This window comes from Oryx dammah, unplaced genomic scaffold (assembly GCF_014754425.2).
Source record: "Oryx dammah isolate SB20612 unplaced genomic scaffold, SCBI_Odam_1.1 HiC_scaffold_17, whole genome shotgun sequence".
Classification (NCBI taxonomy): Eukaryota; Metazoa; Chordata; class Mammalia; order Artiodactyla; family Bovidae; genus Oryx; species Oryx dammah.
In genome coordinates this window covers 17005492-17077580 of record NW_024070201.1, presented here as the reverse complement: position 1 = coordinate 17077580, position 72089 = coordinate 17005492, and the positions used below count along the sequence as shown (strand labels likewise).

Below are 72089 nucleotides of genomic sequence, written 5' to 3'. Positions count from 1 at the left end.
AAAGTCTTGCAAATTCATCAATGCCAATGAAAAAGAAGAAAATTAAGGCAAGTGTGAAAGTCTTTAATTTCAAAACCACACATTGCCCTTCTTTCAGCACTCAGGTTAAAGGTCTCATTTTTTGCCATAGCTACTTAACATTTAATCAAGATAGCTTTGGGTTTTGATTGACAAAATACATTCTCTAGCAGTATCTCTCAGCCATTGTGGTACTCAGAATACTCAGAAGTTAACTAGGTGAAACATTTTCCAAACAATTGCTAAGGCATTTATTTATAAACATCTTCCTTGGGAAAAGGTGTTTGGCGGAAAGAATGACATAACATGAAAAATTGGGAAGTCACTGTTATTTGTAATTATCAGGTGAAAACTGCTGTGCAGCCCCTTCATCTTAGGTTTCTTTCCCATGTCCTGCCATCTCTTCCATAGATTCTTATACTTGTTAATATGTCAGCGCAATGTAAAAGTTAAATTTACCTGTCTTTAACCATGCTTACCTGAGGAAAGTAATATAGGATTATCACTGATAAATTAAAGTCATTTTTCCTCCATCTGTTTAGCCATTTAGTAAGTGGAATATGAATAGAAAGGTTTAAGATATCATAAAGGAAGTACCGTATCAAGGAAAGAATCCTGGTTTCTGAGCCTGGGCTGAATCCTGCATCTCCTGCTTATTGGTTCTGTTACCATTATTAAATAGCCTGTAACATCTCGAGTCTTAACTGCATCACTGGACATGAGGTTACACACATCTTACCCAGTGGCTGTGAGACTAAATGTAGTGTTTGTAAAGTGCCTGGAGTATATTAAATATTTGGAACTTGAAAAGTACTTGTTACTCTTAAAATCTTAGTAAAACTTTCTGAGGTTTATGGTTTAGCAGTAATGAGTACCTTATTATTAGCATGTTCTATCTTAATATTAGCATGTTCTATCTTGTCTCTTTCAACATTCATATACTCTGAATTTGTATAATGTTTTGTGCTCTAAAATAATGTTGAGGTACCATTGAAGTATAGTTTATTAAACTTGGATTTATAAAAAATTGTGTCTACCTTTCTGTATAACTAAAATTCTAATGAACTAAACTATTTCGACAAAAATTTTGGTAGTGTATGAAGTTCTGCGTGACTTAATAAGAAAGCTAGCTTTGGGGCCTTGTTTAAGTTTGATATGTCAACTTAGTTCATTTTTTCTTTTCTTTTTTTTTTGACAGAAAAAGAAGCTACCCAGTTCATTTCCAGCTGGAATGGATGTGGACAAATTTTTGTTATCATTGCATTATGATGAGTAAATATTCTGAACATATAAGAACAGTGGCTATTTAAAACTACGATTCCTTAAACTATGAGTGTAGGGAATGAGATACTGACAAAATCTGAGAGCATGACCTGCACTTTCTTTCATTGTACTGAAATTTCACTTTATTTCTAAATCATGCTGTTTTAAAGCAGCTTCCTAATTTGTAAATAGATGTACCTGGTATTGTGGAAAAAAACATTTGCAGAAATGTAAGTAAAGCCAATCTGCAAAACTGTATAGCTTTAACAATTGCATCTTGTTAATATTGTGTAAATCTTGTTGAAATAGAGGTTAAATCAGCCTGATGTTCTTTTATTTTTTGATTTCTTATGATCTCTAATTTTGAAACTTATTCATCTGAAAGTTTCTCACTTTGAGTGGGAAAATTACACTTTTCCTTATAAATTGCCTTCAGTACTTGTCCTGCATCTATCTGAAGACAGCCAGTAATTAGTGCAGAAGTGATAAGGAATTCAAATGGTAATAAAGTAACCAGAAATTAACGATTTGGGTTTTTTTTTCCAGAGTGAATACTTTGCCACTCCTGACAATTGCAGTAAAGATTGTATTCCTAAAATTTTACACTTTGTCTCTTCTGGTTGTTCCAGTCTCTGTTTTAAGGAGAGAGTATTAATGCCATTTGAACACCATTCGAGTGTTCTGATCTTTCATTTATAACTTGTAAGATCTTTTACAGAACTTTAAGCATTTAGACTATTGAGCCATAAAAAGTTTAGTTATGTAGTAGTTGAAATTTCTTGGTATGTATATACTTCTCCCCTAAATACTGGGGATTTAAAGAATTGCACTAATTCATAAACTTTTTACATAGTACTGACCAATGCACATTTAATTTAAATTTTGTGTTCTGTGTTAAAGCTTGTATGGAGGATTATCTTCTGTTGTCCTTTTAGAAAGCCATGTCCATCATAAGATGTAAAAAGAGAAATCATAGTTTTCTATTTTAATTTAGTTTCTCCTAAAATGGGCTGTTACACTTGGATAGAGGATGCTGTCTCTGTACCCCTTATTATAGAGTTACTCTCAAAAGGTCCTTAAGGAGAATGAAAGACGTGCCTTCTGTATGTTAGACTCACACACATCAGTCAAGTTGAAGAACTGGTTTAAACCTTTAAATGAGTATAGAAATTATAATTCATACTTGACCAATTGTGCCTAGATATTAAAGTATGTTCTCTTAAGTGCTTTCTGTTTTGTTTAATATCAGTATATGCAAGGTTTTTTCTGAAAATGTCTATATTTATGAGTTATTTTCCTCAACCTTTTTTTTTTTTTTTTTTTTTTGATACTGGGCCTTTAACATCCTACTTTAACACAACAGTTCTCAATGTGGAAATCACGTCTTACTTGCTGAACCTTACTGCAGAAATGTGTGTTGTTAATAAATTTTTATGATATGGAAGTGGTCTGTTTCTAAAGAACTAGGGATAGTTAATACAGTTAATGTTTATTTAACTCAGCTTGATACTGTACAGTTAGGTTTGAATAAATATTTTCATTAACTTCAGAAGTTTGAATTCTTTCATATTGGCAGTCATTCTAGTTTAGATACTTTTAATAAATCCCTTTGCAAGTCAGTTCTTGTTTTCAGAAGTTTACATAATGCTGAAGATGATCAGTTTTCTTCTCATTCAATTAATTTTTATATGCTAAGTATCAAGAATTCATATACTAGTAAAATAAACTCACTTTCTTCAGGATTTTTTTTTTTGTTCGCTTGGCCAGGATCCACTAGATAAATAGTATAAAGATAATCTGTATTCAGAGCTTTCATTTATGTTCAAGAACAAAACCATAATTCCCATTTTACCGTAAAAGTCAAAATGTGCCAGACTTAATTGATGGACCTCGTACTCTCTTTTTGCAACTGCATGTCAGTCCACTGTTTATTTGGACATTAGTGTATTCGGTTTTATGCCAAATCTTAGAAGACTTGTAATTAAAATATTTGATTGTTTTAGCCCTGTATATTGTTAGAACCACATAGTAAGTATGTTGAAATTGCGCGTAAGTTAAAGTCCATCAGCATTCAACCAAAGGCTAAATGTCATGACTAGTAGGAAGACCAAGGTTAAGCTTTGATAAAAGAAGTCATTTTAAAAGCATGTTGCTGTATATTCTACGTTCATCACTTTTCAAGCCACCATCTTTCAGTCTCAGACTTAACTTACTGAAATTACGTATCAAATTTTGACTTTAGTATTATGCTTTCTCTTTTAATAGAATTTCCTCTTTTTGTAAATATTGGATAACATTTTTGCATACTTTCTGGTCTTTTTGTCCTAAATTATTTTTTCTACATAATTGAACTTAAAACTGTAAATACAGCTTCTTGTTTGTTTTTATTTTACTTCAAATAATATCAAGCATTATCCCGTTTTTAGCTCTTATTTAAAAATAACTAGCAGTGAACATGTTCGTAAATAAATATTTGTTTTCGATTATTTCCTTAGGCAATATTTTAGAGGATGGAATTACCAAGTCAAAAAGTTAGTGTACATCTTTTCAAGGATCTCAGTACATTTTGCCAAATTCTTTTCAGTTTATATTCCTGGCAAGAAATTGTCATTTCTTCCATAGCACATCCTTATACCTTACCACAAATAATATTCAGCTGTATCATTATTGGTTTCTATTGACTTCTTCTTGATTTGTTAAAATTAGGATAAGCTCTTCATCTATATGTAATTTGTTTTGATACCTGATAGGAAGAAAGTACATTTTCCCCTAAATATTTAACATTTGACTCATATAACTGCTTAAAATAAGGTTTCTCTCTTCACATACATGTATAATGTCTCTTACCCTACATGGATTCCCAGTCTCTTTTTATTCACAATTCTAAAATCCAAAATGACCTGACAGCTAATTCTTTCCCTTAAGTTTAGCATCAAAATTCATTTCAAGGCAAAATCTGACCTGGTTTGATCTGAAGCTACATGAACCTTTATATCTTTTGAAACGAATATGCATATTTTTCTGGAAAAATAGTAATGTACTTAATTAGTACACTGTTTCAGACTCAGCTGGAGGTGTTTGATACATATGTTACTTCTAAAAAATCCTAAATATTCTGAATGCTGACACCCAGTTAACCAGAGTTATAAAATCAAAGGTTTTGTACCTATATTAATAAATTTGTATACATATAAATACAGTATATAGTATAGTGTATAGATTATTTTGTGCCATTGATGAATGCATTATAGCTTTGTGTCTATTGTAACTATTCTGATTTTTTTTCAAGAATTCATCTCTTTTATGCTTCCAGACTAACTTTAGAATCACTTGTATTTTTTCCAAGTTAAAATGATACTTGAATATTCATTTGAAATGCATTAACCCTATGAGTTAACTGATACTGAAAGAAGCTAACAGTAATATGGTATATATCCATAATTTTATAGTTATCCCTATTCTCATAAATTTCTTGTTAAACTGGATATTATGGTGTTTTTTGCTATTTTTAGGGAACTGCATTCCAGTATTTTAAACTAAGTAAAATTTTTATGGAAACCTAAAAGGGAAAAGGTGCATAAAATATTGTTATATAGTTCAGTGAATTTTCTAAAAGTACACAAATCACCAAGATCAAGACTAGAATATTATCAGTACCCTAGAATCACCCCATATTCCTTCTAGTAACTAACTGCTAACCCCACAGGTAATTATTCTGACTTATAAAACTATAGTTTTAGCTCTTCTTACGTTTGCATAGATAGATTTATCAGGATATAGGGAGTTTTACGTCACTTGCACAGTCGAGATCCATTCACATATCTAATTCAGTTGTCATCGTGATTTTTCATTGCTTTTATCCACATTGTATTGTACCACTGTTAACCTCTTGTGTATTTGAACATTTAGATTATTTCCAGTTTGGAGCTGTTATGAACAGAACTCCTGTAAACATCCCTGTGCATGTTTTTTGATGAATGTATTACACTTTTCACTTGTGGGTATATATATATTAGGAGGGGAGTGTTGGGTTATATGGTTGCATATATCTAACCTTACTCAGATTTTTCAGTTTGCAGAGTGGCTATACTAAATTAAATGACTGTCAACAGTGTAAGGAGAGTTCCAGTTGTCAGTCGCTGTTGATACAAGTTCTTTTTCAGATGGACATCTAAAGTCTGAATATTTTGCCATTTTTTCTTCTAAGTTTTATTCAACCTTTTATATTTTGATAAATTGTCCATCTGTAATGGATTTCCCATTTGTATATCCAGTTAACACACTACAATTTGTTGAGAGGGATTCCCAGGAGGCGCAGTGGTAAAGAATCCACCTACTGATGCAGGAGATGTGGGTTCGATCCCTGGGTCAGGAAGATTCCTTGGAGGAGGAAACAGCAACCCATACCAGTATTCTTGCCTGGGAAATCCCAAGGACAGAGAAGCCTGGTGGGATACAGTTCATGGGGTGGCAAAGAGACAAGACTTAGAACAGCATGGCATATATAGCACATTTATTAAGAAAGATTATCCTTTCCCAAATACATTGTACTGTTATGCTGTCATAAGCTGGTAAACTGAGCATCTGTGGATTTGCTTCTGGACTCCCAGTCTGTTTCATTGGTCTGTTTTTGTAAAGATATACCAGTAGTGCAACACCTTAAGTACTGTAGGAAGTCTATTTTGTGTCTTTTTGGACCTCTTACGGAATGGACTTTATGGAGCTAATGACTTTGCTGATGCTTATTTTTTCATTTGCTAAAGATAAATTGTTTCAATATAATTATTTTCTAATCTCTTCTTTGATGTTCAGTCACCAAGTTGTGTCCAACTCTTTGTAGCCCCACGAACTGCAGCATGCCAACCTTCCCTGTCCCTCACCTCCTGAAGTTTGCCCAAGTTCACATCCATTGTATCGGTGATGCCATCCAACCATCTCTTCGTCTGTTGCCCCCTTCTCCTGCCTTCAGTCTTTCCTAGCATCAGGGTCTTTTCCAATGAGTCAGCTGTTCACATCAGGTGACCTAAGTACTGGAGCTTCAGCATCAGCATCAGTCCTTCCAGTGAGTATTCAGGGTTGATTTCCTTTAAGATTGACTGGTTGGATCTCCTTCAGTCCAAGGGACTCTCAAAAGTCTTCTCCAACACCACAGTTCAAAAGCATCATTCTTTGGTGCTCTGTCTTCTTTATGGTCCAGGTCTCACATCTGTACGTGACAACTGGAAAGACTGTAGCCTTGACTATATGGACCTTTGTCCGCAAAGTAATGTCCCTGCTTTTTAATGTTGTCTAGGTTTGCTGTAGCTTTTTCCTGCTGAGAAGTAATATTCATGGCTGCAGTCACCATCCGCAGTGATGTTAGCAGGAAATCTGTCAGTACCTCCACCTTGTCCCCTATTTGCCATGAAGTCATGGGCAGGATGCCATGACCTTAGTTTTTTGAAAGTTAAGTTTTAAGCCAGCTTTTTCACACTCCTCTTTCACCTTCATCAAGAGACCCTTCAGTTTTTCTTCACTTTATGCCATTAAAGTGGTATCATCTGCATATCTAAGTTTGTTGGTATTTCTTCTGGAAATCTTGATCCAGCCTGTAAATCATCCAGCCCAGCATTTCACATGATGTGTTCTGTGTATAAGTTAAATAAACAGGGTGACAATAAAAAGCCTTGTACGCCTTTCTCAATTCTGAACTAGTCAATTGTTCCATATAAGTTCTAACTGTTGCTTCTTGACCCACATAGAAGTTTCTCAGGTGACATGTAAGATGGTCTGGTATCCCGTCTCTAATAAAAGTTTTCCAGTTTATTATGATCCATAGAGTCAAAGCCTTTACCATAGTCAATGAAACAGTAGTACATGTTTTTCTGGAACTCCCTTGCTTTCTGTATGATCCAATGGATGTTGGCAACTTGATCTCTGGTTCCTCTGCCTTTTCTCAACCCAGCTTGAACATCTGGAAGTTCTCAGTTAACATACTGCTGAAGCCAGCCTAACTTGAAGGATTTTGAACATAACCTGACTAACATGGGAGATGAGTGCAATCTTAGGAATTGGGATGAAGACCTCTCCAGTCTTGTGGCCCCTGCTGAGTTTTCCAAATTTGCTGACATATTGAGCGCAGCACTTTAATAGCATCTTCTATGAGGATTTTAAACAGCTCTGCTGGAATTCCATCACCTCCACTAGCATTATTGGCAGCAGTGCTTCCTAAGGCCCATTTGACTTCATATTGCAGAATGTCTGGCTCTGGGTGGATGACCCCATGTGGTTATCTGGGTCATTAAAATCTTTTGTACATTTCTATATATGCTTGCTTCTCTCCTTTATTGTGTCCATCTTTGGATGACATTTTCCTTTGATATTGCCAGTTTTCTTGGAGACCTCTAGTCTTTCCCTTTATGTTGTTTTCCTCTCTTTCCTTCCACTATTCATTGGAGAAGATTTTCTTGTCTCTCTTGCTATTCTCTGCAACTCTGCATTTAGTTGGGTGCACCTTTCCCTTTCTCCCTTGCTTTTTGCTTCTCTTCTTTCCTCGGCTATTTGTAAAGCCTCCTCAGACAACCACTTTGCCTTCTTGCATTTCTTTTTCTTTGGGATGATTTTGTTTGCTGCCTCCTGTACAATATTATGAACCTCTGTGCATAGTTCTTCAGGCATTCTGTTTACTAGATCGAATCCCTTGAATCTATCTGTCACCTCTACTTAATATTCATAGGGAATTTAAGTCGTACCTGACTGCCTTAGTGATTTTCCCCGCTTTCTTTAGCTCAAACCTTAATTTTGCTATAAGGAGCTGATGATTTGAGCCACAGTCAGCTCCATATCTTGTTTTTGCTGATGGTATAGAGCTCCATCTTGCTCTACAAAGAATGAATGTAATCAATCTGATTTTGATGTCCATGTATAAAGTCATCTCTTGTGTTGCTGGAAGAGGGTGTTTGCTATGACCAGTGTGTTCTCTTGGCAAAACTCTGTTAATCTTTGCCCTTTTTCATTTTGTACTCCAAGGCCAAACTTGCCTGTTACTGCAGGTATCTCTTGACTTCCTACTTAGGCCCTCTAATCCACTATGATGAACAGGACATTTTTTGGTGTTCTAGGTGGTCTTGTAGGTCTATATAGAACTGATAAACTTCAGCTTCTTTTCTTCACAGCTTCAGTTTCTTCTTACAACAAATAGTTATTTCTGTTATAACTAATAATGATCAAAGTAGGCTTTCTTGTCTTATTCTTTAATAGGAATGCTGAGTATAATTTTGGCTTTTGTTTGTAGTGTTCTAAGAATGTATATCCAGGGGAGTTCCCTAGTAGCCCAGTGGTTAGGATTTGGGGCTTTCATTGCCATGGCCTGGTTTCAATTCGTGGTCAGAGAACTGAGATCCTGTGAGCCACCAGCCAAGAAAAATGTAAAAATATTATATCAGGATTACCTGTTCAACCTAGTTGGATGCTCTTCTAATATCAATTATTTTTATTAAATAAAAATTAAACCCAGAATTTCTTTTTATATTTGTAACCCTAATATTGTATACTTTGCAATCTTAGGTCACTGGAACATAATAAGCATTTTAACATCTAGCTGCTACTCTAGCTGATGCTGATTTTTATTTTATGGGACTGTTTTTCTTTAATGGATAGTTGGTTTACAATGTTACGTTAGTTTCAGGTGTGTAGCAAAATATTCAGTCATATATATGTTATATATATGTGTGTGTGAATATATATTTTTTTCAGATTTTTCCCTTACAGGTTATTACAAAATATTGAGTATAGGTCCCTGGGCTATATAGAAGATCCTTGTTTGTTATCTCTTTTATTAGTAGTTGTGTGTATATGTTAATTCTATACTCCTAATTTATCCCTCCCCCACCATTGCTCCTATGGTAACCATAAGTTTGTTTTGTATGTCTGTGGGTCTATTTCTGTTTGGTAGTTCATTAGTGTTTTTTTGTTTTTTTTTTTTTCAGATTTCACATATAAACAATATCATATATTTGTCTTTCTCTTTCTTGGCTTAGTTCTCTTGGTATAATAATTTCTAGGTCCATCCACGTTGCTGCAAACAACATGATTTCATTCTTTTTAATAACTAATGTGTGTGTGTGTGTGTATATATATATATATGTGTGTGTGTGTGTGTGTATATATATATATAATATTTTCTTTATTCATCTGTAGAAGGACATTTAGGTTGCTTCCATGTCTTGATGTAACAGTTTATTTAGAATGGAATACAAAATTGAAACTAAATCACCAATAAATTATCTAACACTGGAAGCTTTTGCAGAAGCAGTTGAGTTTATTTTCCCCCAGTTTTCTTTCAATCTGATTGTTCTTATCAGACTTATGAGTTTTTACTGAATTAAATTATATTTTCTAATTTTTGCTTTTGTTCTCTTCAAATTACATGTAATTTTTTTCTAACAAAATCACCTCTTGACATTGAAAAACATTTTTTTCTGATTCACTAATTGCTTGTTGTTTCTTATTTTTCCTAAGCATTTGGTCAACAAACAATAAGAATTTAGTTCTGATTTCAACTTTATATATCAAAATTGGAAAATAAGTTACTTTCATTGTATTTTCATTTTTTTTCTATCTACTTAGAATAAGATAGCATGCTTTTTTATTTAAATATTATAGTATTTTTATTGTTGTGGCTAAAAGATAGATTAAAATTTCTGTTTTATGGGTGCTTAAAAACAAGTATGTTTATAAAGGTACAAAGTTTGATATTTAATTGTTTACTCTCATATCCCATTTAACTTTGCTTTTAACACTTGATATAAACATTTAATTTCCCATTATAATTATCTTGGATATAGTTTTTAGTTGTTTGATATTAGTGTGTAGTCTATAAGTAGCATAACTTCATTTTTTTTTAGCTTTATTGAGATATAACTGGCAAAACTGTAAGGTATTTAAAGTGTACTGTATATCATGATTTGATCTACATATGCATTGTTAAAGGCCCATCTAGTTATTTGTCACATCCATCATCTCACATATTCATCTTTAATTTGGGGAGGGAGATAATATTTGACTTCTGCTCTCAGCAAATTTCAGTTTCATAATACAGTATTATCATCTGTGAAAGTGAAAGTCACTCAGTCGTGTCCCACTCTTTGGAATTCTCCAGGCTAGAATACTGGAATGGGTAGCCTTTCCCTTCTCCAGGGGATCTTCCCAACCCAGGGATCGAACCCAGGTCTCCTGCATTGTAGACAGATTCTTTACCCACTGAGCCACAGGGAAGCCCAAGAATACTGTAGTGGGTAGTCTATCCCTTCTCCAGAGGATCTTCATGACCCAGGAATTGAACCAAGCTCTCCTGCATTGCAGGTGGATTCTTTACCAACTGAGCTATCAGGGAAGCCCATTATCTACAGTCACCACGATATACATTAGATCCTCAGACTTTATTCATGTTATAACTGAAATTTTGTACACTTTGACCTCTTCCTATTTTTCTTGTATACCCCCATCCCCTAGTTTTCCTACTGATTTGGTTTTGGTGCTTCTTTTTGGTGTTTTTTAAAATTTTTTTCCAGATTCTATGTGTAAATGATTACCATGCAGTATGTGTCTTTCTGTCTGGCCCATTTCACTTAGCATCATTCTCTCAAGATCCATATATGTTGTCACAAATGGCAAGATTTCCTTCTTTCTCATTGGTGAAATAATATTCTATTGTATATATTTACCATATCTTTTACTGATTCATCTGTTGACTACCACTTAAATGTTCTCATATCTTGGCTATGGCAAATAATGCTGGAATGAACATGGAGATGTAGATTTATATATATATATATATATATATATATATATAATATTTCCTTTTATGTATACCCAGAGCTGGGATTGCTGAATCATATTTTTTTCAATTTTTTAGAAAAGTTTTTTATGTGGACCATTTTTTAAAAGTCTATTGAATTTGTTATAACATTGCTTCTGTTTTATGTTTTGGTTTTTTGGACTCAAAGCATGGGGGATCTTAGCTCCCCAACCAAGGATCAAACCCACCCCCTAGAATGGAAGGCAAAGTCTTAACCAGTGACCACCAGGGAAATCCCTCAATTTTTCATTTTTTGAGGAAACTCCATACTGTTTTCCATACTTTATGCACCAGTTTACGTTTCCACCAACAACGCATAATGATTGTCTTTTCACACCTTCAACACTTACCTTTTGTCGTTTTGATGATAGCCATTCTAGCATGTGTGAGGTGATATCTTATTGTGGCTTAAGTTTGCATTTCTCTGATGACTACTAATGTTGAACACCTTTTCATGTTGTTGTTCAGTTACTCAGTCATGTCTGAGTCTTTGAGACCCCCTGAACTGCAGCACTCTAGGCTTCCCCATCCTTCGCTATCTCCTGGAGTTTGCTCAAACTCATGTCCATTGAGTCAGTGATGCCATCCAACCATTTCCTCCATTGTTGCCTCCTTCTCTTCTTGCCCTCAGTCTTTCGCAGCATCAGGGTCTTTCCCAATGATTGACTTCACATCCCGTGGCCAAAGTATTGGAGTTTCACCTTCAGCATCAGTCCTTCCAGTAAATATTCAGGGTTGATTTCCTTTAGGATTGTCTGATTTGATCTCCTTGCTGTCCAAGGGACTCTCAAAAGTCTTCTCCAGCACCACAGTTCAAAAGCATTGATTCTTCAGTGCTCAACTTTCTTTATGGTCCATCTCTCACATCCATACATGACTACTGGAAAAACCATAGCTTTGACTATACAGACCTTTGTCGGTAAAGTGATGTCTCTGCTCTTTAGTACGCTGTTCAGATTTGTCTTATCTTTTTTCCCAAGGAAAAAGTCTTTGAATTTTGTGGCTGCAGTCACCATCCACAGTGATTCTGGAGCCCAAGAAAATAAAATCTGTCACTGTTTCCTCTTTTTCCCCATCTATTTACCATGAAGTTATGGGTCCAGATGCTGAGATCTTCATTTTTTGAATGTTGAGTTTTTAAACCAGCTTTCTCACTCTCCTCTTTCACTTTCACCAAGAGGCTTAGTTCTTCTTTGCTTTCTGCCATTAAAGTGATATCGTCTGCATATCTTAGGTTTTTTATATTTCTCCCAGCAATCTTGATTCCAGCTTGTGAGTCATCCAGCATGGCATTTGGCATGATGCATGTCAGTTAAATAAGCAGTGTGACTATATAGACTTGACGTTCTCCTGTCCCAATTTTGTGCCATGTCCGGTTCTAACTGTTGCTTCTTGGCCTGCATACAAGTTTCTCAGGAGACAGGTAAGGTGGTCTGGTATTTCCATTTCTTTAAGAATTTTCCACAGTTTGTTGTGTCCACACCATCAAAGGCTTTAGCGTGATCAATGAAGCAGAATTTTTTTTTAAATTCCCTTGCTTTTTCTATGATCCAGGAGATGTTGGCAATTTGATCTCTGGTTCCTCTGCCTTTTCTAAACCCAGCTTGTACATCTGCAAGTTCTTGGGTCACGTGCTACTGAAGCCTAGCTCAAAGGATTTTTATGTACTTGCTTGTTCATGTAACTTCTGGTCATTTGAATGTGTTCCTTGGAAAGATCTTCTCATCTTCTGATCATTTTCTCATCAGTTTGCTTTTTTGCTATTGAATTATATCAGTTCTAATAATGGCAACCCACTCCAGTAATCTTGCTTAGAGAATCTTGTGGACAAAGGAGCCATGGGCTGCTGTCTGTAGGGTTGCACAGAGTTGGACACAACTGAAGTGACTTAGCATGCATAGATGCATGCAATACATATTTTGGACATTAACTTCCTGTCTATAGATAGTTTACAAATATTTTTCCCCATTCCAGAGGTTGCCTTTTCATTATGTTATGATTACCTTGGTTGTGTAGAAGTTTTTTAGTTTGATCCAGTTGTACTTATTTTTGCTTTTGGTGTAAAATATATATTAAAAAAATGAAGCTGCATCTCAAGGACATTACCTCCTGTGTATTCTTCTGAAGTTTACGATTTCAGGTCTTAAACTTCAGTGTTAATCCATTCTGAATTGATTTTGTGAATCATGTAAGATAGTGGTCCAATATCATTATTTTGCAAATAGATGCCCAGATTTTCCAGCACCACTTATTGAAAAGCATGTCCTTTCCCCCACTGTATATTCTAGGCTCCTTTGTTGTAAATTAATTGGTCATATATGCATAGATTTATTTCTGGGCTTTCTATTCTGTTCCACTGATCTGTGTTTTTATGCCAATGCCATACTGTTTTAATTACTATAGCTTTATAACATAATTTGAAATCAACAAGCATGATTTCTCCAGCTTTGTTCTTTTTCAGGATTGCTTTATCAATTCAGAGTCTTTTGTGTTTCCATACAAACTTTAGAACTAGTCTTCTATTTCTTTGAGAAAATGCCATTGGCATTTTGGTAGGAATTGCATTGGTTCTATAGGTGGGTTTAAATAGTATGGACATTTGAACAATAATCTTCCTGTCCATGAGTACAGAATATCTTTGTATTTATTTATGTTTTCGATTTATTTTATCAGTGTCATACATTTCAGTGTCCAGATCTGTCATCTCCCTGGTTAAATTTATTCCTAGGGTATATTATTTTTGATGCAGCTACAATTGGGATTGTTTTCTTAATTTCTCTTTCTGATAGTTCATTGTTAGTGTATATAAATGCAAAAGGTTTTTGTACCAGGCATACCTTGGAATATTACAGGTTCGGTTACAGATGACCTTAGTTAAGCAAATATCAGAATAACACAAGTCACACGAATTTTTTGGTTTCCCAGTTATATGAAAGTTATCTTTGGACTATACTGTAGCCTATAGGATAATATCATGTCTTAAGAAATGTACATCCCTTAATTTAAAAATACTTGAAATTCCTTGGTGGTCCAATGGTTAAGAATCCACCTGCAAATGCAGGGGACATGGGTTTGATCCCTGGTCTAGGAAGATTCCACATGCCCCAGGGCAACTAAGCCCTTGTGTCACAACTACTGAGCCTGTGCTCTAGAGCCTTTGAGCAGCAACTTAAAGAGGTAGCCTCTGCTCACTGCAGCTAGAGAAAGCCCACATGCAGCAATGAAGACTAAAAGTAAATAAAATATTTCTTAAAAAAAAATACTTTTTTGCTGGGAGTCCCCAGTGGCCAGGGCTTCTCAGGTAGAGCTAGTGGTAAAGAACCTGCCTGCCAATGCAGGAGACATAAGTGATGAGGGTTTGATCCCTGGGTTGGGAAGATCCCCTGGCAACCCACTCCAGTATTCTTGCCTTGAGAATCCATGGACAGAGGAGCCTGGCAGGCTACAGTCCATAGGGTCACAAAGAGTCAGACATGACTGAAGTGATTTAGTATGTACACACAGGTGGCCTAGTAGTTAGGATTCTAGGCTTTCACTACCATAGCCCAGGTTCAATCCCTAGTTGAGGAACTGAGATCCTGCAAACCACACTACTTAGCCAAAAAAAAGGGGGGGAAAGGTAGATCCAATAATCTAAAATAAATAATAAATTTTAAAACCTGATCCTTCAGCAAGTTGTAATTTTTTTGCTGGTGGAGGGTCTTTCCTCCATATTGATGGCTGCTAACTGATCAGGATGATGGTTGTTGAAGGTTAGGGTGGCTGTGACAGTCTCTAACGCAACAGTGAAGTTTGCTACATCACTTGACTCTTGCTTTTATAAACAATTCCTCTGTAGCATTTTACCCACAGTAGAACTTCTTTCAAAACTGGAGTCAATCCTGTCAAACCCTGGCACTATCAACTAAGTTTGTGTTATAGTCTAAATTTTTGTATTTCAACAGTCTTTACAGCATCTTTACCAGAAGTAGATTCCATCTCAAGAAACCACTTCCTTTTCTCATCCATAACAAGCAATTCATCATTTGCCCAAGTCTCATCTTGAGATTGCAGCAATTCAGTCACATCTTAAGGGCTCTTTTAGTTGTCTTGCTATTTCTACCATGTCTGCAGTTAACTTCCTCCACTGACATCTTGAACTCAAGTCATCCTTGAGAGTTAAAATCAACTTCTTCCAAATTTCTGTTAATGTTGGCGTGAATCAAGGCATAATTCAAGGCATGAATCAAGAATGCTCTTAATGGTATCTAGAATAGAGAACACTTTTCAAAATATTTTCAACTGACTTTTTCCTGATTCATTAGAGGAATCGCAACAACAGCTATAGCTTTACAAAAATGCTTTTAAAATAAGGCTTAAAAGTTGAAATTACTCCTTGTTCCATGGGCTGCAGAGTAGATGCTGTCAGCAGACTTTAAAACTATTAATCTCAATGTACATCTCCATCAGAGTTTTGGGGTGACCACACGTATTGTCAATGAGCAATAATATTTTGAAAGGAATTTTGTTTTCGAGCATTTCTCAATACTGGGCTTAAAATATTTGGCTAATCATGTTGTAAACAGATGTGCTGTCATCTAGACTTTGTTGTTCGATATGCAAAGCATAGGCAGAATAGATTTAACATAATTCTTAAAGGTCTTAAATTTTGAGAAAAATAAATGAGCACTGACTTCACGTTAAAGTCACCTGCTGCACTGGCCCCTAACAAGATGGTCAGCCTGTCCTTTGAAGCTTTGAATCCAGGCATTGACTTCTCCACTCAAGCTATAAAAGTCCTGGATGGCATCTTCTTTCAGTAGAATCCTGTTTCATCTAGATTGCAAATCTGTCATTTAGTGGAGCCACCTTCATGAATTATCTTTTGGATAACTTGCTGCAGCTTCTACATCAGCACCTACTGATTCACCTTGCACTTCGTTGTTATAGAGATGGCTTCTTACCTTAAACCTCATGAATCAATCTCTGCTAGCTTCAAACTTTTCTTCTGCAGCTTCCTGACCTGTCTCATCCTTCGTAGAACTTGAGAGAGCTAGGGCCTTGCTCTGGATTGGCAGTTGGCTTAAGGGAATGTTGTGGCTGGTTTGATCTTCTACCCACTCTTCACATGCCTGTGTTCACTGGAGCAGTGCTTGATAACTGGCACAAAAGGCCTTGCTGTCAGACTATGTTGGCTTTCTACGTGACTTCCTCACTAAGATTAACTGTTCCAAGCTTTTGATTTAAAGTGAGACGTGACTCTTCCTTTCACTCTAACACTTAGAGGTCATGTGGGATTATTAATTGGCTTCCTTTCAATATTGTTGTTTCAGGGAATAAGGAGGCATATTCTCTCCCCTCCGGGAGGAGAGAGATGGGAGACTTGCTGGTTGGTGAAGCAATCAGAGGGCTCCCCAGGTAGTGCTAGTGATAAAGAACCAGCCTGCCAATGCAGGAGACAGATGTGAGTTTGATTCCTGGGTTGGAAAGGTCCCCTGGAGGAGGGCACAACAACTCACTCCAATATTACTGCCTGGAGAATCCCATGGACAGAGGAGCCTGGTGGGCTACAGTCCACTGGGTCCCAAAGAGTTGGACATGACTGAGCGCACACACTGATCGGATTCTTATCAGTGAAGTTTGTAGTGCCTCAGAACAATTACAATAATAATATCAGAGATCACTGGTCACAGATCACTATAACAAATATAACAATAATGAAAAGTTTAAAACATCATGAGAATTAAAAATGTGACAGACACACAGTGAACAAACGCTGTGGAAAAATGATGCAGATAGATGTGCTTAATGTTCAGTACAGTGCTACCATAAAGCTTCAATTTGTTAAAAAAAAAAAAAAAAACGACAGAAAATCTCAATACAGGCATATATCAGAGATATGGAAGGTTCAGTTCCAGACACTGCAATAAAGCAAACCACTACACACAAATTTGTTTCCCAGGGCATATTCCTTATCTTAAGAGGAAAACCTTTTTGCTTTTCATCAGTTAGCTGTGGGCTTGTCATACATATCTTATGTTGAATCTCATTCTTTCTACACCTCATATATTGTACGTTTTTCTTCATCATGAATGAATGTTGAATTTTATCAAATGCTCAAATGCTTTTTCTGCATCTTGAGAGATCATACAATTTTTACCCTTCATTTTGTTAACTGGTTAATAACACTGATTTATGGATACTGAGCCATCATTGCATCCCTGGAATAAGTTCACTTAATTATGATGCATAATTCTTTTAATGTGCTGTAGATTTTGGTTTGCTAATATGTTGCTCAGGATATTTGTATCTATATTCATCAGAGATATTGGCATGTAGTTTTCTGTTCTTTTATTGGATTTTTTGCTTTTGGTATCAGAGTAATGATGTTCTCATAAAACTGTTTGGAAGGATTCCTACCTCTTTTATTTGTTGGAAGAATTTGAGATTTAGTATTAATTCTTTAAATGCTTGGTTGAATCCATCAATGAAGCTATCTGGTCCCAGACTTTTCTTAATTGGAAGGTTTTTGATGACAGACTCAATCTCCTCACTAGTGATTAGCATATTCAGATTTGCTTTGGTTTCATGCTTCAGTCTTGGTAGGCTATATGGTTCTAGAATTTTTTCCATCTCTCCTAGTTTGTGCAGTCTTTTAGTGTATAACTGTTCAGCATACTCTCTTACAATTCATTGGTACTATTAATAGTTGTAATATCTCTTATAATTTTGAGGCTTCTCTTTTTCATTAAGTCTAGCTAATAATTTGTGTTTTCTTTTTTTAAAAAAATCAGCTCTTCACTTTTCTATTATCTTTTTAATCTGTGTTTCATTTCTTTCTGATCTGATCATTATCATTCCTTTCCTTCTCCTAACTTTGGGCTTAGTTTGTTCTTTTACTAGTTCCTTGAGGTGTGAATTTAGGTTGTTTGTGTGAGATCTTTCTTGATTCTTAATGCAGTATGAACTTCCCTATCAGAACTGCCTTGCTGTATTGTATATTTTTGTGTGTTGCATTTCTGTTTTCATTTGTGTCAGAATATTTTTTTGTTTGGTTTTCTTTGACCCATTGGTTGTTCAGTAGCATGGTTTTTAATGTCCACATATTTGTGGATTTTCCACTTTTCTTATAATTGATTCTAGTTTCATACCCTTGTGGTCAGAAGAGATGTCTGATGCAATTTCAGTCTCCTTAAATTTATTAAGACCTCTTTTGTGGCCTAACACATGCTCTATCCTGGAGAATGATCCATATGCACTTGAGAAGAACATGTACTCTGCTGCCCTTGGATAGAATGTTCTAATGTATTTAAGTCCGTCTAGTCTAACATATCATTTAAATTCAATTTTTCCTTATTGATTTTTCAATCTGGATGAAATATCCATTGTTGAAAGTGGGATGTTGAAGTCCCCTATTATTGCATTACTATCTGTTCCTTCCTGACGGTCTGTTTTTTTGTTTTGTTTTTGTTTTTTCTCCCGCCAACACCACGCAACTTGCAGGATCTCAGTTCTTCAACCAGAGATTGAACTCAGGCCCCAGCAGTGAAGCACCAAGCCTTGGGATTTCCCTATTTCCCTGGTGGTCCAGTGGTTAAGAATCTGTCTTGCAGTGCAGGGGATGCAAGTTCAATCCCTGGCCAGGGAACTGAGTCCTACATGCCACAGAGCAACTAAGCCTGTGCACCACAGCTGGAGAGCTCATGCACTCAACAGAACATCCTGCGTGCCACAACTAAGAGCCCAGGCAGCCAAGTAACTAAAATTTTTTTAAAAGCACCAAGTTTTTTTTTTTTTTTAAGCACCAAGTGTTTCTAACCACTAGACCACCAAGGAATTCCCTTTCGTCTGTTAATATATGCTTTATAGATTTAGGTACTCCTATGTTAGATGAATAAATATTTACAATTGTTTATTTTCTTGTTGGCCTGACCCCTTAATCATGACCTTTATAAATTATTACATTCTGTGTCTTATTTTGTCCAATATAAATATAGATACCTTGCTTTCTTTTGGTTTCCATTCATGAGATCTCTTTTTCCATTCCTTCAGCTTTCAGTCTGTATATGTCTTTAAAGCCTGAGTGAGTCTCGTGTAGGCAGCATATAATTAGCTCTTATTGTTGGCTGTGCTCAGTCTTAGTTGCCTTGTGCAGGCTTTCTCTAGTTATGGCAAGCAGGACTATTCTTTGTTGCAGTGCATGGGCTCCTCACTGTGAGGGTGTCTCTTGTGGAGCATGGACTCTAGGCATGTGGGCTTCAGCAGCTGCAGCATGTGAGCCCTAAGCTCAGTAGTTGTGGCACATGGCCTTAGTTGCATGTGGAATCTTCCCAGACCAGGGATCAAACTCATGTCCCCTGCATTGGCAGGCAGATTCCTATCCACGGCACTACCAAGTCAGTCCAGTTTTGGGTTTTTTTTTTTTCCCCAGTCTATCTTTTGAGAATTTTGTTCATTTAAAGTTCATGGATGGATAGATAAATGACTTATTATTGCCATTTTGTTCATTATTCTCTGGCTGCACTGTAATTCCTTTGTTCCTTCATGTCTTGCTGTCTTCCTTTGTGAATTTGATGGTTTTTGTTTTTGTTTTGGTAGGGGTGTGCTTAGATTCCTTTATCTTTTGTGTATCTAGTATAGGTGTTTGCTTTGTGGTTACCAGGATTATATAAACCATCTCATATTTATAACAATATATTTTAAGCTATAACAACTTCAAATACTTAATTTCTACACTCTACTCCTCCCTCCATTTTATGTTTTTGATGTCACAATTGACATATTTTAAACTTGTGTATACATTAAAAATTCTAAGCTATGCTTATTTTTAATATCCTTTTGTCTTTTAGCCTTCATACTAGAGACAAGGACTTAGCTGCCACCATTACAACAGTAGTGTATTCAGAATTTAATTATATATTTATCAGTGAGTCATACTTTCAAAGGTTTCGTTACTAATTAGCATCCTTTGATTAAGATGGATGAAGTCCCTTTTAACATTTTTGTAAAGCTACTCCAGTGGTAATGAACTCCTCCAGCTGTTGCTTGTCTGGGAAATTATCTCCTTCAATTCTGAAGGACAGCTTTGCTAGGTAAAGTACTCTTGATTGCCAGGCTTTTTTTTTTTAATCTTTCCATCCTTTTGAATGAATCAAGTCACACCCCTCTGGCCTATAAAGTTTCTGCTGATAGTCTTATGGGGGCTCCTTTGTACATAACAAGTTTTTTCCTGCTGCTTTTAAGGTTCTCTCCTTTAACATTTCACAATTATAATGTGTTTCAATGTGGGGCTGTTTAGATTTATCTTTGGGGGATTTCTCTGTGCTTCCTAAATTTTGGTATCTGTTTCTTTCATCAGGTTAGGAAAATTGTCAGTGATATTTCTTTGACTAAGCTTTCTGTGCCCTTCTCTTTTTCTTCTACTTCTGGAACCCCCTATAACACATATATTTGTTCACTTGATGGTGTCACATAAGTCCTTTAAGGTGTTTTTACTCATTTTTTTTTCTTTCGTTCTTCTGATTGGATGAATTTTCATTGCCTTGTGAATTCACTGATCCTTTCCTCTACTTGTCTGCTGCTGAACTCCTCTCCTGAGTTTTCCATTTCAGTTATTGTATTCTTCAGCTCTGTGATTCTGTTTGGTACTTTCTTACAGTTTCTACCTTTTAAAAAAAAAATTCTCACTTTGTTTAAACATTGTTCTCCTGATCTCAGTGAGCATCTTTATGACCATTAATTCTTTATTAAATAAATCACTTATCTCTGTTTCATTAAGGTCTGTTTCTAGAGTTTTATCTCATTCTTTTGTTTGAAACATATCCTCATTTTTCATTTTCATTGACTCTTTATGTTGGCTTCTGTATCTTAGATAAAAGAGCTACTCTCTTAGTCTTGACAGAGTGATCTTGTGTAAGGGAATCTTATACATTAGCTTGGCCAGATCTCCTTCATGTCTTAAACTTTTGTGATTTTCCTTGCTGCCCTCTTTGTTCTTAGTGGCTCAGAATGTGTAAGACCTGTCAGCATCCTAAAGAGGAAGACTGCAGTTAGGCTTTGGATGCAAGCTGATTGAAAGCTGTACTGGTAGGCAGCAACAGGGAAAGTAGTAAGGGCTCTCCCAAAGAGAAATCTGGGTGACGGGCTTTCTTGCCTGTTCCCTCTACACTGAGCCCAGGTATATACCCTTGTGAGGTGTGGGGAGGGCTGCTATACCCATTAATAACTGATTCTTTGCTACAGTCCCATGGCACCTGTAAGCATAAAACCTGCTGCCTATTAGAGCCAGGTGATCCAGGGGCCTCTCCTTTCCATAGCAGCTACAGAAGTTGAGGCAGCAGACATGTGTATAAGCTCCTTTTAGTGAGGTATTGGCAACGTGCAGTGGGCAGACAACTCATTGGAACAGTCACTGACACTGGGAAAGACTGAGGACAGAAGGAGAATAGGGCATCAGAGGATGAGCTGGCTGGACAGCATCACCAATGAACATGAACTTGGGTAAACTCCAAGAGATAGTGAGGGACAAGGAGGCCTGCCATGCTGCAGACCACAGGGTAGTGAAGAGTCGGGCACAATTGGGCGACTGAACAACAACAAGTGGGCTAAAGGGCTTCCCTGAAGTCTCAGATGGTGAAGAATCTGCCTGCAATGCAGGAGACTCCGGTTCAATCCCTGGATCGGCTACCATGATCAGGGAATTCCAATTGGTAGCCGTTCCAATTCAGGGAACGGCTACCCACTCCAATATTACTGCCTGGAGAATTCCATTAACAGAAGAGCACGGTGGGCTACAGTCCATGGGGGTCACAAAGAGTTGGACGCAACTGAGTGACAGTAACTTGAGTGGGCTTCAGTTAGAAGGTATAGATGGTATCTGCTGGCTTCCCCAGTCTACAGGGAGGGTCCCAATCAGCTCTTAAGTGCATGCTAAATTCTCGTGTCATCCTTCATAAGAACCAATTCTTCTGTGACCATCTTCAGTTTCTCCATAACTTAATTTTGAGTAATTGTCCTTATACGGAATAGTTCTTGTCCTATTTTAACACTTCCTGCATTGATGTCTAATAATGTATGATATATGCCAGTCTTCTCTTACTGGGTTTTTTCAGCTTTTATCTTCCACAGTAATTTAAAATGTGGACTCCTTTTTTCATTCCACTGGCATTTGGATTTAGCATGGTTATGTTTTTACTCCTACCTTCCCTTGCTCTTTAGTCAGCCCTTAATCATTTTTAATTTAACTTTCATATTCCAAAACTCATGATTGCTCTCTCCATGTGCTGGTATAAACCTTTGGCATTTTTGAAGGCAACAGTAGAGTACTATATTTTCTAAGCTGCTGCATGCCTTGATACTCCTTCTGGCATCTTCATCACTCTTATCCCATTAAAAATATGTAGAGGTTGTTCACTTGTCTTCTGATAGTTAATAGAAACAAGGAGTAAGCCTTCCAATTTTTCTACCTAGATGTCGGAAGAATTTTTTCTTTACTGTGTTTCCCCAGAACATTAACATTTGTTAATTTTGTTAATGAAGTTGTTGTTGTTCAGTCACTAAGCCATGTTTGACTCTTTGTGACCCCAATGACTGCAGCACACCAGGCTTTCCTGTCTTTCACTGTCTCCCAGAGTTGCTCAGATTCATATCCATTGAGTCAGTGGAGCTATCTATCTCATCCTCTGCCAATCCCTTCTCCTTTGGCCTTCAATCTTTCCCATCATCAGGGTCTTTTCCAAAGAGTCAGCTCTTTGCATCAAGTGGTCAAAGTATTACAGCTTCAGCCTCAACATCAGCCCTTCCAATGAACATTCAGGGTTGGTTTCCTTTAAGATTGACTAGTTTGATCTCTTTAGTGAAGAGACCTTAATGAAACAAAGCCTTTTAAATCTGTCCAATTAGTAAAAATCTTGTTTTATCTTATATTGTAATTACTGCTTTAGACTACCATTTATTTTTCTTTTTATTAAATACCGTTTACTTGTTGGTCCTTTATTTTTCTTTCATTTCCGGCCCCCCCTCCCGGCCCCCGATTTAAGAGAGTTTTGCAGGTGTTTTCCAGATGACTGACTTTTGGATTCAATGTCATTTATGCTTATCGTCAGTGAAGTATTCTATATTTGTTTTTTTCCCCCATGTATTTTACCTAGTTCCTGTTATAGTTAGGACAGATACTTATTTGAAAGTACTGAGAAAACAAACATAGTGAATTAAGAACTTGAGCTCTGGAGTAAGACTGCTTGGAACTGAATCCATCTCAGCTACTTACCAGGTGTTTGACCTTGGGAACTCCATTTTACCACTCCATGCCTCAATGTCCTTATTTATATAGGAAGGATAACAATGGTACCTACCCTATTGAATATTTGTAAGGATTAAGGGGGTTAATACAAATAAGGCCTCTAGGTCAGTACTTAGCACACAATGATGAACAAGAGGGAGGAAGCTGTAACTACTACACAGAAATTTTTGAAAGCAGCCTTTGTCATAGTCCTAGGAACAATTTTTTTCCATATGTTATCTTTTTGTTCCTTCAAAGATAAGGATTAACTGTGAATTACTTGCCATGAGAGATGTGTAATACCACATTTCTGTCCCCTCAATCACCCACTATTGTCAGTATGAATTTGGACAGAAGCTTTCCCTTCTCTGAACTACAGCTGAGGTTGGTGTGCATAGACCTTGCCTACAATGTGTTTCTTTTTTCTAGATAAGATGCAACTCAGGATACTTATGCTGCATTTTTTTTTCTGCTTAACAACAGGCATTGTAGCGTACTGAATATGACAATCTCTTCTCTTCATAAATCCATTCGGTTGAGCAGTTTAGCTTCCACCTCCTTTCCCACTCTCTGTGCTGCTGTAGTAATGAAAACAAAATATCCAGCCTCACCCCCAACAAATTCTGAATGATGAGCTTATGAGAAATTGCACCCACTTCAGACCTGAGCACATGGGTTCCTCTTATTTCTAGCAACACTACACACAATGTCTTTGGCTTCTTGACTAATAACATAAGACATTCCTAGTTTGCACAGAATAACTACTCTCACTTTGAAGAGTCTATTCAATCTAAATTAGTGATAGGTAATAATCAATCTTTAACAATCCTCAGAAATGTAAATTAAGATTTATTCTCTAACATGGAAGCTTCTACTTATAAGTCACTAACATAATCACGCACAATGGTATTTCAAACAATATAGCTTTATAACAAAAATCTGTTCAACATTATAAAAAATGTAAAGAAGAAAAAAAAACTTCTATAATCTCAAAAGGTTTTGGGATTTGATCTTTCTACCTTATTTTTTAAAAAGAGTTGAAAATAATCAAAGTTTAAATAAACTGTTCTGATACAGCCAGACCCAATTATTTTGACAGAAGTCACCCTGATTATAGCAGGCCTTTCTAGCTACCTAGGGTTGTCGCCTTAGACAACAGAAGTCGTCTACAGCTTTTGGATCAGCATGGCAGAAGCACCTCCTCCTCCGTTGCAAATACTGGCAAGACCATATTCTCCTTGCTTCAACGCGTGAGCCAAATGGACGACAATTCTGGCTCCAGACATCCTAGGATTAAGAAAGCATTTTGGTACTTTAATGGTTTATAGACTGTGTGAATAACCAAATTAGCCATGACTTATAGCCGAATTTAACTACTTTCACTTGGGAGACTTGTTTCAAGAATGGTTATAGCTTTTTTTTGCCACTCTGAGCAGCATGTGGGAGCTTGGTTTCCCAATCAGGGATTGAGCCCTACCCACGGCAGTGGAAGTGCAGAGTCTTAAACACTGGACAGCCAGGGAAGCCCCACAAAAGCCCAAACATAGTCTTGAATCTTAAATCATCTTCTTCAGCATAAAACAACATTAGTTTTCAAGCAACAGGTGTAACAGATCTCTGTGTTCAGAGGGGATCCTATCAGAAATGGTATTTGGCTTATGAAAGATGGGTAGGAAGAAAAAATGGTAAACCAAGAGTAACAGGCATTATCATGAAGCAGTTTAAATTTAAAGAGAAATACAAAGATAGCCATTAACCTAGCTTTCTTTTTCTTTATGATTTTACCTACCCAATTGGATGTCCAAGAGAAACAGCTCCTCCGTTGATATTCACTTTTTGGGGATCAATCTCTAGCATTTTGATGTTTGCTAGTACGACCAGACTAAAGGCTTCATTTACTTCCCACATAGTAATATCTTCTTTTTTCAAACCTGCATCTTTAAGAACCTATATTTAAAAAAAATAAAGATTATGTTCAGATAATTAAGTCAAAACTTACTTTATCTTCTCAAAATTCTGCAATTTTCGTTTGTGTCTCCCCTGCTCCCAGCAGTAGAAGTGTGGAATCTGACCACTGGATCACCAGGAAATTCCTTAATTTCTCATCTTTGTTTGCATTATCATATTTCTATTTTGAAAAAATGATTTTCTTAACCATTCCATGGATCTTGAACATTGCATGGAAAAGAACACAGAGTCTTTATTTGGGGGTACATACTTGACATATACTCTTAAGATCTGCTTTACTGATTATATGTTCCTTAGTTCTAGGTTCTTTATCTGTCAAAGAAAAAGGTGTATTGTGTGTGTGTGTATATGCTCAGTCACTCAGTCGTGTCCAACTCTGCGAACCCATGGACTGTAGCCCACCAGACTCCCCTGTCCATGGGATTCTCCAGGCAGGAAAACTGGAATGTGTTGCCATTTCCTACTCCAGGGGATCTTCCCAACCCAGGGACCAAACCTATGACTCTTGTGTCTCCTGAACTGGCAGGAGGATTCTTTACCACTGCACCACCTGTGAAGCCCTTATCTGTCAAAGAGTTAATCTCTAATAATTTTTCATTGCATCCCCTAGAGTTTCTGCCTTATAAAAGGTGCCATTGGGTTATTTGGGGCACAGTTATTCAGAGCTATTATGTCTTCATTGTGAATGATTTATTTAAAATCTTATTATGATTTCTTGTTCTGATAGTTACTCAGCTATTGCAGATGTTATCTTTATGCTTTTATCTTTATAAAATATTGCTAGAACCCTTTATCTTTAGAACTTTTTTTGTTATGAGCAACAAAAAAATTAACATGAAACTTTCCCTCCTCCTTGCTTGCTTCTAACAGCAGGCTCAGGTAGTTTTTAAGCTGTAGAGCTCAAACAGCTTCCCCTAGTTTCAACAACACGAGATAAAACATGTACCTAAGTGTTGCCACTTTTTTCACTCTCAGAATCTAGCTGAGAAATATTTATCACCCCTCCTTTCCAGTGTGATGCATTCACTTTCAGAAGCTGTATAACTGTGCTGTTTTCTGAGGTCTGCCACCTCTGGACAGAGTATCATCACTCCCTGTTGTTCCTTATCCTTTGCTATCCTATTCCCCTCTGGTGTTTTTTTCTTTAAATCTGGATGTTACCCTCAGAAGTTCTCTCTCAGGGTGTGGCCTTCTACTTCTGAAAAGGAATATTTGCTGCAGTCTTCTGAATCCCTTAACCCCTAAACCAATACAACACTCTGTCTTTTCATGTGACCCCTTAGTAACTTCCCACAGAGACTCAAACTGACAATTTGGAGTAGAGTTCTTGCCATCTTTAGTTTTACTCTAACACCAGCTACCAGCAGTTCCCCTCTTAGAAGACTGCTCCTTCTAAATAATGAATATCTGCTTTGAATTCTAGAACCCTGGACTCTCAACATTCCCCTTTCTCTGCCACACCAACTTCCCACTTTGTGGTTACCATTCTTGGTGTGTGAGTTCAGCACAAGGAATTAAATTATACAGTTTTTATCTGCTCCACTGAAGATGAAGTTTGTGTGTTGCTCTTTTACTTTTGTTGTTATCCTTGTTGCTTTGTTTTCAGGAGTGAGATTTGAAACTAAGCTACTGCTATTCTTTGGCAGATGAATAACATTTAAAATCTAAAACATGCAACCTTGGTATAAGCAAAACCAGAAATTGACAGAATGAGATATGATCTATTATTTTGTTCTCACCTTAGGAACTGCATATGCAGGTGCAATTGGAAAATCAATAGGTTCTACAGCAGCATCAGCAAATGCTTTATATAAAAAAAAAGTCATTAAAATCTTTTTTACAAGTACCCAAAGCTATATCTAACAACTTATATAATATGCAAAAATTCAAGTTTCCTAATCTTTGTAAAATATTTAAATGTGTCTGTGCCTTTTCTAAGATTCTGTACTTTATAAAATTATACCAATCATCTAAGCCATTGATTTTCACACACAGGAAGTTAGAGGAAATTGCCTCTCGGGACACTGGCATTATCTAGAGATATTTTTGGTTCTTACAACAGGTAGAATGCCACTTATTGTAGTATCTAATGGACAGAAGATGCTGCCACTAGATGCTGTTAAAAATCCTACAATGCATAGAACAGGCCCTACAACACAATTATTTGTTTTGCTGAGGTTAAGATCTAACAAAACAGTATCTGTTTAACTCCTTATGAAGAAGGCAAAGTAGACTTTACAGCCACAAATATGCTTAAATAGACTGAGGAAATGCTGAGACCACATAGTTAATAATAAATGCCAGTACTATTACATTTTTCATACTCCTAAGCTCATATTCTTTTTATTTTAACTGACAATGCCAGAGGAAAACATGTACCTTGTACTCTCCCACACATCATCCAGAAGGAAAAGATTTTTGAAAACTTCCTCTTATCATAATGAAAATATTAAAGGAGACTATCTCAATTAAAATGTGTACTAAATTATGTCACAAAGTAAGACTTACATATTAAAAATCGCCAACTTCTATATATTACTGAGAAAGAATCTCAGTATCAAGAAGAGTTTTTCTACCTGCTATTCTTGCCAGTGGTTTAACATTGAGCCTCTTAGCTGCATCTGCAGTCATCAGAACCACAGCAGCTGCTCCATCATTCAGTGTGCTGGCATTGGCAGCTGTTACAGTACCTGAAAGTACCAATGAGCATGACATCAGAACATTCTTTCACACTGAATTCACTTGGGTCAATTTAACAAATTCCTACAGAATACTGCGTGGGTTGCTAGACGCATGAAGATATGGATGGAGATAAGTCCTGCCATCAGGAAACATATACATAACTAAACGTGTAAGCATATATAACACAGTGAAGGTAAAGTATGTCTTTTTATGTTAGTTTTTTGTGTTTATTCAAAGCTAGCTCAGAATGCATGCATAATGGCACTGGATAGATTCTGGTTTATAATTCATCAAAGATAAGGACCACTTCATGTTTTTCCTAACTCTGCGTCTTCCCTTATCCACAACAGAGCAGACACTCATACATTTTGCAAATCAGTGTCAAAATCAGATATTTCTTCTTCTCTACAATCTCTTGAAGTTAAATGAATACTAAAAATCATTGTACTATACATGTTAAACAGGAGAATTTTATGGTATACAAATTATATGTCAATTAACCTGTCTCCTTATAAATACCAATGAAGATACTACTATAAATTGCTGCCAAAATTATAAAAATATACTTTGGCAATATAATTTTTTTTTTTGGCCAAGCCATGAGACTTGTGGGATCTTAGTTCCTGATCAGGGATTAAACCCATGTCCCTGGCAGTGGAAGCACAGAGTCCTAACTACTGTGCTGACAGAAAATTCCTTATAATATAAACTTGTAAGAAAATTCCTTACAATATTAAAAAAAAAAAAAAAAGACTGATCCAGTCCTATAGCTCGCATTGAGAAATTCAGTCAGAAAAGGGGAAAAAAGTTATTTCAGATAACTATCACAGCTATACACAGCTAATTTTAAAAGCAGAAGTGACCTTTTCTCCTCAAAGGATTTAGAACCTTGGGACCCCATTTAGATAAACATTCAACATTTATTTATTGAAGACTAGGAGAATCCTATGAATGAAGGAGCTTGGTATGCTACAGCCCACAGGGTCGCAAAGAGTTGGACATGAAAGCGATTTCACTATCACTTTCAGAGATACAACAGTAAAAAAAGAGCTATCAGCTTAGTCCTCCAGAGGCTTACAGATATTTAACATAATATGCAAACTTGACTTTCATATCACAAAAAAACTTTCAACATGAAATGCAAATGAAAAACTGAATCATACAGTCATTCTACAGTCTGTTCCAGAGGCTATATATATTCAATATTAAAAGTATTAACTGATACTAATGCATATATATGGAATTTAGAAAGATGGTAACGATAACCCTGTATGCGAGACAGCAAAAGAGACACATGTATAGAACAGTCTTTGGACTCTGGGAGAGGGAGAGGGTGGGATGATTTGGGAGAATGGCATTGAAACATGTATAATATCATATAAGAAACGAATGGCCAGTCTAGGTTCAATGCAGGGGGCAGGATGCTTGGAGCTGGTGCACTGGGACAACCCAGAGAGATGGTGTCGGTGGGGAGGTGGGAGGAGGGTTTGGGAATACACCCGTGGTGGATTCATGTTGATGTGTGGCAAAGCCAATACAATATTGTAAAAAATAATAATAAAAGTATTAACTGTATATAAAATAGATAACTAATAAGGACCTGCCGTAATACTCTGTAATGACTTAAATGGGAATGCAATCTAAAAATGAATATATATATATATAAACTGATTCACTTTGTTGTACAGCAGAAACTACTACAACACTGTAAATCAACTATACTCCAATAAAAAATAATTTTAAAAAAACTTCAAACACACATACACAAAAACAAAGTATTATTAAACAATTTAAAATATACTTTGGATAAATAAATGTTTTGTTAACTTCATTTGAGCCTGATACACTGAAAATGTTAAATAACACTGAGATGTTTTCTAGAATTACTTTTAAAAATCCTCAGGCATAAAAGAAAAAGAAGAGAAAAAAGAAAAAAAAATCCTTAGGCAGTTCTACAACTAACATGGTATACTGACTCTTTTTTTCATATGCTTCATTTCTTAATACTAACCATTTTCTCTTTGGAAAACTGTCTTCAGCTTTGGAATTTTGCTAAAATCAACACGTTTATATTCTTCATCTTCCTTCACCACTACATCTGGTTTACCTAAAACAAAAATCTTTTAAATTAAGTCATCTTTGCAGTAAAGACAATAATTACTTGCTCAGTAAGAAACAATGCAAATGGTGCCTGATAGTCTCTGCTTCCCTTTGTGTGCCCACATAACTTATACTATCCCAAGTAAATTCCACTCAAGAATCTACCATCTGTAATTTGTTAGTGTCTTAAAGAAGAATTTATTAAGTAGCTTGATGCAATTTCAATCTTCTATTGAGCCACATCCCACTGTCTTCTCTCTTGAGCTCATTCTATATCACAGACATTCTTCTAACCCAATTGGGTAGATGTCCAATGTAGACGCAGGCTGGGTAAGTTTGGTTAAGTCTGGGTCTTCAATCATTCTCATCACAGTAATTATTTCTAGAATGGAAATGTAACCTAAACCAAGTTCATGAGTCTTTACTGTGGATTTATTCTGCTGCAGTTGGTGAGAAGTTATCTTTCCTCTGAGAGCCCTACAGATGGACTCTGGAGATGGAGGCAGCAGTGGAGGAAGCTGAGAGCACAAAAGCAGCAGTGAGAAGCCCAGACAGCATGTCCCAGTGGTGCTGCCCATTCTCTTCCAATCCCTGAAGTTCCCGGTGCTGACTGGTTGCTGCCATACATCTTTCAGTTCTGGGACAAACCCCCAACTAGCCTTCTAGTAAATACCCCCTTTTCACTTAATGTGTTCAACAGTCTCGGTAATATTAGAAAGAGTTCTAATAAATACATTTCTCAAAAAAAATACGCATAGTGGAATTTGCAATTGAGTTGGAATCAGATATTAAATTGGGTTTAATTATCTCTGAACTAGCAACACTTCCCTTTACTAATTCAGCAGCAGTGTCAGTGTTTTCAGTTGAAATTTTAAAAGTACCAATGTAAAAGTTAAACATAAAAAGTTTAGTAATATGTAAAGTCTATTAAAAATTAAAATCTATTTTGGAACATAATCCTTCAACCTTTTACTGTAATTGTGACAGGAACAACTTCATTTCCAAATCTTCCACCTTCCCATGCTGCTTTACTTCTGGTATAGGAATTAAGAGCATAAGTATCCTGTTCCTCTCGTGCAATATTCAGCTTCTTTGCAGTATTTTCAGCACAGTTGCCCTGATAAAAGTTGGAATTTTAAGAAAATCTAAGTAACTCTGAAAAACTTATAAAATATTTGCTTTTTATAACATAAAACAGTGGTTAGCAGTTAAATTTAGTTCTTAAAATATACTTCTTTCTGTACTCAGTAACTCTCTCACTCACATCTCAGCTACTGAATTTAAGTAGCGAATTTAGCCCAGAAATTGCTATTTTGAGGACTAATAATTAAAGTTATGGTATCTATTATTAGAAGTCAGAAAATGCACTATGTCAGTGTGGGGCAATTTATTAAAAAATTGAGCCAAACTGATACAGTGAGCATAGAAAAACATTTTCCTAAAATGAATGGCTAAATCAACATTTATATCCTTCAGTTTCTGAAAAAAAAAAGCATATTTTTTAACCAAGCAGTATTATGTATAGATGGCATTTCTCCACTAAAAAGCAATAATTACCATATGAATTTTATTGTAGACATCAGTTAGTCCATCTTTTACAATCAAATCTTCAAGCTTTACCCCACCATACGGTGTTGTTCCTCTGTTCATTACATAGGGGACATTGGACATGCTCTCCATCCCACCTGCCACCATCACGTCCTGCTCAGCAACACATAAAAACCCAGTGTCAATTCAAATGGTACCACTGACTTTTGAACACCATCGTCAGGAACATCAGCCCTCCACACTTGATAATTTGGGTGCAACTTCTTATCCATGGTTCTAGATCCACAGACTCAACTGTAGTATGTATTTACTGAAAAAAAAAAAGTGCATTAAGTGGACCCAGGCACTTCAAATCTACGTTCATGGGTCAACTATAGTTGCAAATCCATCGTACCCTTTACACAGCAACAAGGATTCTACACGAACTTTATGAAACATTGCTATACAGTCAATATAAGAAGTACCCTCTTGACGCTGGTAGAAGGAAATGGTCTGAAATGTGTAATGATAATTAAGATCAGAATCAGACAGTAATAGGAATCTTTAATGTAAAACCATCTTCTGAAATTCTTCTAAATCCTTTATTTCACTGACACTGCCAAAAATATAATCTCAGTTCTCAGAAATAATCCTACTTCCTTGATTGTGATCCTCATCAACTCTTTCCAAACAGCTATAGTAACTTTCTAACTTGGTCATCTGACAGAAAGCCTTTCCTTCCATCCAAGTGTCATCTACACTCATCTGAGTCCTTCTGGCTAGACTAAGTCTGGTCATTCCACTCCGAAAAGGACTCCCCACCATAGTATATAAGACTCTTTACAATCTGACTTTTCACTCCCTTTCCAGTCTCATGCCTGGATCTACACGAGTGGAGGTCATACAGAATTGTTTAAAGGTCTTCAAACAGACTTCCCTGGTGGTCCAGCAGTTAAGACTCTGCACTTCCATGGTAGGGAGAATGGACTCAATCCCTGGTTGTGGAAATAAGATCTCACAAGCCATAAGGCCAAGAAGGGAAAAAAAAAAAAAATCAAGATCTTCAAAGATACCATGCTAATTCACACACCTCTGCACTTCTGACCTATTCACCAACAAGAAAAACAGTCATTTCCTTTAAAACTAATCAAGACACAGCCCCTTCAATCCAACAAATCGGTTGTCAGCCACTTTCCCTGACTATCTACTTCTATCCCTTTTTTTTTTCCTATCCATTTTTGGAACAGTCTCCCTTCCTTCTTTCGTGTTCCCCAATTACTGTGTATTCCTTTTATTAATAATATTACACAGTATTGTAGCTATATTTATATGTCAAACCTTTTCACTAAACTAGTGAGGCCTTTCTGACTCCTCTGAGGCCAGAAACTTTGTCATATCTATTTTTATGTAATTAGTGCCTGGCATATATAGTAGAAGTTTAGTAAATATTAATCAACTAACCTGTAATTACAGATCTACAAGAGAAAATTCATTTGTATTACAAAGGCTAATTTGAAACAAAGTTTAATATAAAAGATTAATGTAAACATAAAATTAAAACTAACATTATATTCTCACAATCTTTAATCAGGAATAAAGACAAACAGAAATTCCATACCAAAGAAATCTAAAATTTGGGCTATTTTGAAATATGGAGAGTCTCAAATAGTTCTCATATAAGTTTTATTCTGTTATCCTGAAATACTGAGTATTTCCTGGGGATGATGAAAATAAGTGACAGAAAACATTATCAGTTCTATAGTATTAAATAAAATTGATCATTAGACAATATTCAAAATAAGGCAATTCCTAATATTCCTCTAAGTCAGATAATTTTAAAAATACAGATATGAATCAAGAATATTAACTAAAAGCATTTGCTAGAGAACTAAGAAAGAATCAACTGAGACAAAATTATCCTTGTCATTCAGTTTTCAAACACCTAACAATCTCATGACCATTTTCACCCACTGGTTTGACTAGGGTTTGATTTGGTAATACCTGATGTCAGTGTTACCTTATGTATAAGCAAACAATCTCTCACAACCTTTGGACAATATGTAACTGGTATAACTTTTTTATGGAAAGTATTTGCAAATATCCAAATTTTTAAATCTGTGACTCTGAAATTCTCCTCTTAGGAATTTTTCCAAAAGAAAGACCTACACATGATAAGATTTTTTTTTTTAATGTTTTATTCACCTGTCTCCAGTGAATGTCCACATGTAATTCCTCAGCTGATGACAGGCAACACTAGGATTTGAAATTAGTCTGGCTCCAGACTTTCTGTTCTTAACCACTACATTATAATGCTTAGTATAGTGAATTAAGAGTTGATTTAAGTATTTATAAGTACACAAAGATACACACATAGGGGTACTCTCTGGAGCATTATTTAAAATAGAGAAGAACGGGAGACAACCTAGATATCCATTCAATAAGGACCCCCAGAATATATTATACTTGTTCAGTTCAGTAGAACACTATCTCAGGTGCTGATACAGAAAGATCTCCAAGATATTACATGAGGCACAGAATCTAAGCAACTTGCCCAAAGTTTCTCTGCTCTTAGGCTGCAAAACATAACAAGAAAGTGATGAATAAATTAGACACTTAAAGCAGGGTAAGAAGAAAGATTTTTCATTTTATAATTTTCTATACCATTTCAGTTTTTAGCATATGTATCAGGTATCACTCTTTTTTTTCCCCCTCTTTGCCTTGCCTTACAACTGGAAACAAAGCAAGGAAGGAGTAATAGCAAGGGTATGCAAAACTGTGATTCTTATATATATATATATAAGAAATAATCTGCAAACACCTCACAATTGGTTTTTATCTTGGTGTATTATGCCCTGATAGGCCAGAATGCACTACACAGGGATAGGGACACCTGTTTTCTAATTTAAGCCCTGTAACTATGTAGTCATTTCAATCTCTTTCTTCAACTGAAAAAAGGGCTTGGATCTGATAAACTCTTAGTTCTATGAGTCCAGGTCTAGTCTCCTAACGCAACATATCATTTGCTGAGCAGCCTGTCTCTTACCCAGTCTCAAGCAAAATCAAAATCATCAAGGCCAATAGAAAGCTGCCCAATTTTACAGCCAAACCTGGACGTGAGGCACTACAAATCAGTCATCAATTCTGGGCTCAATCAATGATTTGATCCCCAGGGTCAGCACCTTATTCTCATTTATAATGAAAGCCCTTCTCAATCTAGCAAATATAACATTTATGATGTCTTAAATCCCCCAGAATCTCTAAGTGAAAGGGGCACTAAAACATCCTAGCTGGAAACTACTTTTAATAAAAGACACTTCAGCTATCATTCTAACCTCTGCTTCAAGTGGAACTGGCAAATCCAAACACTCTTCAGTGTCTGAAACAACACAGCAACTGCACTTACTTGAAAGAATTTCACTTCTAAAGCATGAATACGTTTAGGTTTTTAGTGTTTTCTTAGCACTGCACATTATTTTAATTATAAAGTGGAAAAGAAGGTATTTCTTACCTGATGTCCACACATAAGATTCTGAGAGGCCATCATGATCGCTTTCATTCCTGAGGCACAAACTTTGTTTATAGTGGTACACGGAGTAGAAATAGGTAAGCCTAAAACCAATATAAATCACACTTTTGAAAAACAGATTATTTTCAAATACAACTGTAATAAAATAGAGCACAGTCAACCATAATCTGAAACATTTCTCTGGCGAATATCAGTCTATTGTGCATTTAGAGTCTATTTAAGCTGAAATGACCTCCATTTCGCCATGTCAAACATTCAAGTATAAATGCAAAAATGTATTCCTAGTACCTGCACCCAGTACTGCTTGCCTTGTAGGGGCCTGTCCTTCACCTCCTTGTAGAACATTCCCCATGTATGCTTCTTTCACTTCTTCTTTTGGAATCCCTTTTTTAAAAAATCAAGAAACATTTCCATATTTTATTCAACTCAATAATTAGTAATTACCTAGTAAAGTACATGACATTATATAGCAGGAATGGTTTTTGTCAGTTTTGAGTTTTATTACTAACACTGTAGTCCAAGGACTTCTTTTCAAGAGAATTCAAAAATGCATTCATTAATTCATTTCTAAGTGTTATGTATATAGTAAGTGCAAAATAAACATTTGCTCCAATGAATCACTATCCCCACAACACAAAAAGTAAAGCAACTACTGACCTGCCTTTTCAATGGCTTCCTGAATTGCAATGGAACCAAGTTTAGTGGCTGGCAGAGAGGAAAGACTGCCTAGAAAGGATCCAATGGGTGTTCTTGTAGCACTTACTATGACCACTTCCTGGCAAGACAGAAGATGGTAAAAATTATTACATTTAAATATTTTATCAATATCATCTTTCATAAATAAACATTCATATATATTATTCAAGAAACAGACTTTTTATGAGTGTCTAATTATTTATCAAAGATGAAAATAATCTCAGTATTTGAACAACACTGAAACCAGTATAATGCCAGTACTTTATGACTTAAAACCTAACAGAAAACTAAGACAGACCAGTACTAAAACAGGCATAGACCAGAAGCTTAAGTTTCAACTCTATTCCTTAGTCAAAATTTAAGAAATGAATACTTTACCCTTGTTAACTGCGTAATAAACAATCCTAATTAATGGGCTTCCTCTAGGCTAGGAATTAAGAACCTACATGCTAGTAGGGGCAACACCACTTAACTGGGACACAGCCATTATTTGTTATTTGGCTGCACTGGGTCTTTGCTGCTGCACACAGGCCTGCTCTAATTGTGGTGAATGGGGGATACCCTCGAGTTGCAGAGCTGGGTTTCCCACTGTGATGGCTTCTCTTGTTGCAGAACATGCACTCTTGTGCACGCAAGCTTCAGTAGTTCTGGCACGTGGGCTCAGCTGCCCCACAGCATGTGGTATCTTCCCCGACCAGGGATCAAACTCTTGTCCCCTGCATTGGCAGGTGGATTCTTAACCACTGGATGACCAGGGAAGTCTCACAGCCATAGTTTAACTTCTTAAACTATTAATAAAACAACATAAAATTGAAGAAAAAATAGATAAAAGCTCTCTTAAACACTGCAAAACACTATTTTAACAATTCTCTCCTTACACTTGCTTTCTACTTTCTCTTAAATACATACATACACACATACATAATTTATCATAGATAATAAGAGAACCATTTCCTCATTCTGGTTGGAGGCTATTACTAAGTCTTTTTAGGAATCCCTATGAAACAGAGGACTCCTCAGAAAGCATTAGGTGACCAAGTAATGGTTCTTCTTGTCTAATCTCCAGCTCATTCAGCATCTTTCTTCTAGTATCTTCCATGTGGCCTCTGCAATGTACCAGTACAATATACTAGGGTCCCCCGAGAGTAAAGGAATAACATTGCTTAATTTTAGAGAAGGCTGTTTACAGTAGACAGTAATCAGGGAAGAAGCAGCAATTATGCAGGACACTAGATCTAAAAAATGTTATAGTAATAAGGGAGTTTGACTTAATGTTTCAGTAATTAGCTATCAAGTTGACACCTATACATGCAGTAAGAATATGTAGTTTTTAATTGACTATATTATCTTTAAAGCACATTTAAATTTATACTTACATTCAAAGTGGGTTTTGATACATAACTTCGCTCCGCATACCTTATTTCCTGTAATATAAATATCTGTTATGATATAAAAAGTATTAATCTATATTAGTTTCTATTTCTCAACAATGCGATTATGGTAATTTCTTTTTTTATGCATTATGTCTTTATTCCTAAATTTTCCAGTCAGTATATATTACTGTTGAAATTTAAATATTACTACTTTGGCAATACTCTTACCTGATTAACTATTCATTAGAAATGTATGTTTTAACTTCTAATAAGTTTATCATCTTAAAGTTTCTAATCCTTAAGTATAAACTTTATAAAATGTAATTTTAAATTAAATCTGAGTTCTAAATTAAGTAAGCCCAAATTGGGCTGCTGCTTATATAACCTACTTATACTAAAGGATTTGAGCGTATTATCTGTGACCGAACTTTGAATTAAAGGTTTCTACTTGTCGTAAACATGCCAGTCACTGTCTTCCCAAATACACCCCTTCCTCAGAGAGTCTGGGAGGGATAGCCCTAAGTACCTACAAGGTGATTCCCATTCTCCTCCCACTGGCCAGAGCTGATGGACCAAAAACCGAATGAACTAAGCTAGAGCTCTGAGAAACCTGATCATCTGGACGATGGGCATTGGAGGTGAAAGGACCAAGGGGCTAGAGTTAGTCAGCAATGCCGCGTAAAAGGAGAGGTTGCAGCAAAGAGAAAAGCCATGAGTAAGCAGAGAAGCAAGGGAATGTAACATACGCACTCAGAAAGGAAGGGAAGACCATGGCATACTACAAGAGACAAAACAAGGTAACCTAGTTAATGATTTTCTAGATAGGCCTCCACACCAAGGCCAGCTTCACTTTATTTCCTAACTTTGGATGTCCAAGAGCTTACCTAGTGTAGATCTTCAAATCAGCCACTTTCTACTTAGCTAGTGTGGATATTTTTCCTTGCAATCAAAGAGCCTTTTCTAAACCACTTTTAAGTTTCTGGTTCTGTTTAACTGAAGTTCCCTGGGCCTCTCCACTTTGCCCTGGATCCCATTTCAGTTGCTTTTTCAAAGGTGCCACGTCTTCAGTTAACTGTTACCTCTTCCATCATTCATCCCCTTTACCCCTTGACTATTCCGCAAGCATAAAAATAGGCTCTGGCTCCTCCCAATTAAAAGAATTAAAGACAAACAAGCTTCTCTTAACCCAGAGTCCCACTGAGCTTTCACTCCATTTCTTAGCTCCTCCATACAAGAGAAGTTCTCCAAGTTACCGAGAATTTGTCTCCTGTCATCACCTCCTATTTACTATTCAAATCACTCAATCTGGCTTTTATCTATCCTACTGTTGGCTTTGAGCAAGATTAACAATATCTGGATAGCAAAATCCAATAAAGACCTCACTATGTTCATCTCATCTTCTTGGCAACCTGGGACTCACTTTTCTATTTTGGGAAACACCCACAGTGGTTAAGAGCCTGGGTCTACCAGCTGAGTCTTCCTTTTTTTTTTTTTTTTTTAATTGGTAGAAAACTACTTAAAGCTATGTGTTGGTTTGGAGAAGGCAGTAACACCCCACTCCAGTACTCTTGCCTGGAAAATCCCATGGACGGAGGAGCCTGGTAGGCTGTAGTCCACGGGGTCACCAAGACTCAGAGACGCTGAGCGACTTTCCTTTCACTTTTCACTTTCATGCATTGGAGAAGGAAATGGCAACCCACTCCAGTGTTCTTGCCTGGAGAATCCCAGGGAGGGGGGAGCCTGGTGGGCCTCCGTCAATGGGGTCACACAGAGTCGGACACGACTGAAGTGACTTAGCAGCAGCAGCAGCATGTGTTGGTTACTGTCATATAGCAATGCAAATCAGTCACAATTACATATATATGAGTGAGTCTCTGGAGTCTCCCTCACTTCAGTCACTCAGTTATGTCTGACTCTTTGTGATGCCACAGACTACAGCACACCAGGCTTCCCTGTCCATCACCAACTCCTGGAGCTTGCTCAAACTCATGTCCATCGAGTAGGTGATGCCATCCAACCATCTCATCCTCTGTTGTCCCCTTCTCCTTCTGCTTTCAATCTTTTCCAGCGTCAGGGTCTTTTCCAGTACGTCAGTTCTTCGCATCAGGTGACCAAAGTAATAAAGTTTTAGCTTCAGGATCAGTCTTTCCAATGAATATTCAGGACTGATTTCCTTTAGGATGGACTGGTTGGACCTCCTTGCAGTCCAAGGGACTTTCAAGAGTCTTCTCCAACAACACAGCTCAAAAAGCATCAATTCTTCAACATTCAGCTTTCTTTATACTCCAACTCTCACATCCATAAATGACTACTGGAAAAACCATAGCTTTGACTAGACAGATCTTTGTCAGCAAAGTAATGTCTCTGCTTTTAAATACGCTGGCTAGATTTGTCCATAGCTTTTCTTCCAAGGAGCAACAGTGTTTTAGTTTCATGGCTGCAGTCCCCATCTGCAGTGATTTTGGAGCTCAAAAAAATAAAGTCTGTCACTGTTTCCATTGTTTCCCCATCTATTTGCCATGAAGTGATGGGACAGGTTGCCATGATCTTAGTTTTTTGAATGTTGAGTTTTAAGCCAGCTTTTTCACTTTCCTCTTTCACTTTCATCAAAAGGCTCTTCAGTTCCTCTTCACTTTCTGCCATAAGGGTGGTGCCATCTGTGTATCTGAGGTTATTGATATTTCTCCCAGCAACCTTGATTCCAGCTTGTGCTTCGTCCAGCCCGGCATTTCGCATGATGTACTCTACCTATAAGCTAAAAGAGCAGGGTGACAATATACAGCCTTGATGTACTGCTTTCCCAATTTGGAACCAGTCCATTGTTCCATGTCCAGTTATAACTGTTGCTTCTTGACCTGCATACAGATTTCTCAGGAGGCAGGTAAGGTGGCCTGGTATTTCCATCTCTTGAAGAATTTTCCACAGTTTGTTGTGATCTACACAATCAAAGGCTTTGGCATAGTCAATAAAGCAGAAGTAGATGTGTTTCTGGAATTCTCTTGCTTTTTCTATGATCCAATGGATGTTGGCAATTTGATCTCTGGTTCCTCTGCCTTTTCTAAATCCAGCTTGAACATCTGGAATTTTTCAGTTCACGTACTGTTGAAGTCTATCTTGGATAATTTTGAACATGACTTTGCCATTGTGTGAGATGAGTGCAATTGTGCTACAGTTTGAGCATTCTTTGGTATTCCCCTTATTTGGGACTGGAATGAAAACTGACCTTTTCCAGTCCTGTGGGCACTGCTGAGTTTTCCAAATTTGCTGGAACATTGGGTGCAGCACTTTAACAGCATCATCTTTTAGAATTTGAAATAGCTCAGCTGGAATTCCATCACCTCCATTAGCTTTGTTCGTAGTGATGTTCCCTCCCTTGAGTCTCCCTCCCCTCCCCTTATCCCATCCTTCGACAGAGTGAGAAACTGAGTATTCTTGAGTGTTAACCTTGGTTTTCTAAAATACTCTGCACAAGTAGTTGTGAAAATGAAGTGAGGTAATGTGTATAAACCATTATCCAAACCCATTTTCTTGGCTTCCATCTTAACACAATCTTGTGGTCCACCTCTTATTTCTCTAGTTATTTTTCTCAGCCTCCCTATCATTCCCTTTCGAACCTCTAACTGCTGGAATGTCCCAGGGCTTTGTTCCAGGCCCCTTTTAATTTTCAAACTTCACTGTCTCCATAATCATATCTAGCCCCACAGCTTTAAACAGCAATTATGTCCTGATGATTTCCAAATTTCTATCTCTAGCCTTCACCACTCAATTGACCTCCAGACTCATATATCCAAGTGCCAACTTGACTAGCCTGATTTTGCTGTCCAACACATGGCTCTCAATTGCCACGCTAGAACACTAGTTTCTTTCCAGTATTTCCCACCTCAGGACATCACATCACAATCTGCCCAGGAGCTAAGCCAAAAATTTAAGGACTCACCGGCCATCTTTGCCTAATACCCGGAGATATTCTATCACAGGTATTGTCAATACTGTGTCTAAAATATACCTAAATTCTTCCACTTTACTTCATCTGCACAGCCACCATTTCTTGCCACTGTAACAGCCTCTACTTCATTTCCTGCATCCCCAACTTCCCTTCTTCAGTGCATCTAGTTTTTAAAACGTAAATCAGGCAGTTTCCTAGAGGTCCAATGGTTAGAATTTGGCACTTTCACTGCTGTGGCTCAGGTTCAACCCTTGATCAAGGAATTGAGATCCCAAGGGAACTAAGACCCCATAAGCTGCATGGTACAGACCAAAAAACAAAATCAACACACACACACATACATGCACGCAAAACATAAATCAGATTGTATCATTCCCCTTGTTAAAATCCTGTGATGGCTTTCCACTGCTCTTGGAATGATATCCAAAGTTTATCTCTTACCCTACAAATTCCTGGCTCTTGGAACTGGAGCTCCTGATGAGCTGGATGGTATGATCTGGCTCCTGATTTTATTTCCTGCTGGGAGCCAGCGTGAGGAATCCCACCCGTGACAAGGTCACGTGGCAGAGATCTGATGGGCAAGGCGAGTCAGATCTCAGGTTCTCCCCCTGGTATTTCCTGAGCATGTACCCCAAAAAAACAAAGTCTGCTGGCCTTTGTACTCTGCTTTTCCACTCTTCTGACACACTCTGGAAAAAGTCAACTCAGAGCTTTAGTCTTCTGCATGTGAAAGGGTGTTTCAATCCCCAAACCCCTCTGATGGCTTTCTAGCCTGCCTGCAGGACTCCTACAGCTTGCGCATGTGATTGCTTGAGGCCTCCCGACTGTGGGAGGCACAGGAAGCTTAAAACATCCTAGGAATGTAGGGGCTTATAAGGAGTCAAAATCATTAGAATAGGACTGATTAAAGGTTTCATGTTGAGCCAATACTTGCTGCCAAATTTTCGTATCTTTTATTTGTAAATATAGTTGGTATATAGAAAAACAGGTAGTAGACCTGGTATTAGCAACATTAGATCTTTGAGTTAAGTACTTTCTTTGTTATAACCCACTGCACCTTTGTTCTACAGGAATGTAACTTTATTTAGTACTTTGAGGGTGATGCAGAGTAAAGAAAAAACACTTCTAGGGAAAAGGAGTTTTCTGGTTGATAGACAATTATTCAGGAAGAGAGCCATAAAAATGTTAACAGGCCTCTTGGCCAGAAGCTAATGTAAACCACCTGAGACCTTTTGTATACGGGAAGATATGCAAAAAGAAAGCCTGATCTCAATGAGGGTCAGGACTGCTGCCCCTGCATAACACTGCATATTCCATTATTTCTTTATGTACAACTTGGGGTATATAAGCTGATTTTGAAAAATAGTTTTTGGAGTCTTGCACTGATGCTGGGCTTCCCCATGTCGTTCTTTTCTCCCCTTTTTTGGCTAAATTCCCATCTGGAGTGGGGAGGCTCACCACGTCTACTTACTTGCCCTGGCTTCTAAGACCCACGCGAAAGGGAGCCTAAGGCGGGGCACCCTTCGATATTCAAGTGGACTCCGGTGGCCTAATGTAGATGGTGCAAACCTCTTGTCTCGAGGTTTTATTGGTTTTCCCCGTAAACCAAGTTATTCAGCATCCTTTTCTCCATCTAAATTTCCTACTATACTATTTCTTCCTAATCTAATCTTATATCACTAAATAAATAAGTTTTCCTCGCCTATCCATCTCCCCTGAATCACCCTGGATCCACTGGGGCTGGACCCTGGCAATTTCCATTCATACCACTCTTATTCTGTGCCAGCCACACCAGCCTCCTCTTTGTTCTGAACCCATTTCCACCTCAAGCTCTTTACAGTGTGCCTCTACCAGTTAACAGTCCTTCTCCAGCTTGCCTTGCCTGGTTCATTTTTGTTCTTCAGGATTCGGCTCAAACAACACAACCGCACAGTATCTCTCCCTGACTATTTTTAAGTCAGCTTCTATTTCAACATGATTATTTCCTTGAAAGCACCTCTGTGTAAATACACTGTTGTATTTACAACACTATGTAAATATAAGGTTTACATATTTATTCTCTCTCCACATAATACAAGCTTCCTGAGAGCAATCTTCTCTTCTGCGTTCCTCCTTCCTGGTTCACTGCTATATCCTTGTCACCTGGCATAATGCCTAGAGCTCATTAAATATCCCAGGAATGGCAAAACTATAGTAGGATCAACACACATGATGAATGAACATGGCCACTTAAATTTTATTTTCATGTCACAATTATCTTTCAAGGACAGCTCATCTGCTCCAAGCACTCTAGAGACTATCCCTGACAATGCAGGCAGGCACTTCAATCTTAGCTTCTGCAGCACGCCTACGCATGCGCTATTTCTCTGAAACATATAATTCCCTCATTAGCTTGACTGTCTCCCTATCAGAATGTGAGTTTCAAGAAGAGACTACTTTTATTTTTTTATCCCAATGATGACAAGAAACACTTAACAAATAAACAAAGTCTGATCTTACTAGCACCTCTGAAAAACATTTCAGGTAGGGTAAGTACATTCTGAAGTCAACAAAATGGGATAATGAGTTACAGAATGAGGGCCTGTTTCACATAGGATGTTCAGAAAAGGGCTCTCTGGAGATGTCACTGGAGCTGAGAAATTGAATATTAAGAGAGTCAGCCTGCGAAAAGTCTAGGGAAAGAGCATCTGAGGCATTAGGAAGAACTAGGACAAAGGCCTTGCATTAGGAACAAACGACATATGCTAAGTAGAAAAAGTGGACTAGTGCACCGGGAGCCACATACTCAAGAGAACACACAGTCTGGCTGAGACTAAAGAAGCAAGCAGTGACCAAATAGAGCCTGAGAAGGAGTCTGGATTCTAGCCTGTATAAGAAGAAGTCACTGAAGCCTTTACTATTATGAAAAGACCACTCTGGCTGAAGTGTACAGAATGACTGTAGAAGCAGGAGTAAAAACGGGGAGGAGACTGGGCAAGAGCTCATATAGCAAATGCTAGGGAGGTCACAAGTGGGGTGGATACAAACAGATGGATATGGAGCATGCTTTATATACAGAACAAGCTAACGGGTGGGTACCACTGTTCTTATTTTATAGGTAAAGAAACTCAAGCACTGGCAGGTCAAGTAACCTGCCCCGAGTCACAGAGCCAACAAGGTGCAGACATGGGATTTCAAACCCAAGCAGCATCACCCTATTATGGATATATATGGTTTACATATACATACATATGATAAAATGCGGTCCACTGCAAAAGGGAATGGCAAGCCACTACAGCATTCTTGCCTTGAGAACCCCATGAACGGTATAAAAAGGCAAAAAGATAGGACACTGAAAGATGAACTCCCCAGGTCAGTAGGTGCCCTATATGCTACTGGAAAAGAGCAGAGAAATAGCCCCAGAAAGAATGAAGAGGCTGAGCCAAAGCAGAAACACCACCTAGATGTGGATGTGTCTGATGGTGAAAGTAAAGTGTAATGCTGTAAGAACAATATTGCATAGGAACCTGGAATGCTGGGTCCATGGATCAGTGGTCAAACAGGAGATGGCAACAGTGAGCATCAACCATTTTAGGAATCAGTGAACTAAAATGGACCAGATTGGGAGAATTTAATTCAGATGACCATTATATCTACTACTGTGGGCAAGAATCTACTAGAAGAAATGGAATAGCCCTCATATTCAACAAGAGTCCTAACTGCAGTACTTGGGTGCAATCTCAAAAATGACTTAATGATCTCTGTTCATTTCCAAGGCAAACCATTCAATATCACAGTAATACAGGTCTATGCCCCAACCACTAATGCTGAAGAAGCTGAAGGTCTTCCACCAAAACCTACAAGATTTTCTAGAAATAACAACAGCAAAAAAAGATGTCCTTTTCATCATAGGGGACTGGATACAAAAGTACAAAGTCAAGAGATATCTAAGGTAACAGGCAAATTTGGACTTGGAGTACAAAATGAAGTAGGGCAAAGGCTAACAGAGTTTTGCCAAGAGAATGTGCTGGTCATAGCAAACACCCTCTTCCAACAACAGAAGAGATGACTCTATACATGGACATCACCAGATGGTCAGTACCAAATTCAGATTGATTATATTCTTTGTAGTCGAAGATGGAGAAGCTCTGTACAGTCAGCAAAAACAAGACTGGGAACTGACTGTGGCTCAGATCATGAACTCCTTACTGCAAAATTCAGATTTAAATTGAAGAAAGTAGGGAAAACCACTAGGTCATTAAGGTCTGACCTAAATCAAATTCCTTATGATTATACAGCGGTAATGACAAATAGATTCAAGGGATTAGATCTGATGGACTGAGTGCCTGAAGAACTATGGATGAGGTTCCTGGCACTTGTGCAAGAGGCAGTGATCAAAACCCACCCCAAAAAAAGAAATGCAAAAAGGCAAAATGGTTGTCTGAGGAGGCTTTACAAATAGCTGAGAAAAGAAGAGAAGTGAAAGGAAACAGAGAAAAGTAAAGATATATCCACCTGATTGCAGAGTTCCAAAGAATAGCAAGGAGAGACAAGTAAGCATTCCTAAGTAAACAATGCAAAGAAATAGAGGAAAGCAATCGAACAGGAAAGACCAGAGTTCTCATCAAGAAAATTAGAGATGCCAAGAAAAAAATTTATGCAAAGATGCAATGATGGGCATACAGAAGATAGAAATGGTATATATACCTAACAGAAGCAGAAGATAATTTTTAAAAAGGTGGCAATAATACATAGAAGAACTATACAAGAAAGATCTTAATGACCCAGATAACCACAATTGTGCGCTCACTCACCAAGAGCTAGTCAAGCTAGAGTGTGAAGTCAAGTGGGCCTTAGGAAGTATCACTAAGAACAAAGCTAGGGGAAGTCATGGAATTCCACCTGAGCTATTTCAAATCCTAAAAGATGATACTGTTAAAGTGCTGCACTCAATGTGCCAGCAAAATGTGGAAAACTCAGCAGTGGTCACAGGACTAGAAACAGTCAATTTTCATTCCAGTCCCAAAGAAGGGGAATGCCAAAGAATGTTCAAAGTACAGCACAACTGCACTCATCTTACACGACAGCAAAGTCATGCTCAAAATTATCCAAGATAGACTTCAACAGTACATGATCCAAAAAATGCCAGATGTTCAAGCTGGATTTAGAAAAGGCAGAGGAACCAGAGATCAAATTGCCAACATCTGCTGAATCATAGAAAAAGCGAGGGAGTTCCAGAAAAACATCTACATCTCCTTTATTGACTAGGTTAAAGCCTCTGACTTTGTGGACCACATCAAATTGTAGAAAATTCTTCAAGAGATGCGAATACTAGACCACCTTACTTGCCTCCTGAGAAATCTGTATGCAGGTCAAGAAGCAAAAATTAGAACTGGACATGGAACAATGGACTGGTTCCAAATTGGGAAAGGTTTATGTCAAGGTTGTATATTGTCACCCTGCTTTTTAAAAGTATATGCAGAGTACATTGTGTGAAATGCCAGGCTGGATGAAGCACAAGCTAGAATCAAGGTTGCCAGGAGAAATACCAATAACCTCAGATATGCAAATGAACACTTTAATGGCAGAAAGCGAAGAAGAACTAAGGAGCCTCTTGATGAAACTGAAAGAAGAGAGTGAAAAAGTTGGCTTAAAACTCAACATTCAAAAAACTAAGATCATGGCATTCTGTCCCATCACTTCATGGCAAATAGATGGGGAAACAATGGAAACAGTGACAGACTTTATTTTCTTGAGCTCCAAAATCACTGCAGATGGTGACTGCAGCCATGAAATTAATTAAAGATACATGCTCCTTGGAAGAAAAGCTATGACCAACCTAGAGAGCATATTAAAAAGCAAAGACATTACTTTGCCAACAAAGTCCATATAGTCAAAGCTATGGTTTTTCCAATAATCATGTATGGATGTGAGAGTTGGACCATAACGAAAGCTGAGTGCCAAAGAATTGATGCTTTTGAACTGCAGTGCTTGAAAAGACTTTTGAGAGTCCCTTGAACTTCAAGGAGATCAATCCTGTCAATCCTAAAGGAAATCAGTCCTGAACTCTCACTGGAAGGACTGATGCTGAAGCTGAAGCTCCAATACTCTGGACACCTAATGTGAAGAACTGACTCATTGGAAAAGACCCTGATTCCGGGAAAGACTGAAGGCAGGAGGAGAAGGGGACAACAGAGGATGAGATGGTTGGATGGCAGCACTGACTCGATGGACATGAGTTTGAGCAGGCTCTGGGAGTTGGTGATGGACAGGGAAGGCTGGTGTGCACATTCCATGGTGTTGCAGAGTCAGACATAACTGAACAGGATCGTGTGCTATGTGAGCTTAGTCACTCAGTCACGTCTGACACTTTGCGACCCTATGGGCTGCAGCCCACCAGGCTCCTTTGTCCATGGGGATTCTCCAGGCAAAAATACTGGAGTGGGTTGCCATGCCCTCTTCCAGGGAGTTTTCCCTACCCAGGGATAGAACCCAGGTCTCGCATATTGCAGGCAGATTCTTTACTGACTGAGCCACCTGGGAAGTCCTATGTATGTAGGATCATCCACATCAATAATTACCTTAAGTGTAAATGGATTAAATGCACCAACCAAAAGACATAGTTGGGTGGATAAAAAAAATAAGACCCATATATATGCTGTCTACAAGAGACCCACCTCAAACCTATGGACACTTTCAGACTGAAAGTAAGGGGATGGGAGAAGGTATTTCATGCAAATGGAAATCATAAGAAAGCTAGAGCAGCAACATTTATATCCAACAAAATAGACTTTCAAACAAAGACTGCTATAAGAGACAAAGAAGGACAGTACATAATGATCAAAGGTTCAATCTAAGAATAAGATATAACAGTTAAAAATATATAAGCACCCAACATAGGAGCACCTCAATATGTAAGGCAAATACAAACAAACACAAAGGCACAAATTGACAGTAACATGATAATGGAGTGGACTTTAATACCCCAATTTCATCAATGGACAGATGATCCAAACAGAAAATCAATAAGGAAATTCAGGCCTTAACTGACACTTAGGTGAATTAGACTTAATTGATATTTATAGAGCATTCCATGCAAAAGCAGCAGACTACTCATTCTTCTCAAGTGCACAAGGAACATTCTCAAGGATTGACCACATGCTGGGCCACAAGGCAAGCCTTAGTAAATTTAAGAAAACTGAAATCATATCAAGCATCTTTTCTGATCACAACAACACTATGAGATTAAAAATAAACAAGGAAAAAACCTCTAAGAAACACAAACACTTGGTGGTTAAACAGTATGCTACTAAACAACCACTGGATCACTGAAGAAATCAAAGAAGAATAAAAACAAAAAAATCTAGAGACAAATGAAAATGAAAGCACAATGGTCCAAAACTTATGGGATGCAGCTAAAGCAGTTTTAAGAGGGAAGTTTAGAGCAATAAAATCTTACCGCAAGAAACAAGATAAATATCAACTAAACAATCTAACTTTATACCTAAAACAACTAGAGAAAGAAGAACAAACATAAAGTTAGTAGAAAGAAGGAAATCATAAAGATCAGAGCAGAATTAAATGAAATAGAGACAAAGAAAACAATCTCAGAGATCAATAAAGCTAAAAGCTGGTTCTCTGAAAAGATAAAGAAAATTTATAAACCATTAGCCAGACTCATCCAAAAAAAAGGGAGAGGACTCAAATCAGTAAAATTGAAAATGAAGCTACAGCTGACTCCACAGAAATACCAAGGGTTATAAGGGACCACTGTGAACACTGTATGCCAATAAAACAGACACGTGGAAGAAATGGACAAATTCTTAGAAAGGTACAGTCTCCCTAGGATGAACCAGGAAGAAATAGAAAATATAAACAGGCCAATCAGAAGCACTAAAATTGAAACAATGATTAAAAACCTCCCAACAAACAAAAGTCTAGGACCCTACAGCTTGACAGGTGAATTTTTATCAAATATTTAGAGAAGAGTTAACACCTATCCTTCTGAAACTGTTCCAAAAAGTCGCAGGGGAAAGAAAACTTCCAAACTCATTTTATGAGGCCATCATCACCCCAAAACCAGACAAAGATACCACAAAAAAGAAATTTACAGGACAGGATCACTGATGAACATAGATTCCAAAATCCTCAACAAAATACTAACAATTCATATCCAAAAATACATTAAAAAGATCATACACCATGATCAGAGATCATGATCTCTGGTATCCATCCGAGAGATGTAAGGATTTTTCAATATCCCAAATCAATAAATGTGATACACCACATCAACAAATTGAAGAATGAAAACCATATGATCATTCCGTAGATGCAGAAAAAGTTTCTGATAAAATTCATCACCCATTTATGATAAAAACTCTCCAGAAAGTGGGCATAGAGGCTATATCCCTCAACATAATAAAGGCCAGATATGACAAATCTACAGCTAGCATCATCCTCAGTGATGAAAAGCTGAACATATTCCCTCTAAGACCAAGAACAAGATAAACATGAAAAGGACCAACATCCTAGCTAGAGCAATCAGAGAAGAAAAAGAGGTAAAGGGAATCCAAATTGGAAAAGAAGTTAATCTGTCACTGCTTGCAGATGACAGAATACTATACATAGAAGACCCTAAAAATGCCACCAGTAAACTACTATAACTCATCAATGAATTTGGTAATTCCAGGTTACAAAATTAATACACAGAAAACCACTGCATTTCTATATACTAACAACAAAAGATCAGAAAGAGAAATTCAACAAGCAATTCCATTTACCATTGCATCAAAAAGAATAAAATACCTAGGAATAAAGCTACCTAAGGAGACAAAGGACCAGTACTCTGAAAACTATATGATGCTGATGAAAGAAATTAAAGAAGATATACACAGATGGAAATATATACCTTTTTAGTGGATTGGAAAAATCAATACTGTCAAAATGACTAATGCCCAAGGCAATCTACAGCTTCAATGAAACCCCTAACAAATTACCAATGACATTTTTCACAGAACTAGAAAAAAAAGTCTCAAAATTTGTATGGAGACATAAAAGACCCCAAATAGTCAAAGCAATGTTGAAAAAGAAAAAGGGAGCTGGGGGACTCAGACTCCTAACTTCAGACTATACTGCAAAGCTATAGTCATCAAAACAGTATGGCAGTGGCATAAAAATAGAAATATAGCTCAATGGAATAGGATAGAAAACCCAGAAATAAGCCCATGCATCTATGGTCAATTTATCTATGACAAAGCCAATTCTACACAATGTTGGAAAGAATCTCTTCAACAAATGATGCTGGGAAAACTGGACAGTCACATGTAAAAAAATGAAATTAGATCATTCCTTAACTCCAAATACAAAAATAAGCTCAAAATGGATTGAGACCTAAATGTGAGACTGGACACTGTAAAACCTCTAGAGGAAAACACAGGCAGAACATTGTCTGACATAACTCACAGCAACATCTTTTTTGATGCATCTCCCATAATAATGGGGGGGGAAAAGCAAAAATAAACAAATGGGACATACTTAAACTCAAAAGCTTTTGCACAGCAAAGGAAACAATAAACAAAATGAAAATACAACCGACAGACTGGGCAAAACGTGCAAGTGATGTGACCTTTAAGGGATGAGTCTCCAAAATTTACAAACAGCCTAGGACGCTTAAAAATAGCATAAAAAAACACAACCCACTCAAAAAATTGGAGACAACCTGAATAAACATTTATCCAAAGAGGACAAAAAGATGGCCAATAGGCACACGAAAAGATGTTTAACGTTGCTAGTTATTAGAGAAATGCAAATCAATACTACAATGAGATATCACTTCACACAAGTCAAAATGGCTATCATCAAAAAATCCACAAACAACAAATACTGGAAAGGTTATGGAGAGAAGGGACTCCTCCTTCCACTGCTGGTGAGAATGTAAATTGGTACAGCCACTATGGAGAACAGTACGGAGGTTCCTTAAACAACTAAAGAGAGAACTACCATGTGCCCCTCCAATTCCACTCCTGGAATTGAAGATCCAAAAGGATACACGTATCCCAATGTTCATTGAAGCACTGTTTATAATAGCCAAGACATGGAAGAAGCCTAAATGTCTGTCAACAAAGGAACAGATAAAGAAGATGCGGTACATATATACAATGGAATATTACTCAGCCACTAAAAAGAAGGAAATACTGTCATTTGCAGCAACATGGATAGACCTAAAAGTAAGTCAGAGAAGGAGAAATATCATATGGCCCCCCTTATACATGGAATCTAAAAAAAAAAAAAACTATACAAATGAAGTTACTTACAAAACAGAAAGAGACTCAGAGACTTAGAAAATAAATTATAGTTCTGTGAGGAGGGCAGGAGAAGATAGATAGGGACTTTGGGAAGGTCATGTACATACTGCTATATTTTAAATGGATAACCAACAAAGACCTATTGTGTAGTACATGGAACTCTGCTCAACGTCATGTGCCAGCCTGGATGGAGTGGGCTTTGGGTGAGAATGGATACACCTCTATGCAATGCTTTATTCCTTCGCTCTTCACCTGAAACTACCACAACATTGTTAACTGACTATACCTCAATACAAAATAAAAAGCTTAAGGTTAAAAAAAAGAAAATTAACTTAGTTCAAAACAGCAAGACAGGAGTTTCAAGGTGGGAATAATCAACAGTGTCAAGAATACTGGAGTGGGTTGCCATTTCCTTCTCCAGGGGATCTTCCTGACCCAGGGATTGAACACCACGTCTCCTGCATTGCAGGCAGATTCTTTATGGACTGAACTACCAGGGAAGTTCCCACAGAGTTACCAGGGAAGCCCCATTAACATTGTCAAATATAGTATAAAGAAAGGTCAAGAAGAAGAAACACAGGAAATGAAATGCACTGGTATCCTTCAGTTGAGTAGTATAGAAATCTAACTGCAGAGGTTTAAAGGGAAATGGATGTAAACCAGGGTGACAAGGAGGACTACTCTTTTGACCGTAAGAAAAAAGCAATTTCAGTTGGAAAGCAAAAAGTTCTGATTAAGTCCATAAAAGTTTGTTGCCGATTAAGGGAGATCTCTGTGTTTTCGAAGGCAAACGAGAAAAAGCCAGTTAATAGGTTAGAGACTACCATTCATTCCACAAAATGGCACGGAATACTGAAAATCCTCTTAAAACAAACTGTATCTCCAGGCTTCAGTAAATGACCACTTAAGCAACAAATGAACACCACAACTCACACTCTATATAATCATTTTTCTCATCAGCAACATTTGTGTTTGATTTTGAGCTGTTAATTAAACTAAATTAAGAAGGTTCTGCACTTCGTTTATGTTTTTCTACAAACTTACATACCTATTTTCACCTAATTCACCTAGTAAACTCTGGTTTGAAACTCAGGATATGATGACTTCTATTATCTCAGTCACCCAGGATTAATTTTAGACTTTTCCTTTCCCCTTGGTTCTCCATTCTCACTCTGCATTTGACAAGTTCTATATTTATTCTTTCACAATCTCTTGCGATTTTCCCCCACTTCAATCGTCCTAGACCTCTAACTATGACAATAACAAAAATATAAACGGTCCTCATTGACTTAGGTCAAACTCAAACTCTTAACAATAGAACTAGATTTCAAACTTTACTGCTCCAACCGAACTAGAAAAGTCACGCCTCACAACCACACCCTGAAATTCTAGACCTACTCCTTGGCTTTTGCCAGACCCTAAACCTGTGATGCAAGCTAGCTTGCACTGATGGATGGAAAATAGTAGATTCTTCCAAGGCTGTCGCTCCCGTGTTTCCTAAGCACAACAAGCCAGAGCAGAAACAAGGCTCTGTACGCCCTTGGTACGTAAGCGCTACGCATCAAGAAACCGAGAAGCTATTTATTTTCCCTAATAGGTCTGAAGTTGCTCCGAGTTGACACATCGATTTATTATCACTCTGTAAGCCCAAAATGATTACCTACGGCATGAAATTAAAACCTCTTGACAGTAACGTTCACAGATATGTTTCCAAAAACAGCTGGGAAGCAGTTTTACCGGACTTCGCTACCCGTCAGGCAAGGTCGAGAACAAGTCCCGGACCCTTCTGCGCGTCAAAACACCTGCACGCTTTTACACTAGAAAGCGACGTCTACACTCCGACAGGGCCGCGGCGAATGGAAGCGCTGCATAGGAGCCGGCGCTTCAGGACGCGAGCGCAGGGTTCGGGGCGGGGGCGGAGGTCTTCCCGAGGCCCGCAATGAGGGCTCCTTCCGGCCGCGCGGCCGCAGCCAAGGCCTCACGAAGCCAGTCCCAGCCCCTCTCACCTGCACCCGCCTCTGAAGCAGGGGGCCGCGCCCGCGCGCGCCGCGCCGCAGAAGAGCCGCTAACACAGGCATGATCTCCGACTTCTCTCTCCGGCTTAGAGGTGCAGGCTGGAGCGGCGCAGCGCGACCCCGACTCAGCTCCTTCCGCTGCACCGTCTCTTCCAATAGCAGCCTCGGACCGCGACGGCCGGCGGCCATTGGCCGGCAGCGGAGGCGGGGTCGGGCGGGGCCTGGCGCTGGAGCCGCCGAGCGGCCGGAGGCGCGTGTGCAGAAGCCGCCTGACGTGGCGCTGGGGCGGTTTCCTGCCAGGTCTGATTGAGGCCCGCGGTTTATGTGTAACCTGAGCGTGTTTTTCTCACTTATACACGCAAAGCACAAAGGAAATTTATGAAAATATTTTTAAGCAATCCAGTTTAGCTTTTCACTTATGATAATTTTTCAATTGCTTCTTAAGTAGGAGGACGAAGAGGAATAGAGAACATTAATGACTTTGAACAATTAGCTATATTAACCTTCATCAAAACTCCATAAATTACATGTTATTATCTACTCTTTAATGAGATAGCTCAGATACAAAGAAGTTAATGTTTTTTGTCCATGATTGCGTGGAAAGTGGTAGAGGTGGGGTCTGGATTGGAATCATTATGTGGTATTGCTTTCTTATGCATATTTCCAGAGAATGATAATACTGTTAACTATGATTATTCTGGCATTTGGGGAACCCATTGCTTAATTTTGGATCTTCAGCTGGAGAAAGCAAAACTTTGTTACTTTGTAACATTATTTTCCTTTATTAAATTATTTTTTTCTATTTCTTTTGTTTTGTTGTCATTGTTGTCTGGGTTTTTTTTTTCCCGGGGGGGGCGGGGCGGGGGCGTGGTCTGTGTGCCTCTTGTGGGATCTTTGTTCACCAACCAGGGATTGAAGCCTGACCTCTAGTAGGGAAAGTGCAGAGTCCTAACCACTGGCGGACCAAGGATTTCTCTATATTTATTTTACGCAGAAGATAGGAGTATCCCGAGGACTTTACTTACCGCAAGGCAAACACACGTTTTTCCTAAAGTAAAATCCCCACCCTTAATTAGGTTTTGTAACTAGTGGGAGATTGTATTTTTCAAAGTTGACCACACTTAAAGTTAGGGTTGACCTGAGCCCGGCAGCACTGAAAGCCTTTTAATTGCTCAGCCTCAAGATGGAAGGAACACAGAGTTAGCAAGAGAGACATCAATGGTTTATTGGATAGGGAATCTTACTTACACCAGAAGCAAGAGGGTTCTACAGAGACACACTCTTATGGGTGGCAGATGGCAGGTTGGCCGTGGCAAGAGTCTTCCCTGTCAGAAGAGGGAATTGTTACAGAGAAAATTGATATCAGGATGGCTCATTGGTTACCAGCAGAAGAGCACAACCCTCACTGCCCCTTTGATAAACCATCTTTGTGAAGTTGTTCTGATTTAAAGATTACAACAGTCAATAGCTGGGGTGGGGGCAACTATGTAGGCATTTACTGATCAAGTTCTATGATTAAGAGGCAAGATCAGCCAGGTGAGTAGGATGTAGCTGAAGCAGGGTCTGACTGTGAAGGGGATGTACAGCCAGCAAGAGAACAGCCATCTTGGGTGGCCTAATCATACAATTAGCTCACCCTACAAGTTCCTTTTTCAATATGTCTTACGTTCACTCCTCCAAGTAGAGGTGGGGTCTGTGTTCTCTCCTCTCAGGCTAGGTCTAGACAGAAATATGGATTAAAAAAAAGTTTGTCTAATGATTCCAGTCCTCAGACTCCAACTTTCCCAGCTGAGACCCTAGACATCATGGAGCAGAGACCAGCCATCCCTTCCTGTGCCGTCTGAATTAATGATCCACAGGAACAAAGATAGAAAATAAATGGCTATTGTTTTAACCCAGTACATTTTGGGATCATTTTTACATAGTAATAGATAAATACAGCACTCCTAACTTCCCCAGTCACCCCAGGTTGGTCCCTTAGAGTGAGGTGTGATGCCTCTGTATATCAGTAGGCTATCAAATCCTGCTTCCTTCCTTTGAATGTCACACTCAAGTCTCCTACTCTAGGCCAAGCACAAACATTTTCATACCTACTGCTTTAATAGCTGTTGAAAGGAAATCATTACAATGTGTACCAGTTCCTTAATGTGTGTGTGTGAAATGTACAAGATATATCCTATCTTTATCTGAAAAAGTTGAATTTTTAAAGAACTCAAAAAATTAAACAGCTAGTCTGGCCTAACAAACAAAGGCCAAGGCTGATAACTAGATATGGAAAAATAGCAAAAGATGACTGGTTATAATAACAGCTCTATACATATTTCTAAGTATGGGGCATTTCTTTCACGGGTTAACTCACTTAATCTTCACAAAAATTTCATGAATTAGGGAGTTTTATTGCTCACATTTCTATAAAGAAACAGATAAGTTATATAAATTGTCCAAGGTCACAGACCAAGTAATTAGTGATAGAGCTACAATCTGAACCCAGACTGTCTGGTTGCCAGGACTAGGCTCTTAACTCTACATTAGCTGTGCCTTAGGAGAATTCCCTTGGAAGCACAGTGGGTCAACTTTGACTTTGCAATTCTGTTATTAAAAGCACTATCAGGAAATATTGCCTCTGTGTTGGACAGGATGACTTCTAGAGCAGTTCAGAGAGACTTAGGGGCAGTTGGGAGAGAAGGATAGCAGATATACTCCTGAACTACAACAGATAACTCCTTCAAACTTCAAAATATGAGCAGATTCAATACAAATATGAGCAGAAGGCCAAAGTGTAGTAAAACAATTTCATTTAAGAGTTTAGGATTTTAAAAAGTCAATTTTTTTTTTGTAAGAAAATAGGGAAAAATGCAACGCAAGTGTAAGCATTTGAGTGCTTTACACTTAGAACCTAAGTAAATAAAAACTAATTTTGATCTTTATTTACATTAATCAAAAAACATTAAATGGGAACCAATTCAGGATTAAAGCATAAAATTGGGATTTAGGGCAGAGAGGTAATTACTGAAGGTATTAGGTAGATGAAATTATCCAAAGAGTCTACAGAGAAAAAAACTTGGAGAACACATACTTTTAGGTGGAGAAGGACTTATCAGAGTAGATGGAGCAAGAATTATAAAAAGAAAGGTGTCAGAGAACCAGATTACTCTGTGAGCTAAGCCATGCTGCACTCTCCACGTCCACTTCTTTAACACCTGTGATAATTCCTCATTCACCCCTTGGATATGAAGCAATAACTGCCCTGAGGGGAAGCAGATCCAAAGAAAACAGACAATAGGATGCTAAATTTTTTATTCCAAAATTCGGAAGTCACAGTTCAGGTAGAAGACAAGAAATATTTGAAAATCCATTTTTCCTACGAAAGGCTAGAGCTGGAGAGGAAGCCAGAGGGAGGATCAGCCACTGATGAGTATCCCCAAGAAAAGGCCATAATCCCTGTCTCCTCCTAAAGTCCAACCACAGCATTCTTGCCTGGGAAATCCCATGGAGAGAGGAGCCTGGTGGGCTTCTCTATAGTCCATGGGATCACAAAGAGTTGGGCATGACTTGGCAACTAAATAACAACAAAGAAGCCAAAATAAAATATGGAAAGGCAAGTGACAAGAATTTTCAAGACTGGGGCTTTGGTTTTCTTTGTGTCTTATTCCATAACCTTTGGACAGGTTACTATTCACGCCAATGCTGCCTTTGGCACAGTAAGAACCTCTGAATCACAGACTGGTCTACAGCTTGCACAATGTGAATCCATTCCGTTCTGCAGTTTTAAGTCAAGGCCCTGGCTTGTTTTTATTCATTACCCCTTAACTGCACAAATAAAGCTTTTAAAAAAATTATTTTTTATTGAATGATAATTGCTTTACAACAAATAAAGCTTTTGATAATTAAAAAACAAAACAATGAAGTTCAGTTTAAAGAGAATTAAAGCTTTTTTTATATGATTTTTAACTTTTGAGTTATTCCTGTCACAGTAGATAACAGTGTTCAGACACAGAGTCACTAACAAAGATCAACATCTTTTGAAATGTACCTCATCTTAGATTCTAAGTTAACTACAGTTGTTAACCTAGCCAAAAAGTTAGGTGGAGATTTATGTCTTGGAAAGTATACTATCAATATTGATAAACGTTTTGGCCTCTTTCTCTTTGCAAACATCCATAACTATAGTCATAAGATGCAGGGTGCTCTTGTAGAAGTATAATTTAGTTTTAGAAACATTAGAACAATAATTCTGTAACAGGGAACAAAGTGGAAAATAACAAAAATTTAAGAGTTTAGAAAAATGTGTGTTAGATTCAAAATGCAAGGATGTTTGCTATTCACTTCTAATGAAATTCTTCTATAACAAGTAACTTCTGGGACTTTCCTAGTTGTCCAGTGGCTAAGACTTTGTGCTCCCAGTGCAGATCCCTAGTCAGGGAACTAAGATCCCACATATGGCAACTAAGCCCAGGCATCACCACTACTGAGCCCACATGCTCTAGAGCCCCCAGGCACCACAACTAGTGAGTCTGCATGCCCAAGGAAGACCCAGCACAGTCAAACAAGTCACTTCTATTATAGTGAGTCTGTTGGAATAACTCGTTGTACTAGGTTGGCTAGTGTCCCCCACAAATCCTGCCTGTGAATGACTTTATTCAGAAATATGGTTTGCAGATGTAATAAAGATGAGGTCATAGTCCTAATTACAATGACTGATGTCCTTATAACAAGAGAGGGCACACACAAATGAGAGGGCCATGTGGAGGAGGCAGATTGGAGTGATTCACCTACAAAAAATGAAACACCAAGGAGTTCCAACCACCACCAGAAGCTGGGAGAGAAGCAAGGAATATAGATTCTCCCTTAGAACCTACAGAAAGAGCCAACTCTGCCAACACCTGAATTTCAGACTTCTGGACTCCAGAACTCCAAAAAAACACATTTCTGTTGTTTTAAGTCACTCTGTTTGTGGTACTTAGTTATGGCTGCCATAGAAAACCAATCCTTATCTTTTCTATTTATATAACCCATAACCCACATTTTGTGAAATCCTGGGAAGGACAGAGCCAAAAGCTTCTTTATCAGACCTTTGGAAATGTTTGTAACCCATTGTTGAAACAATTTTCTAAGCCCAGTGTGAAGCTACTCCTGCCTCGGGTGCCAAATCAGCAAACTGAAACTTAGATAATATTCATGTCCCTGTAAATGCTCCACTTGCCCAGAAATAGAGTATATCAAGCCAGAAAATCCCCAATTGCAAGAATTTTTAATAACTTTCTTCTAAGTAAGAACAGATATGCAACCTCAGACAATTAAGCCAAATACTCTTTCCTTATTCCCTGATTGACCTAATAGCCTTATAAGGAAATCTCTGACCACCAAGCCAATCATGTGGTTTCCACGTTGCCACTTCTAAAGCTCTGTAAAACTTGCTCTTGCCCCAAATCCTTCAGCAAGAGTGGTCCACTGTTTGTGAGGCACTCTACTCCCCTAATCCATGGCAACTTCATGTTTTCTCTTGAATAAAGCATATCAAACTCATTATTAAGTTTATTTTTGTCATTTAACATGTATTTGAGTTAAGAAAATGATTACAATAGGAAGATGCAGAATAGTAGAGAGTTCCTAGAAGTAACTTTCATATAATTTATCTTGGAATTTAGAACAAAAAGATACAAAATAAGATATTTTAGGAAATTCTTAATGATTTAAAGACAGAAATCCTACTTGTCTCAAGAATGACTTTTGAGCTTGTTCCATGTTCCTCCACCTTTGAGGATGGTTTGGTCTGCTCAACAGTGGCTCCCAAGCCTTTCAATTTTACAAGCAGTGGGTCCCCATTGAACAAGGAACTGCACTAAAAATGTGGGAAATTTTTTAAAATATGAAAATCTTTTATGTTTTAGATTGGGGTGGCTCCTCAGTCATAGGCTAAAAGGAATAACTCATTTCATATCTGCTGGTGTCTTAGGCCTCAGCCATTGAGATATGAACACAAGAGAAAAATTAGACCTAGGCCAGTGATCCAGAAATGCCATGGATTAAAAGCAAACAATCTTACTGACCACTACTTACCACTCTGTACATTTAGTCTACTTCCAAACATAGGCCAAGAAACAACCCAACAGCTAGTCTCCACTTACTTCGCCTGGTATACGCATACTATGAAATATTCCTATTCATTCAGTGAATACAGTAGAAGTGAATACAAAGGTCAGGTTCTAGAGATACTACACAAGTAGAATCAATAATATGGTACAGGGAGGGAAGCAATAATCAGTTACATGATGGTTGCTAACCTGGGAGACGGAGACAATTATTAAGTGGAGCAAGTCTATGACAAAAGATGAGACATTTAAGAAATAGCTGAAAATACACGTTGATCAGCTGGGAGCGATTTGAGACAGTCTGGCACATCAACATTCAGACAGAAGTTGAAGCCACAGAGGTAGATAAAACCACACAGGAAGAGCATGTTAGCTCAGTGAGTAGAAATGGAAATGAAATTCTGGGGTGTGCAGGTAGAGGAAGAGCCAAAGAATGAGAAAGCTAAGTGAGATAAATGTGGGACCAGGAGAGAATGGAATCTTTGAAGTCAAGAGATGAAACAAATTAACAACCAGGAGTGTTCAAGGTTCAAATGCTGTAAGGAGATCAAGTAAAAGGAAGATTGAAAATGAACTTCTGATTAAGCAATAGGAGGTCACTGATGACCTTGGCAAAGAGGACCAGTGGGACATAAGCCAATGAGTAATAAGTAGAAGAAATAGAGACAGACTGTACTATTCTTTCAAGATGTTTAGCAGAAAATGGAGGGAAGAAAACAAGGTCATAACATGACCAAGATAGTGGGAGAAACTTTTTTTTTAAGGATGGTTGATACTTGAATATGTCTGTAAGCCAGTGATTCACAAACTTTAGGGCATCAGCCTCACCTGGAAGGCTTATTAAAATTCAGATTGCTCCCTGGCCCCCTCATACGCTGAATGGTTGGGGTGGAGCTCAAGAACTTCACTTTTCCAACAAGTTCTTAAGTGATGATAACGCTGTTGGTCTGTGGACTAAAACTTTGAGAACCCTTGTTGTAGGCTAAGGAGGAAATAATGGAAGGATGTTTGGAAGATGTACGAAATGTTAAGTATCCTGACGGAAAACACAGAAGCACTTCAGTGAAAGCATAAGAACAGTTGGTCTTGAGTAGGAAGTGAGGCAGCCCTTCCTCTGAGATAGGTAGGCCGATGAAGATGCGCATTACCAGAGGCAAAGTTTAGAGGTAGAGAAGCAGGTTATGAAAGTGCATGTTTGAAAGTCTTATTTTCTTTGCTTATTTTCTCAAAGTAGAGTCATCTGCTGAGAACGGAGGAGGTAAGGTAGAGTGTGTTTGCGTGCTCAGTCTCTCAGTCGTGTCCGACTCTTAGTGACTCCAAGAACTGCAGCCCGCTGAGCTCCTGTCTGTGGGATTCTCCAGGTAAGAATATTGGAGTGGGATGCCATTTCCTTCTTCAGGTGATCTTCCCGATGCAGAGATCAAACCTGTGTCTCCTGCACTGCAGGCGGATTCTTTACCACTGAGCCAGGTAGAGTAGGAGGAAGGATAATTGCACTTAGCAGCCATAGGAAAAGTCCTTGTAAAAATAGTCCCATGTCCTACCTTTTCTTAGAGGTATGAGAATTAAAGTCTCTTAACCAGGAGTGTTAATTTTCAAATCTGGTTCATTGAAAGTTGGCTCTTTATTCTCTGCCTTCCTAGTTCTCACTGCTACCCTTCAAACATCAAACACTGTTGAAGAAACTTGTAAGTAGTATCAATGTGTTTCAGCAACCACAATAAAAAAAAAACAAAACTCATTTATCATTAAGTGAAAATAACAAACCTCAGTACACCCAGGGAAGTTTCCTGTCATTCTTTTAGATTATTGTTTAATCTCTAAGTCGTGTCTGACTCTATGCAATCCTGTGAACTGCAGTATGCCAGACTTCCCTGTCCTTCACTATCTCCCAGAGTTTGCTCAAATTCATGTCCATTCAGTCAGTGATGCCATCCAACCTCTCATCTTCCCTTCTCTTGCCCTCAATCTTTCTCAGCATCGGAGTCTTTTCCAAGGAGTTTGCACTTTGCATCAGGTGGCCAAAGTATTGGAACTTCAGCATCAGTCCTTCCAGTGAATATTCAGGGTTGATTTCCTTAAGGATTGACTGGTCTGATTTCCTTGTTGTCCAAGGGACTCTCAAGAATCTTCCCCAGCACCACTGGGGAAGTTCAAAAGCATCAATTCTTCAGCATTCAGCCTTCTTTATGGTCCCACTCTCATATCTGTATATGACTACTGGAAAAACCACAGCCTTGACAATATGGACCTTTGCCAACATACCCTGTCTAGGTTTGTCATAGCTTTTCTTCCAAGGAGCAAGCGCCCTTTAATTTCATGGTTGCAGTCACTGGAAAAACCACAGCCTTGACAATATGGACCTTTGCCAACATACCCTGTCTAGGTTTGTCATAGCTTTTCTTCCAAGGAGCAAGCGCCCTTTAATTTCATGGTTGCAGTCACCCTCCAGAGTTTTGGAGCCCAAGAAAATGTCTGCTACAGTTTCCATTTCTTCCCCATCTGCCATGAAGTGATGGGACTGGATGCTATGATCTTAGTTGTCTGAATGTTGAGTTTGAAGCCAGCTTTTACACTCTTTTCACCTCCATCAGGAGGCTCTTTAGTGTCTCTTCGCTTTCTGCCATTAAAGTGGTATCATCTGCATATCGGAGGTTGTTATTTCTCTAGACAATCTTGATTCCAGCTTGTGAGTCAATCAGCCCCACATCTTGCATGATGTACTCTTCATATAAGTTAAATAAGCAGAGTGAAAATATAAGTCTTGACGTACTCCTTTCCCAGTTTTGAACCTGTCCATTATTCCATGTCAGGTTCTAACTGTTGCTTCTTGACATGCATACAGGTTTCTCAGGAGACAAGTAAGGTGGTCTGGTATTCCCAACTCTTGAAGAATTTTCCAGTTTGTTGTGATCTACACAGTAAAATGCTTTAGTGTAGTCAATGAAGCAGGTATTTTTTTGAATTCCCTTGCTTTATCTATGATCCAGTGGATGTTGGCAATTTGATCTCTGGTTCCTCTGCCTTTTCTGAATCTAGCTTGTACATCTGAAAGTTCTTGGTTCACATACTGCTGAAGCCTAGCTTGAATTATTTTGAGCATAATCTTGCTAGCATGTGAAATGAGTGCAATTGTACAGTAATTTGAACATTCTTTGGCATTTTCTTTCTTAGGGAATGGAATGAAAACTAATCTTTTCCAGTCCTGTGGCCACTGCAGAGTTTTCCAAATTTGTTGGCATGTTGAGTGCAGCATCATCTTTTAGGATTTTAAATAGTTTAGCTGGAATTCTGTTACCTCCATTGGCTTCATAGTAATGCTTCCCAGGGTCCAGGATGTCTGGTTTTAGGTCAATTACCACGTTACATGGGCCATTAAGACCATTTTTGCACAGTTCTGTGTATTCTTGCCACCTCTTAATTTGTTAGGTCCCTTGCCATTTCTCTCCTTTATTGTGCCCATCTTTGCATGAAATGTTCCCTTGGTATCTCCAATTTTCTTGAAGAGATCTCTATTCATTTCCATTCTATTGTTTTCCTCTATTTCTTTGTATTGTTCACTTAAGGCTTTACCTCTCCTTGCTATTCTCTGGAACTCTGCATTCATTTGGGTCTATCTTTCCCTTTTTCTCTTGCCTTTCACTTCTCTTTCCTTAGCTGTTTGTAAGGCCTCCTCGGACAACCTCAGACAACTTTGCCTTCTTTGTTTTTCTTGGGGATGGTTTAGGTCACCAGCTCCTGTGCAGTATTATGAACCTGTCTCCAGTTCATAGAGGTGGTACCAGATCCATGACAATTAGTCCATAGTTGTTCAGGCACTCTGTCTACCAGATCTAATCCCTTGAATGTATTGGTCACCTCCACTGTATAATCACAAAGGATTTGAATTTGATTTAGGTTATACCTGAATGGCCTAGTGGTTTTCCCTTTGCAATTTAAGCCTGAATTTTACAATAAAGAGTTCACAATCTGAGCCACAGTCAGGTCCCAGCCTTGTTTTTGCTGACTGTAAAGAGCTTCTCCATCTTCAGCTGCAAAGAATATAATCAATCTGATTTCAGTAGTAACTATCTGGTGATGTCCATGTGTAGAGTTGTTCTTTAGATAAAAACCGTCAAAAACTAATGTAGACCCAAGTTTGGATTAGCACTTGTGGCATTAGGATGTTACCAATTGGGAGAGCAGGCTGCTACTTAACTCTCTTTACCCACTATGGATACTTAAAATTTACACAGAATTTTCTTTAATCTTTTTCTTGAATCAGATGCTCACCAAAGTCTGTAACTCCTCGACAGTTTAAGACACCTGTTTCAGATTGTCCACTGGTTAAACACAGTTTAGTGACATGCAAAGGCCATATTTGATTTTATTGTTTAAGAGTAAGGAATTAGAAAATAAAGTCTTCCCATTGAACTCTACTTTGTTCTCAAGCACAGATGCTCTCATTCATTCATTCAATTCACATCTCAAAGCCAGACTGCCTCTTTATCCATTGTTTTAGCAAGTGGATCCAACTTTGGATATTTAGGGCTATCTCTTTGAGAAAAATATAAGTAACAAAATATAAATTACAAGTAACAAAGCTCTTAGGGCCCTTCCCAGGGCCTTGGGAGGCCTAAGGGGCCCAGAAGCTAATGCCTAATCTGTTCGTAGGTTCTGGTGAATCTTAAACTGGGGTCACAATTTTTACCGCCTTCATTTCCAAGTCAATTTCCCCTTAGTGCCCAAATCCCAGTTAAAAGTCCATGGTTGATTTTAGGGTCATTGCTGCTGCTGCTAAGTCGTTTCAGTTGTGTCCGACTGTGCGACCCCCATAGATGGCAGCCCACCAGGCTCCTCTGTCCCTGGGATTCTCCAGGCAAGAATACTGGAGTGGGTTGCCATTTCCTTCTCTAGTGCATGCAGGCATGCATGCATGCTAAGTTGCATCAGTCGTGTCCAACTCTGCGCAACCCTACAGACAGCAGCCCATCAGGCTCCTCCGTCCACAGCATTCTCTTGGCAAGAATACTGGAGTGGGTTGCCATATCCTTCTCCATTTAGGGTCATTATAAAGTGCTAAAGACTGAATGCCTGCTTCTCTCCAAAGGTCATATGTTGAAACCTAACTCTCGATGTGCCATTACTGGGAGGTGGGGACTTTAACTTCGGGAGGTAATTAGGTCATGAGAGTGGAACCCTTATGAACTAGATTAGTGCCTTTATAAAGGAGACCCAAAGGCCTTTAAACTTTCTTTCTGCATGTGAGGACACAGTGAGATATCAGCAGTCTGAAACCTGAAAGCGGTTCCTCACCAGAACCAACCATGCTGGCACCCTGATCTCAGATTTTGAACCTCCAGAACTATGAGAAATACATCTGTATTGATTTATAAGTCATCCAGTTCATGGTACTTTTTTATAACCACCAAGACTAAGACACAGTCTGTCTTCATAAACTTACTACTAAACTATCTCTAGCTTTGAAATTTAAATATTTCAAACATTTCAAAATACATACAAAACACTAAATAATTTGTTTTATATTTTTTACTTTGATATAAGATTTAAATTTTGGTAATGACATGGCATATCTAAACAGATGAATGAATGCAGTTTCAGGTTTAAAATTCTGACCTCCTCCAGGCATGACAGTCCTATGCTATCATCAACAGAAAAGATATATTCCTGTTAGCTTTCCTTTTGAACTTGAATTTGAAATTTAAAAGAAATAAGTGAGTTACTTTTTGTATTTCTGATTCCTAAGGCTGACTAAAATTTACCATTTTACCATGAAATATGTAAATGCATCTATTATAAAAATTTTAATTAAACTCTGAGAAACTGCTCTACAGTAGAACATCAACATCTTCTTGATAGGTGAAAGCTTTTATATTACATTTTTATTTTGCAAGAAAATAAATTATACAACTTAAAAAATAAAATCCAAAAATTAAGCAGTTCATCAAAATATTTCAGCCTACTACATACAGAAACTGCTACCATTTAAAATTGTACAGCATTATCATCTCAGTATGTAGTGGCACACATTCAAAATCGTATATACCATACGAGGATAGATTACAACTTAGGAACTCAAATTTGTTCAACACTCCAGACAACATATATAGTGTAGATGACAGGAAAGCTCTCATTGTAGTGTTTATTTCACCAACATAACATTGGAAGAGTTTATAAGACAGCATCCCAGTCATTTACATGAAAATAGAAAAAACAAGCTTGAGTTTAAGATAGCAAATCTTTCTGGAAAACTAGCAGATCTTTCACACAAATTGAATCTTTAAAATTTGCCCTTTGAGCAGGGCCAATGACATCCTACTGCAAATAATGCAAAATACTTTTAAACTACTCCAGTCATATTTTGTATTAAATTTAATAAAAGGTAATTTAAGAAAGCTAACATTTCCTTTTTGGAAATTTTAACATTTATGCACAAAATAAGAGTAAAGAGATTTAAATAAAGTTTGCCAGAATGCAGGGATCCCTCCAACAAATGTAAAAATTGGAAGACTTCAGAATTTATTTCAAGATCCTCATTAAATCACTGGAACAGTAATATTCTAAATATTTAACTCATTTTAAGCATTAAAATTGTTCTATATTTTCACTTGGAAAGTTTTGCTTCATATCTGCTTACTCTGGCAATGAGATGGTAATAAAGGTTAGCACTTGCAAAATGGCTTCACCTTTATATTAGAAGATGAATGCTCAAATCTTTCTCTGAAGTGTCCTATTGCCATACTGCTCATGAAAAAAATATATATACATACATTTGTATACATTTTCCCTTAACTATGTCAGATTTCATCCCTGCTCAGATAGCACTAATTTTTAGTTCACATTAGAGAAAAGGGACTTATTAATAAAGGATACTAACAGTGATTCTGTATCTTTAGCAAATTGCTGGTAGGTTTTTGTTTCCAGATCCTTTTTTTTTTAAATATTTAATTAGCAAATTTATTGTCAAAATATATTTAAAGAAAATTCAACAGTGGAATAGGCACCTTGTCAACTAAATGATTTTCATGAACACCAAATTGTAGTTAGATAAACTTTTGTATACATAAAGAAAAAATGATGAAAACTGTAAGTCTACAGTATTTGCTGCTGTTCTATTCCCCAATATACAACTAGGACATAATAAGCTATTAAAAAATTTATAAAATTTTATAGAAAACTTTGCTATGGAGTTAGAGTTACCCACTTTTGCATTAAATTTACCTTTATAAATCAAAACATCATGGCTCTCATTCTTAAATGACTGAAAAAGATTAGAAATTCCAAACAAGTTTTGAGAACAATTCTGGTTTAAAACATCAACAAATTTTAAACTTTAAGAAATGGACTATAATTTTTCTTTCCCTTGCTTCTTCCTTTGGTGTTCCTGTACTGGATGAGCAAATATGCTGATACCAAACTATTTGTTAAACATAAGGGCCACAATTATTACCAAATTATCAGTTTTTTAAAATTCCAAATTTATTCCATTGTTAACAGTCGTCTAGTCAAAGAAAACAGTAAGCACTAATTTAGACTAATCTTCACAATATTCTTAGTCATTGCCATATGCTACCTAAGAGCTCAAGTGTAAGATTTTCCTGTGAATTTCAGAATAACTCTTTGACTATAACCAGCAAAACCTTAAATGTTTTAAATTTGCTTTCCTTCATCAGGCCATCTCACAAAGCCTCTTGGGACTGGGGACAGATTCCATGAAATGCTGTTAAAAGCACTCTGCAATAATACTGTATGCTGTTCAACACTCTGGCACTTCATTTTCTACTATCATCAAAATCATTTAAAATATTACTTAATATCAAATAAAATATAATTTGCAAGAAAAGTTTTGAAATGGGCACCACAATGAACAAAATCCATGTTGAGCCATTCTTTCCCAGTGGGGAATAAGTTTTCTTTTTTTAAGTTGTTCATGTCCTCAAGTCCTAAAATCTCTATTACTCTGGGTATTCAGTTGCCAGCAACTAAAAAGTTGCTACTTTGGATTGACTGAAAGAAACAAGTTTAAGTGTTGGTTCTGAACATTATTTAAATGTTTACTTTTAAAATATATAAATATATATATACATATTATTTGGCAAGTTTATTGTTCATATTAAGATTGCAACAATTCTGCTTATGCTTTTCAGGTCTATGTTGTGGTTTTTCTTTACCTCCTAGGTGACTGATAATTATTACTTTTTAAAACAGACTGTCTTCCTTTCCAGAAACCTGAGGCTACAAATGCCTAATAATGAGACTTTAAAACTTCAAAGTATTTCTATGCTACAGATTAAGAGGTCAGCTATATAACTGTATTATATTAAAGCAGGAGATTTCTGCCTTATTTTTTAATGAATTTGAGTGTAGCATAATAAATATTAGGTATATAACATTAAGTGTCTTAGTAAACACTTAATATGCAAGTTTTGCTATTTTTGACTCTGAAGTTGAAATGATCTATCTCCATACATTTTTTTAAACAACTAAAATAACAATATGAGCTTCTCTTTTTCAAAACAAACTCTCTGGCCATATAAGATTAAAAAAAAAAACAAAAACCCACTCCATTTAACAATGAACAACTAAAACAGTAGTCTCCTGCTTAACGAAAGCCAACATTTCTTAGTTGGAAAAATTTACTATCACTTTGAAGTCACCACTAAAATCTAGTTGTTATACTGAAGCAGTGTTTGAACATATGATAATACTAAATACTTATCTGTTCATCTATGTCTGCCCTGTCCCAATGTTGTGTTGACCAGCTCACTCTTTTGATCAAAAGAAATCAAGAGTGCTATTTCTAGTTTTAATTGCGTTTAAAAAAAAACCAAAACATAACAGCATTTTTCAGTGCACAAACATCTGAAGATCCTTCCTTGTGCAAATACATTTTTCTAAGAGAGGGGAAAAAAAAAAAAGGAAAAAAAGCAACAAGAACCCCACTTTCACCCTCCCAACTGTTATTTCTTCTGGTGGGTATAAATCAGGATTTTAAAAGCTCATAATGGGCTCTTTGTGAATGCAAGTTTCTCACAAAACAGCATGCTGTTAAAACAGAGTGGTGCAACATGAAAGGAATGCCACCATGCTAACTAATGTGATTGGCAAAATATAGTTGTTTTGTTAGGTAAGGCAGAGATTTTAATATTTATGTAATCAAAGTCCAACTAAACCTTCCCCTAGCACAAACTGTAAGAACTTTCTGCCGAAGCACTCCAAAATTTGGGTTCTTAATATTGTCCATGATAATCAAAATTATGCCATGTATATGAAAGTGTTGATATCAGATTCATCTCTTCTGATGTATTTGTGCTCTATTAGCCATTCTATTTGCTCTTTTATCATTTTCTTTTGTGGCAGGAACATGTTTTTCAAAATTTCTACTAATTCAGTCTGCAGCTGAGCATTACTAATTTTCTTTCTCATCTTCATTATTTGTATGATAGCTTCCTAAAAGAAAAAATAAAAATAAAGTATTAAATTATTTTAAGTAAAACAAAACAAAAATTGACTTTTAATGTTTTTTATCCTCTATCCAACATCTATCCAAATGATTAGCAATCACTGGATTAACCTTGAGACCCGTAACAAACAAAAGTATCTTCTTTTCACTCTGGAAAACAAAATCTGCATATTATGGATATTCTGAAAAATAAAGAAATGCAAAATTACTCATATCCCTTTTTACATACTTTTCCCCTTGTATTTACAGTTGCTTCTTTGCATAGTAGTAGCAGTCAGTTGCTTTAGTTGCTCTCTGTTTTAAAAATTAACAATCACTACTCTTTATATACTTATCAGATTAATGAGCTATACTTATTATCAAGTACCTTCAGTTTATAATGACTCGACTAAATGGTTCAACTTTCTGGAGGAGTAAGCACTTTTCATCTAAGTCAATTTTATTAATAATTTCCTTGATGATTTAATTACTATTAATCTATATAATATAGATATTACTAAATATTTTCTCTTTTGTCTTTTCTAGTACAGGTCTCTTCTTAATCAACAAAAGGCATCCATCTGCCTTACTGGAGATTAAAATTCGTTATAAAAGAAGTTTAAAAACAGAAATGTGTTAATATTTGCTTTTAAACACTGAAAAACAGAGATTTGCTACAAGGCAATAGGCTTGGGAGTCAGGCAGTATTCAGTATGAGAAAAGTATACCATCAACTTCCTCTGCACAGACATGAGGATTCCTACACTGCCACTAGCAGGTCAGAAGAATTACTCCTAACACTATGTCCAAATCCACACTCTGGATCACAGGGGTTTATGTCAAGGGTTCAGGGAGAAAGAAGGAAGAGGGAAAAAGTCTGTCTTCCTTCAGGCACTTGTACATTACAGAAACCAGTAAGGAGGAAAGAACAATTGTAAATATTCTAATTTCTCTTATTCTAGCTTTGGTAGAGGTGAAAATGATGGCTGTGTTAGAGATATTAAGAGAAAAACAGAGATCACAGAGTTCTGGCCCTGGTCTCATTTAATATGTTGGAGGTCACTTGAAAAGTGGCATGATATGATGGAAATAATTTGCAATTCTGAATTTCTCAGTTCCCATATGATGTAGATAGAGTTTAGAGCTCATGGACCTGGCACAGGGCCTTCAGTGGCAGGAAAACATGAGCCTGTAGCAGCAGATGATAATAACAGTGTGCCATGTAAGCCGAAGGCCACAAAGAATATGCAACAGTGCCTTAGAGGGCTCAGGAGCTCAGTAAGAGCAGACAACAGGCAACCAGACCACGAAAGAGGCCATGCGGTCTTACTGCTGGAAAAAAAAATGAACCATAGTTCATTTGCTACAGATATCAGCAATATATAGTAACAAAAAGTTAAATTTCCATAGGTGACAGATAAAGCCCTCTATAGCTGACAGAACACTGTCACAAACATATAGATATGATAATCCCTTCACTGTCACTATGAGGTCAAGTGAATTTCTCAACTTCAGTACATCCAGATGCCTCTGTGAAAATAGCAAAGAATGGGGATGGGTGGAGCAGAATCAGGGAGAAATAAGAAAGTCCAACTATAACTTAAAGGGACAGCTTGGACTAGTAGACTGAGCATAATTATGAATCAGTTTTAGACAAAACAAAAAAACTTCATTTTCTCTGCACATCTTATATTAATAGTATGACTACACTTGCCCATTCTGTTTCATATCTCAACAGAATCCATCTGGATTTATCCTAGTGTAGCCATAAACTAGGGCTATGTCATGCTTTTTCCTCCCAGAAGTAAAATTTTCTAAAATCTCTTACTGAATAATATATTCCCTTTTCATGTGACATAGAAATCATTTCCTTTATTGCAAAGTTCATCTACACTTATATAGGAGGTTTAATTCTGAGTTATTTTCTTCAGTTAATCTGTTTGTTATACTGTTTCATATTTGTAGATAGTTTAATAAATTTCAATATTTGGCAAGGCAAGTTCCACCACCAACACTTTATATTTTAAGATTCTTAATCACTCTCATCTATTTATTCTGGTAAAACTATGAATCAATTTTTAAAATTACAAAAATATTCCTTGTTGAAAATTTTTAAAATTTAATTAATTTATTTATTTTTGGCTTTGCTGGATGACTGCAGGTTTTCTCCAGTTGCAGCGAGCTAGGGCTGTTCTCTGTTGCAGCGTGAAGACTTTTCACGGCAGGCTTCTCCTGTTGCCAAGCACAGGTTCTAGGTATGTGAGCCTCAGTGGTTGTTGCACGTGAGCTTAGTAGTTGTGGTTCCCAGGCTCTGGACACAGGCTCGATAGTTGTGGTACACGGACTTAGCTGTCTCATGGCATGTGGGATCTTCCTGGACCAGAGATCAAATCTGTCTTTCCTGCACTGACAGGCATATTCTTTACCACTGAGCCACCAGGAAAACCTCAGTTGAAATTTTGTATGATATTCAGCAGATTCATTACTAGTATGGGGTTAATTCAGACTTATCATTAAAAAAATATGGTATTTCACGTTAAAAAAAAGCCAGATACAAAAGAGTATGCTGTCTGCTTCCATGTATATGAAGACCAAGAACAAGCAAAACTAAGCAATAGTGACAGGAATCAGGTAGGTTGAAGAGGGAGACTGGCTGAATGAGAGACATGAGCAAAGTGATAGAAATGTTGCATATTTTAATTGAGGTGACGGTCATACAGTTATACATATTTAGCAAAACATATTGAAAACTATGAAATGTATATTCTATTGTATGTAAATTATACCTCAATAAAAAATATACAGTAAGTGAAAAGGAACATCATCTATTTATTCAAATCTCCTTTCGAATCTCTTAGGTGAAGGCTCCTCTCTTCATATAGATCTGCTGCTGCTGCGGCTGCTGCTGCGGCTGCTGCTGCTGCTAAGTCGCTTCAGTCGTGTCCGACTCTGTGCGACCTCACAGATGGCAACCATCAGGATCCCCCACCCCTGGGATTCTCCAGGCAAGAACACTGGAGTGCGTTGCCACTGCCTTCTTCATCATATAGGTCTAACTACT

The 72089-nt window shown here is 37.6% G+C and overlaps 3 protein-coding genes across 3 annotated transcripts in view; 1 reads left to right on the top strand and 2 right to left on the bottom strand.

The window, feature by feature from the left end:
• Positions 1 to 3283, top strand: part of LOC120876211 (protein NPAT) — a 53686-nt gene extending 50403 nt beyond the window's left edge. The window contains exons 17-18 of the mRNA XM_040257919.1: positions 1 to 47; positions 1217 to 3283. The exon at positions 1 to 47 is cut by the window's left edge and continues 1109 nt beyond it. Coding sequence (XP_040113853.1) covers positions 1 to 47; positions 1217 to 1294 — 125 coding nt within the window. The 3' untranslated portion in view covers positions 1295 to 3283. The remainder of the gene's footprint in view (positions 48 to 1216) is intronic.
• Positions 3284 to 23828: 20545 nt separating this feature from the next.
• ACAT1 (acetyl-CoA acetyltransferase 1) lies at positions 23829 to 53648 on the bottom strand. The gene is made up of 12 exons (XM_040257924.1): positions 53486 to 53648; positions 37254 to 37301; positions 35839 to 35956; positions 35470 to 35565; positions 35164 to 35264; positions 31686 to 31829; positions 31095 to 31245; positions 30040 to 30135; positions 27923 to 28036; positions 27086 to 27150; positions 25168 to 25325; positions 23829 to 24665 (listed from the first exon to the last, which is right to left on the bottom strand). The coding sequence occupies exons 1-12, from the start codon at positions 53555 to 53557 to the stop codon at positions 24545 to 24547; spliced, it is 1284 nt and encodes a 427-aa protein (XP_040113858.1). The 5' UTR covers positions 53558 to 53648; the 3' UTR covers positions 23829 to 24544.
• An 11798-nt stretch (positions 53649 to 65446) lies between these two features.
• Positions 65447 to 72089, bottom strand: part of CUL5 (cullin 5) — a 128356-nt gene continuing 121713 nt past the window's right edge. The window contains exon 19 of the mRNA XM_040257920.1: positions 65447 to 69036. Coding sequence (XP_040113854.1) covers positions 68842 to 69036 — 195 coding nt within the window. The 3' untranslated portion in view covers positions 65447 to 68841. The remainder of the gene's footprint in view (positions 69037 to 72089) is intronic.

Excerpts from the sequence above, each read along its gene's own strand:
- ACAT1 (XM_040257924.1), bottom strand. The coding sequence starts at position 53,557 with ATGCCTGTGTTAGCGGCTCTTCTGCGGCGCGGCGCGCGCGGGCGCGGC. Across the intron at positions 37,302-53,485 it reads TGCTTCAGAGGCGGGTGCAG|GAAATAAGGTATGCGGAGCG; the intron begins GTGAGAGGGGCT and ends TTTATATTACAG. Across the intron at positions 35,566-35,838 it reads GGAAGCCATTGAAAAGGCAG|GGATTCCAAAAGAAGAAGTG; the intron begins GTCAGTAGTTGC and ends TTTTTAAAAAAG.